This window comes from Dermacentor variabilis, chromosome 6, assembly GCF_050947875.1.
Source record: "Dermacentor variabilis isolate Ectoservices chromosome 6, ASM5094787v1, whole genome shotgun sequence".
Taxonomy (NCBI): domain Eukaryota; kingdom Metazoa; phylum Arthropoda; class Arachnida; order Ixodida; family Ixodidae; genus Dermacentor; species Dermacentor variabilis.
This window is the reverse complement of record NC_134573.1, coordinates 128142823-128214911: the sequence shown is the minus strand read 5'-3', so window position 1 is coordinate 128214911 and position 72089 is coordinate 128142823.

The window sequence follows — 72089 nt, the reverse complement described above, 5'->3', positions numbered from 1 at the left end:
TTACTCATTACTGAAAGTAATTACGGGGCTCTCGTCTTGTTGGTATTTCTTGTGCGTTATACGGGAGTTGTAGTTAGTTTCCCCCATGTCCTCAGTGAAATAAACGAGTCACCTGTTGATATTTGGTAAAATAAGGGGAACGTTATGGGTAATGTGTATGTAAAGTTAAATATCTCAGGATTTATTCCAGCCTTAGCAAAATATTACGTAATCACACGCTGCGGAACGGAATAGTAGAAGTATGTATACAAGTGACGCTGCTCTTGCCCGGCTTCCGGGAAAATTACAAATATCACCAGGACCAAACTTAGCAAAAAACGATGCAGCCACTATGGCATAATAGTACGGGAAGTTGAATACGTGTGCATCAGATGCAAGCCTCTGCAAAATATTCCTGAAGATAGAGATCGGAGATGTTATACGAACGTTATGAGCAATCTACCTCAATGTCCTGAGTGAATTATACTCCACGCTAAGTTTATGTTTGGTGGCGATGAGAAGCATATTGAGTGTATCGTGTAGCGAAATTTCAATTTTTCTGGCCTATTTAAGAGCGTTGAAAATAACTACTAAACCCTCTTTTTTATTTAGGCATTAAACTGTAAGTCACAACAAGCTCTCCGGGTTAACAAGCACTTTTGCCGAAGTGACAGCACACGTGGGCTGTGGTATTTTATACTTTCATAGTTGCTTTTATTTTATTTATATTTTATTTTTACCATGTTGTACAATATGTAAATAGTTTACTTCGTCCTATTTTGTCCTCTCTTCCTTCCCTACTCGCCCCCACTTACGCAGCTGACCGCTACTCACGTGTCAGAAGATATAGCGCGTTCAGCAGCAATTTTTTCTTCCCTTCCTTTTCTTCGTATCGTATAAAATGAACAATCACTTACAACTAGACCGAGCCTACAGTTGGTTGAAAGAAGGGACATATTGTGTATGACATGTGCAGGCAAAGTTAGAGGTGTGTTAGGTAATTGCGGCTTTAGCAATAAATTATGTATTCAAGCGATCCGGATAGTAAGCGTTAAGGGCGTTTTACCAATGACACAATATTTAGCCTGCTGCTTTGGGGGAACAATAAATAGCACCAAGATCAAATACATCGGAACGAGATCAGACGCTATGATAAGATTGTATGCAAAGTGAAATGTCTGTGGATGAAATACAGTCTTTGTAAAATATTCCTTTAGCAAAAGCTCAAGAGCGTTCTACGCCACTTTACGCTGTGTATTTCCCAGTGTCCCGAGAGACATTTGGTAAAAATGGGAGAAGGGTAGGGGGGTGGTGGGGCATATTTCAAGTCTAGTGTGTAGCGAAACTTTAATGATTCTGTCTTAATCAGAAGCATTGCAAATGATTACCGAGCCCTGCTCCTTCCCCTATTCGCATGCGTTATACTACATCCGTACTAGGTGATTTCGGCGATTTTTTTTGGTAAACTCAATGCGGCATCTTGTTTGTATTTCTCGAAAATAAATGGTAGGTTATGGGTGACATGTAGAAATAGTTATAAGCTAGCGGGTTAATTGTGGCCGTTGCAGTAACTGCGAGTCGGCCTAGTTGGAACAGATTTATCTTAAGCATTTTTGTGCGCAAACAAACAGGGACGAAGAATAGGGACAACACAAGGACGAGCGCTTTCTAACAACTGGTTTAATTTTTGAAGAACTACCTGCCTAAATACCCACAGATCTGCGCGATCTAGTCAACAGAGCGCGAATATAGCGCATATGATACCCGCATATCTGCGCGATGAAGTCAAGAGAGCACGTCAATATTACATACAACATTTGTGATAAAAAGACGTAATTGTAATTGGTTGTTTTATGCACCTTGCTGTTTTTAGGTTGACCGGGTGGCTTTTGTCCACGTCTTTTTATCACAAATGTTGTATGTAATATTGACGTGCTCTCTTGACTTGATCGCGCAGATCTGTGGGTATCATATGCGCTATAGGCGTGCTCTGCTGACTATATCGCGCAGATCTATGGGCATCTAAGCAGGATAGGTTTTCAAAAATAAAACCAGTTGTTAGAAAGCGCTCGTTCTTTTGTTGCCCCTATTCTTCATCCCTGTTTGTTTGCGCAGAAAAAGATTTACGTTGCAGTAACTTGCGTATCAAAGCGCTCCGCGGAGCGGGATAGGTGGGTTTTACGAGTGGCGCGGAATTCATTCCGCTGCCTTGGGACAACTGTGCTCATGACCGAGATCACATTTAGTGAAAACGGGGGAGGAGGGGGTCGGGGGCATATAAGCAATGTTTGTAAAGTAACATACATGTGTGGATCAATCACTGCCCTTGTACAGAAAAATCCTGAACTTCCCGAAAGCGTTATTACAGGCAAGAATCCAAGGGGGCTATTAATAGGCGGGCAACGTTTGAAGGAACGAAATAAGAAAGGAAAGGGAAAAACAGAAGGCAGGGAGGTTAACCAGAATAAGGTCCGGTTGGCTACCCCGTACCGGGGGAATGGGAAAGGGGAAAGCAAAGATGACATGGAGAGAACGAGGAGGGAAGGAAAGAAGGAAACTAGCGGTGAGTTCGCTGCCGCGTGTGGTATAATAGTAATTGCACTAATAACGTTTGAAGAGGGAGCTTTAGCTCGGGGGCTCCTATCTAAATACATAGGAAAAAGGAAATAGTTTTTCTCGGCAACCACAACACCAAATCTGGTGAGGTTTGTTGTATTTAAAGGAAGAATCTAAAATCTAGTGACTGTTCGAAGCGGATTTTATGATTTCAGCTGCTGATCGTATTATGAAACTTGTCGAAAACCGCAAATTTCCAGAAAAACGAAACTATCATGTTTACAACTCTGTATAACTCAGCAAGAAAAATGATATCACATTTCTGTAAACTGCATCTAAAGTCTATGTCTAATGTCTAAAGCGGCTAAAATTAATGTGTTACTCACCGCTCAGCAATATGTGAGTTTGGCTTTTGCAAAACCATTGTAAACATTGCAACAAATTCACGTAAGGTGTAAAATTTTATATCGGATTTTTCAGCTCAATATGCTATAATAGGCGCAGTTTATAGAACGGCGATATCTATTTTTGATGCATGGCACAAATTTGTAAACTTCGGGCTTCCATATGTATTAAGGTTGCAATTTTTCTTGAATTCTTGTAAGAAATGCAATCCTTAAATGGAAATTTCGCTTCCAACAACCACTGTACTTTAACTTTCCCTCTAAACTGCAACAAATTTCACTAAAATCGGCCCAGTGGTTATCTAAGAAAAGCATTACAGTGCTTTACATGTATATGAATAGGCGGCACTGGAATTGGGCCCGAGGTAAGGCTTCCCCGTAAAGTATGTGGTTTAACCAAAGGCAAATGAAATCTTTAACAACAACAAAATAAAGCAAATAAAACAAAAGCCACAATGAAATATTCTTGCGGTTTAAAATAAATATTTTCATTTCTTAATCACGAATGTATATTGTAAGTAGGTTTAACGGAGGTCTTTCTATTCATGTTTCTTTCATTGATATAGACGCATGAAGCATTGACGTCACATGTGACGCCAACCACAATCGCACTGAACGTCAGAAATTTCAACGCTATAGATTTCTGTCATGAGTATGCAGTCGGATCGGAACTGCATAGACAGCCGACTGCGTAGAGCATTAAAGCAGAGCAAAAAGTTCAACAGAATTTCTATTGTATTTTTGTACGAGACGCGCAAAGCAACCCCAATTTGTCGCGCATAACAGACAGCCATAGGTGCACAAAAAAAAAATAACAAAATGGTAGGTGTCAGAACTGAGTTCAGGTTACTCGAAGTAATAGCTTTCCGGCTGCAAGAGGATTTGAACACTTGTCCAGCGTTTCGCCTCTTATGTGCCCTTTATAAGGTTGCACAGCGCATTCTGAACCATTTGTCAAACCGGTTGGGAATGGCTCCTCCAATAAGTTCCCATTGGGGTACAGCGCCAATACGGCGGAAAATTAATGTTCGGTTCGGTTCCGGTTCAGCTGAAAACGATTATTTTATTTCCGCTTTTCGGTTACGCTTAAGTTCGGTTCCACACTCTGACCTGAACACTGGCATGCGCACCGTATAGACTTAGAAAATACTCGTTTCTCTTAATGTAGATAATTTATACACAGGTTTGTTTGTTTGTTTGTTTGTTTGTTTGTTTGTCTGTCTGTCTGTCTGTCTGTCTGTCTGTCTGTCTGTCTGTCTGTCTGTCTGTCTGTCTGTCTGTCTGTATGTCTGTCTGTCTGTCTGTCTGTCTGTCTGTCTGTTTTTTTGTTTGTTTTTTTGTTTGTTTGTTTGTTTGTTTGTTTCTCGGCTCTGGTGAAATTGAAAAAAAAAGAGTGCGTTTTCTTCGACGTTGAATTTGTGTGGCATGAACTCGAGGAAGACCACGTTGGTAGTGCGTCCGATTGTTTTTTGATACCTCCGGTGGGTTCCGCGCACCCGCGCGTTGGACGCCGTTACCATCGCAAGTTGACCTACAAGGTAGTGAAGGCATTTTTGTGCATCCCAAGGACAACTCAAACACGCTCAGTTTCCATTCCGCAGAGGATGCTGGTACGAAACCGACGAATAATAGTCGATCTTTATCACTGTCTTTCGCGACCATTCCTCCCTCGAGGAGCATCAAATATCGCCTTATTTTTCGTACAGCAGTATGCATTTGCATGAACTGTTGTTTGCACTGGTGTGTGGTGTAGACCATAAACGCAAACATTGCATGACGATAAATTTTCAGTTTCGAAGTTGGCTTACGCACATACACCGGTGTGGCACAAGCGCATACATGAAAATTGCACGAGATTGCAGATTGCATAGAATAACAAACATAGAACGAACTATTCCCTTTATCTTGATTACAAGATCTTCGTTGTACCCAAACTTTTTTTTTCAGTTTGTATGCGCACCGCATACATGCACCCCTTCATTCTAACTGCTTCTCCTTGTTAGATGATTCAGAAGAAACCTTTATTTAGCCGGATAATTGTGTAGAGCCCGGCTACATTGCCCTACTAGATGGCCAGCAGGTCAAGCCTATATATACTGGGGACCTCATAGGCGCTCTTGAGGATCCGGTCTTGGATTGCCCGGGTCCGAGCTGCTCAGCAAGGTCTCCCAGTCATCTGGAAGCAGGATTTCCCCTAATTCTGGGGATGGGGGATCTTCCTTGCATCCCCAGAGTATATAGTTGAGGGTAGCTCTCTCATCGCACACTATGTAATCAGGAGAAAATTGCGATGGAAACATACGGGAGAGACCTACCTGGTTAGGGAAGGAGTTTGTGTGGTCTCCTCCAGGTTATTTCTTGCTCTTTATTGAACTTATTATGGGATGGCTGAAAACTCCTCTCTTCAAGGCGGAAATGGTGGTTAGATCGCGAAATGATATTAGGCTATCCTTGGCTGTCCCCAGAGCGGAGGTGCCCACCGCCCGGCTGACTAAATCTCGGGCTGTCTGATGAGCCACCTCATTTCCAGGGTTGCCAGAATGCGTCTGTACCCAAATGAATTCGATATCCCTATCTGGGGAAGTGACCTTACTAAGAATATTAAGAGTGGATTCAGCAATTCTGCCGTGCAAAATTGTGTATGGCCGTCTTGGAATCACTGAAGATTATATCTGCCTGTGAATTTGTTATGACGAAAGCGATGGCCACCTCCTCAGCCGTTGCGGATGAATGGAGGCGGAAAAGACTGTGGCAATCAATGTTCTCTCTCTCTCTCTCTCTCTCTCTCTCTCTCTCTCTCTCTCTCTCTCTCTCTCTCTCTCTCCCTTGTCCTTGGCACATCATAACTATCTAACGCCGTCGCAGACTGCGTGACAGCGCCCACAGAAACAGTTCTCTACTGTGTGTATATATATGTGTGTGTGTGTCTATTTTTTCTTTTCTTTTCATGTTCTTTTTTGTCATATATCGCATCTCTTTGCCCCTCCCACGGTACTTGGTTGCCAGACATAATCTCTGGTTATCCTCCCTGTATTTCCTCTTACTTTCTCTCTCTCTCTCTCTCTCTCTCTCTCTGCGAAAGAAGCGGATAGTCATTAAAGAAGTACACAATAGAAGTATTTACAGTTGAAGAAAACCTTATTTGGGGCTTTTTTTTAATTCATGCTCGAGCTATATTATATACCGGGTGTCTCAGCGAGCACTTTCAAAAATTCTTAAAGATTGCCTGTGGCTGGTACCACAATTCTAGTCTTTGAGCTGGTCCAGTCGAAGAGGCGGGCATTACTTGCACGATAAATTGAAATGCGTAATTGACTAATTAACAAAAATGCACCCATAAGGTCTCTCACTAATCACCTTATGGCATATATTCTAATTTACAAGCTCTAGCGGGTGATATTTGTTTGGATGACAACATCTTCAATATATGCGCCGTCAAACTTATGGTAAATATGCGCTGTCGTTCCACTTACTTTCTTAACAAACCATTGCGTTATGCATTGAAGTACAAAAGTAATTGGACCACCGCTTTATTTCTTTGCAAAGTTCGGAAATTCATATCTCAAAACTGCTGTAATCCTGACAATTTGTCCCAAGTGAATCCGCCATGCGACTTCCCCGGCTTGAATTTGTCAATTGCAATATGTGCAATATAAGGTAATTAGTTGAAGACTTAATTCATGCGTATTTGTGAATTAGTTGAGCATGCATTTTTATTTATTGTACAAGTAACTCCGCCTCGTCGAGTAGACCAGCTCAACGACAAAAACTGTGCTATCTGCCACCAGCCATTTTTAAGAATCTTTGGGAGTGTTTGCTCAAACACCCGGTACGTATAATTTTATGCAATGCGTCCAAGTTAAGTTCCCTTTTCTGTTACTCATTTAGAAGTAAATTAACAGCTTTTGGCAGAATCTTTTGGAGAAGCAATGAATAACAAGTACAAATATAGAAAGCTTAATAGCTAGAAAATGGTTCAACTATGCGGAATGCCTTCCCGACTGGACGGGTTTGCAATCAAAGAAATGCACCATGTGCGCCTTTCGCGTTATGAAAATGAATGGGCGTTGGGATTGTTTATGACCAGAAATCTGCGGCCTCGAAAATCCCAGGAGACGCCGCGGGCAAGGAAGACAGAAATATTAATGCCTCCATACGACTATCAGCTTGCAAGAGTTTCGCGTTGCAAATGAACACGCCGTGACTGCCTGTGCGAATGAAATAGTTCCACTGGACGGATAAGATAAACCGTACGTTAAATTCACTTCCGAAACATCGTGCACGCATGTGAGTTGCCCGAATCTGTATTGAGTGTGTATGTGTTATTCGAAAAAAGATAGTTCAGGAAAGTCAAGCGTCAAGAGAGCTGTCTTGATGTCAATCGTCCTGGTGTCAAACACAGTACATTATTGCGTTTCATGGAGCAGCACTGTTGAGTGGTCGATATAGAAGTCGGGTGTCGGTACAATGCGTAAAAGTTAAAGTTGAAGGTACTAACATTAGGCGTGTTTCTACCCTATTCGTTTCGACAGTGAACGAAATACTTTAATAATGTGACGAGTAACTGTGATGGTGCCACGTGCAATCTAATGGGCCTCAGTCATTTGAATGCGCCGAGAACCCATCAATCATTAATTGCTGCTTAGACCGATAAAGAATGGGCCGACGCGTTTCATTTCTATAACATCCGCTGTTAAGGCGTCAAGCACAATTTTCTGCGTTCACCCTTCGCGCGTCCATTTTATATGAGTGCAGGGGCAATTTTCGTACGCTTCAAATTGCCATGCGAATAGATGTAGCGGGTTGAGATGTTGCATATGGTGAGAATATGACAGCGAACAAATTGAACAGTGTCTGCTAAAAAAGAACAAAAGAGCGCTAACAAACAGTCCACTGTTTCACCAGAAACCTTCGAAGTGCATCCGGGCAGGCACAGGTCAACGTAACACTCAGTGGCATACCCTTCCGCGGGTCACCCGAGGTTATCCCCGCAAACGTAATTACGAAGAATCTGCGCTGTCAAAGCAGTATGGATATTTCATTGAAACATAGCTAAGCAATTTTTTGAATACTTGTGAATGAACCTTGTTTAAAGAGCGCTGGCGGTCACGGTGACACTCGGTGGTTTCTCTAATAAGCTAAATGCTCTTCATGCAAAGTCTTGCAGACTTGAAGAAGCTTTGTCAAGACTACGTGATGGGCTAAATATTCCGTTTGGGAATTATAGCGAGGTTTTTCTAGGTTCACAGTCATTAAGCGCAGTGGTCTATGTATGTGTACTAAATATTTTCAAAGATGCACATATTGTTTTTAATACCGTTACCATAACTCTTCATAACTCCGCATACTACAACTAACATAAAAGCACTTGAGAAAATCCAAATGAAAGCCTTACGTTTCATTTTTTCACAGTACAGTCGAACTGTTCCAGTCTCAGCACTGATGCTACCGAATTTAATCCGAACCCTTCAGTCCAGCCGCAAATTTTCTTCGTTTGAAATTTAATATTTGTTAAATAACCAGAACCTTGGATTAAATTCCTCACTGTACAAATCATTACCGAAAACTAGACAAACGCGACATTCCCGCCACCCTGCTCTTGCCTCGTACTTTGCTAAGACTAATTTACTTCAGCATTCTTTCTCTCCTCAGACAATTACTGATTAGAACTCTTGGCCGGCTGACTATGTGGATTCTCTTGACCTTATAAGTGGCCATGTTGTTTAGCTCATATTAGTATTGTTACGAGTTGTTAGCTACTGCTCGTTCTGTTTTAATTTGGATGTTGCACTTTAACATTGTTATATTTTTGTCTTCCGCTCCTTCCTGGGCCTCACGGCCGGCAGTGTGTAATAAATAAATAAATAAATAAATAAATAAATAAATAAATAAATAAATAAATAAATAAATAAATAAATAAATAAATCGCCGCAGAACAGCCACAGGTTATGCGTTCAGAAAGAGTCTGTTTAGTCGGTTTCGTCCTTGATTGCAACGTTGATTGAGCGCCACGGCATGCAGTGCTCGTCGTATGAAGGTGATTGCTATGGCGAGTAGTATGGGTCCGAACACAGGCCATTCACGAAAGACATCTACTAGAAGGTAGTTTCGTAGGACATCATGAAATGCGTAATTGGAAAAATAAAACAGTGTGCCCATTCCAACAAGTTACTACGGCCGGAAGTTTCCAGAGATGGCTGGTTTTAGTGCATTGGAGCTAAACTTAACTACACTATCCATAAGCAGGTAGTTAAATATTGACTGTTTTTGCAGCAATGACCATAAGAGCACATCTTGCAAAGAGCTTCTTTATTCTTTTCTCGCTATATTCAGTTTCACTACTGATATCACGGGGTACGCGCGCGACCGTTGTACAGATTCGAAGTGATGTTTCCTGGCTAGCCACATCTAACGTCGTTTTATTTTTTTTTTTCGGGGCCTATAAGTTATTCAGGCGTTCTTGAAAAGCAAAAGAGATCTGCCCATTTTGTGCTGTGGTTGCCCGTTGCTTAGGTGCATTTTAGCTTATTAAACTTGATGTGCACGAAAAAAGAATGCGTAAAGAAAGACTAACTAAGAAACTGTTTCAATTACGTTTGGTATACGGCTAATGTGTTCTGGCTGAACCTTGTATAACTGAATTGGAGTCATGGCGTTGCGTTTCTCGAAGCTGACGTGTAGCGCATCAGGGATGCGTAGAAGCGGTATCCTAATAATCTTCACACTTGGGCGTCACGAAAAAAGAGCAAGTTATCGTAATATTCAAAATTCTTCTTGCTCACTCAGTCTCTGTTGTTCTGCTGCCTCGGCCGGGAACAAGTCTCCAGCATGCGCTTAGCAGTCGGATAGCATATGTACTGAGCCCCTTTGAAGGCTTCAACTATGAAGGAGCAACACAGAAGATAGTCATCATTGGTAACGGACGAAGCATGCCCATGTAGCTTTCATTGTTATTCTTCATTATTCTTTTTGAAAGAAAGAGAGAGAGAGAAAGCAACTTATCTAATTAAGGGCCAGGTGGGCCCGACAAAGCTGCAATCTAATAGGATGCGAAACTAGAGTTATTTTTTGTAATAATGTTCTTAGCGTTTTTCTCATCCATTTTCCGGGACACAAAAACCTGCGAGCCCTTCTCTTTTCACTCTCTCTCTCTCTCTCTCTCTGCATATTTTTTGCGACCCTTTGTTTACAAAAATGAAGTAGGGCTAGCCGCTCCGAATGATCAAAGATTCCTGAGTTTCGAGAAAGTAGAGCTCGAGGCCGCTAAAAGTAGGAGAGCCCATTAGGGTTATAAGGAAGACGAAACGACTGAAACGGAGCAATTTATCCTCTTAAGTGACTAATCGTCCTTTATTGCGGCAGCAGCGTCTACTGGTAGCGATAAAGCTACAAAGCGAACGTGTAAGTATGTATACAAAGCCCACAAGGTGCACCCCCTCCGGGATCCGGGCTCAGCGTCGCGACTACTAAGACGGATGAGAGTGCCCACTGCCTTTACTCCTTTGGAGTTTTACGTTGCAGCCTGTAAATGCGGGAGGAAGGGTGTTATAAGTTAGCACCCGCAACAGTGAGGTTCTCTAGAAAGATGCGCTGGCGAAAAGAAACAAATGAGTTCGTGAGTTTGGCGAGAATTAAAAGAGAACTAAAAAGTGGGCTTAATGGTTAGACTTCAACTTCTTGAGCTTTTTTTTTCTCTCTCTCTCTCTCTGTGTCGGCCAGACCTTGCTGCCTTTACTTGTACCATGTCCCTAAGATACTACCTGACTTTCCGACACTATATACTACCTGACACTATACACAGAAAGCACCCCTTTTGCATGGCGGGAAATGGCGTTTAATTCCTCATCACTCCTGTTTATTCCCGTGAAAAAGGCCGCGTAAGCGATAGCAAGGTAACACTGATTGAAGAATCATGAGGTTCGGTGCATTATCGTCAAAGTCCTTACGACCACTGTAAATGATGTTCCACTACAGTGATAATGGCACGCGTGTGTAGATACTTCGCATTTTGTTTAAGTGTGCCTGACGCGGCAACTAGTTGAATATAGCATGAGGAACATAATAAAGGCACTGAGAGAAACAGAAAGAGCGACATACAGATAAATGAGAGGGGACAGGCTCGGTGCATGCCTGTACCCCGAAGAGCGGCATATTATTTGCTACTCTAGTCTGGCGGAGGGGCTTAAGTAGTTTGCAGTGTCAGTGTCAACCGTTATAGTGCGCAAGGTCGCGCTACATCATCCGTAACAGTGTCGAATTTATCAGCCCATACTGGCAGCAAAAGTTCCATTTCTTACTCACTCTCGCCTATAGCGGGTTTCCTGGCGCCAGCATTCAAATTTTAGGTCTGTGGCCTATCTAATGCGGCCAGCACAGCAACTATGTAGTTCATTAGTATACAGGCCCGTTGAACGCCCGACTACCATTGCAATTAGCGGGCTGCTTTGTTTCCCTGCGAATCTCGGTCCGAACTGTCGTCGGCTTAGGCAGTGCAAGATCCTCAGAGGCCTCAGTTACCAACTGCAATGAATCTATGCACAAAGCTCTTGTGTGGGCACACTGTTCACCCAACCTCTATTTTACCCTTTCTATCTTCTCTTTCTTTACCCGCCTTTTAGGGAGAAAGGGGAAAGGACACAAAGAGGAAGGGGGACCTTCAGTGGTCCTGACCAGGTTCTTCCAACTGCCAAAAATGCAAAATCATAGCTGATGACAGTACAACAATGCATTATAGGGACCTCCTTTTGCAAACTGTAATTGTGGAAGGTAATAATTTTGCTGTGATACTAAGGTATGAAATAATTTGAAAAAGTGGCAACGCAAGAAAAAGACATGGACGGAGACGAGACGACCAGAATGAGCGCTGAACTTCCAACAACATTATTGTGAATGATTCGCGAATATGTACGTGCTGTCCGAGCCCGGCGTTATCATCTGCGCATGTGTAAATATGCTAGCTGTTTGTCTGAAAGCGTGATGGAGGCCATGCTGACACATCGCTCCCCATGTGTAGAAATCCATTCAGATTCCGCGATTCCCTGTGTCGCACGTGATTTACTCTTCTTTATAATGCAAGTGTTTTCAAGGCTGGGCGAACAGTGTTTTTTTGTACGCTGCCCCTTCTTCAAATATGTACCAACACGCCGAATTCGCCCCTTTTATCAAACAATCCTCAGAATGAGAAAAGTCGCAGTTTTTCCCTGAGAGGCGAAGCATTAAATAGGATAGCAAATTTGTAGACAGATAAACAAAGTAAGGATAGTAGTTTTATCGGCGGTATAAACTTGTAAGCATTCGCTTACTAACTAAATTAGCAAGCGTTAGTTAGTAAGCGAATGTTTTCAAGTTGCGTTGCGAGTATATGCAAACATTGAACACTTGATTACCGTGCAAACTCGTTGTTAAAGTGCTCAGTGAGGAAGCGAGGCAGTAAAATGCGCAATACAGCTCAAACCTGCGGAAAACTCCAGCCGACCGGCCGCTGAACCTTCCGGCGCATATACTAATTGCAGCATCGACTTCTTCGCGTATTTGTTGCTCTACTGTCCGTTTTGTTTTAATCAACGGTATGTATCTTCCGATAAAACACAGGCTGCGAAGTCCTTCCCGGTAATGGGGTCTCTTTCTTTTTTCTTTGCGTGTGCGATAGGAGCAGCAATAAAACATAAATCAAGAGAGAAAGAGAGATAAAAGAGATGAGAAAGGCAGGGAGATTAACCGGCAGATAGATATCCGGTTTGCTACCCTGCACTAGGGGAGGCGGAGGGGAAGACAGCAAAGTTAAAAATAAAATAGAAAGAAAGTACACACACACGTAACAAGTCGGGAAGGGAAAAAAAGGAAAGAACAGACACGCAAAGAAACGTAGGAGTGTCACAGTCGTTCAAGCAGGTCACTTGACCGGAGAAGCGTCAGATGTGCCTTCATCGACTTCTGGTGTGAACATCGCATCAGCCAGCGCTCCAAGATCGTCTGCTCAGAAAGCGGCCCGTCATCGAGGCGTGCCATTGCCGTCACGAGCGACTGTCTCTGAGAGCTGTAGCGAGGACAGTGACAGACGATATGTTCAATTGTTTCCTCACTGCCGCAACTATCACAGGCAGCACTGTTAGTCATTGCGGTGCGGCAAGCATTCGTGGAAGACACTTCTAGCCACAGTCGGCAGAGAACAGTTGTCTCGATTCGGAATAGTCCTGATGGAATGCATAGTCAGAAGGGTGGATCAAGGCGGTGCAGTGGAGTATGCCGGAGAGCTGGCGTGTTTCACATGGATCGTGTGGCATCACCCGCTAGGATGCGAAGCTTTGTTGATGCGTCCGTTTTTGATAGCGGGATGGGTTCGTTCAAGATATCTTCGTGAGGCCTCCTAGCAGCTTCATCGGCGTTCTTCTTGGCCATGATTTCCCAGTTGCCTGGGAGCCGCTGAAAGGTGATGTGATCTCCATTCTCTGCTATCTGGCCATACAGCTACCTTATTTCCAGCACAAGTTTGTCTTGTGGCCCGCGACGAAGGACGGATACCAAACAATGCAGGGCTGCCCTGGAATCGGTGAATAAGCTCTATCTTCGTGGTAGATCTCCATAGATCATGCGAAGTGCGCTGCGAAGTGCAGCAAGCTCCGCAGCAGTCGACGTTGTCCGGTGAGAGGTTTTGAACTGAAGGGTCACGGCTTTTTCGGGAAATATCACAGCTACTCCAGATTCGTCCACAGCTTCACGTTGTCCGCGCCCCTTTCCACCACCTCACCGCGCTGGCGAAAGACCGGCTCAGTGCCTCTTTTTGCCAGGAGATATCGGCGCACCATGACTGCCTCCCTAGAGATTGTACGCCTGCCGAGAGACTGCTGGGACCCCCTTGATGTTTGGCTCGACCACAAGTTCCACTCTCGGTACCAGGAATTCGCACGAACCAAGGACTCTCGTCGCCAGCTCTGAAGCAGCTATCTCTACTCATGCTGCGCGAGACATACAAGGGCCATCTTCAGATTTACACTGATGGCCCGACATAAATCACAATTTCGTATTGATGAATGTAGAAGAATTACAAAAATACCGGGACACTCTTCTCATTAAAGAAAGAAATATAAATTACAAATCAAGGATTATTTCAGTCGAGCCTTGAGTTGCTCAAGGCTCTTGAATTGAGGCTCAAGGCTCTTGAATTGAGTTGCTCTTAGAATATTGGAAGAGGCCCTGAAAACCGGCTAGGCGATTCCCGAAGGCAAACAAGTTTGTCTACTGTCTGTACACAACCTCTTTTGGCGTTTTGTGTGGATATTTATGAAGTACCTTTTCTTACGTTCTTTTCTTTCTTTCTTTCCCTTTTACATCAAGCGATAGCGCATATAGCGGGGTTCTATTTCGGGCCATAAGAAATTACTTGTCTTGACAACGCGATTTGCTAACTCAGCTTGATTAAAGCAAAAGCCGGCGCACGAGCGACGCTTCAATCTCTTCCTTCAATTTACCGCTCCAATGCATCTCGTTGCCTTTCTCGCTGTGCTCTTTCGATGATGAAATTTAGCCGACGAAATCAACGATGTTATTGACGTGACGTTATAATACACCCTGTAGGTATTCGATATACCAGTCCAATTTGGAAATTGAAGAAAAGAAGAGCGCGGTAATGAATCTCTTCTCGTTTTTGTTCTTTCCTTTATTTTTTTCCCTCTCTTTCCCGTGAACATATGCGGACCTCCCCGGTGAATACAATAGGACATATTAGAAATTAAGAAAGTAAATGTTTTAGAAATCATGGCAGAGCACTATTTCAGATAGGTATTTGGCGATAACAAAATATTCCTTTCAGGGGCATTTCAAGGATACTTGCAGCTTTTCTTTTTCTTTTTGGTCTTTAGCCAGTACGAAAATGACTAGACTAGATGTGACTTTGCTTTAGCAATTTATATTGTTGTAAGCGTTCTCATACTGTGGACTAGCTGAAGATAAATTCTAATATTCTAGACAAAATTTTTCCCATTTATTACTGCTTAGCATTACAGAATTTAGCGGTAGCCGGAAATTTCTAGAGGATGTGTCTTATTGCCACGTGGACGTATGGTGTACTATGCTTCCCATAAACGCTCCTATAAATTTTGTTATCTATTTTCTCCAGCAGCTAATTATAAAGTACGCCAGCTTATTATTATTTCTTACTTTCTTAACTTTGTGCGTTCTCTAGAGCTGCAAATGTGTAAGGAATTTTCTTTTCTTGTGATTCCTTCAATCCTCTTTTGTTATTTTTTACATCTTGTTGATTTGATTGATTCATTCATTGACTGTTTGTCAATTCGTTCGTTCGTTCGTTCGTTCGTTCGTTCACTCGTTAGTTGATTTCGAAGTTTCACTCGATGTAGGACTTGTATGCGGGACTTCGTATGTGTGCGTGCTCTATGACTGTGTTCACTGTTTTCCCGAGCTTTCTTTGTTATTTGATGTTGCTCTCCTCGACATGACAAGCCGCCGCTGCCACTTAAATGCACCAACCTCTCCTTCTAAATTGTGTGAATGAAAAAAAAGTTTAACGCCAATCGTCCCACATAAAAAGGCAGAAAGTCAGGATTGTTGGTCGCGATTCATATTCAACGAACTTTTTTCGGGCACAAGAAAAACACGAAAAGAAAAGAAGCACACAGGCAGTGCTCACTGTAAGTTAAATGTTCAGTGCAGAAAGCGCGAACACCAAAGGGAAATGTGCATGTGAAAAAGAAAGAAAGAAAGAAAAGAGAAAGCGAGAAAAAGAAATTTCGACAGACAAGGCAACCTGTTTCATCACTTGTGCGTTTCTGAAAAATTCTGTTTTGTTACGCTGTCGTTAATTGCGTTCTTGCACTTAAAAACAATGTCTGACAGGAAAACCAACCATTGCACTGCTGGCAAAAAGGAAGTAAACTGTGCGCACTGTATGCCTGGAACGTTTTTTCGCACTTCTTAAAAAATAATATGCACTATGAAAAAGTGTTGCCCGAGAGGCGGAGCATCGATTGTGGTAGCAAAATAGTGGACAGCTAAACGAAGTAAGGATAGTAGTTTTATCGGCCGCATAAACTTGTACACAAAGGCATGCCAGCTAAGTTAACACGCATGGTGTCATGCGCGCACGAGCAATCATAAAAGCATCTCGCTCAATGACCGCAGAAATTCGCTGTCAAGACGCTGGAGTGAGGAAGCGCGGCAGCAGCAGCGAGCGAATCGACCTTCGCGCGGCCTCTCGCGTCAACGTGAACTAAGGCACGAAAACGCAGCGCATGGCGGACTCTGTGCCGTCACAGATGGCTTTCAACGCAAAGCGGCCCGGGCGCGTATTTACAAATGCTAGTAAGTGCAGCGACCCTTGCATTACCCGAAGCGTTCGATGTTTGTGCGCAGGCATGAGTAAGAGCGGGTGCCAGAAAGAAATTGTGGGGACGTTTGCTCCTTGAATATCTGGCTTTGCCTAGGCACTACGGAGAAGAAGCTTCTTTTCTCCTGTTGTATGCGTTTGTCCCTAGGCGTGCCGGCATTGCGGAATGGGGTCTAGTTTGCTTACGCTCCGACGCTAGCTGCCGGCGCGGTGAAGCAGTGGGCGCGGACTCCTCATTTGGGCATCACTGTGCCGAAAGGTACCTCGGACGTACGTTACTCCCAGAAGCTAAACGTAAATCAAGAAGGCACATGCCTTAGCAACCGCGGCTGAACGTGATTGGGTGCAACGCCGCAGGCGACCCCTGGATGTCACGCCGTGAGGATTATTGCCTTTGCGTGTAGCCCACGTTAGGTTAGGTTTAGTTTAAGCTCAAGGCTAGGTTATAGGTTAGGTTAGCGTAAAAGGTGTTGAGGTGGCGCGCCGTACTCTCACAGCGGTTACGCCATGAGAATTATCGCCTTTGTGTGTAGCTCACGCGAAGTTAGGTTAGGTTAGGTTTAGGTTACGTTAATTTTATGTTAGGTTAGGCTAGGTTAGCTTAAAACATGTTAGGGTGGCGCGGCGTACTCTCGCATTGGTTAGAAGGGCGTCGAGCGTCACTGGCGGCCTTTCATCCAGTCGCGTTCAACTGTGGTTGCTAAGGGGCTGTGCGTCTGTTCGAAGAACCTTCTGACACAGCAATCACCAAATGGGGCTTGAGTGCCCACTGCTTCACCTGGTTCGCCGTGCCGGCCACCAGCGTCGGAGCGTAAACAAACTCGACCGCACTCCATACTGACAGCACGTCTAGGTACAAACGCATACAACTCGAGCAAAGAAACTTTTCCTCCGCAGTACCTAGGCAGAGTCAGATATTCAACGAGCAAAAGCCCACGCATTTTCTCTCTCGCACCCGCGCTTACTCGCGCAGGCGCACAAGCATCCGAAACCTCCGAAAAGGCCGCACCATATTGCACTTAATCGCAATTGTAAAGTCGCCGCCCGTTCGGGTGTGCGCTGCCTCCCGCACGGCCCGGAGTAGAACGGCCCATTTCTCCCTAACCCCCTCCCCCTCTCCCGGAGCTTTGCGAGCGACTGAAGAAGGCGCGCTTCCTCCCTGCTCTCCTCCCTTGCGCTCGCGAGATTGAACCGCGATCGTCAGCTCACGCTTGCACGCTTGTAATACGGCGAGCTGCGACGATTTTAGCACCCTAAGACTTATAGGGAACCACAAGGCGACAGAGACGGCAGAAATGAGCTTGGAGTGTCCATATAATTGCTATCGCAATAGAAAACACAAGAAAAGGCAAATATGAATTCATATATATGATGTTTTGTTTTTGAAACAAAAAGAAGGCCATCACTATGTGCAACTGTTACAAGTAGCTCGACGAGGCGACTGTCCTTGTATTGGCAACAACCGTAAGAACAACAAAAAGTTAATGTACATGCACATGCATGGTCACCAGACACTCTAGCAAGAAAAACCGGTTCCTATAAACAGGGTTTTGTTAGCACAATGAAATACATACTATAAAATCAAGCGCCTTAGAGGAAAAAAACAAGCAAGTACGACACCTAAAACACTTCTGAAAACAATTATATTCGCCAAAAGTCAATAACTTGATTGTGTAAGGGAACGGTGTCATGTAATGTTATGTTTCCCATCGCAGGCGAGAGAGAACTGAGTTCTGTGAGAATTTTAGATTGTAAAACAACATAATAAAGAGCTACCTTATAAGGGTCCCGTTCTTTTTCACGACAATTTTCAACTACTCTGTCTCACTCTGCTTATTCAATTAGAGATCAGCATCGGAACTTTCTTGCTCAGAAGACAAGGGCAAAAGCAAGAACTAAGAGAGTACGCATGTAAGAAAAAATAAGCGCCAAACACGGATCCGCGCGATTCGAATGAAATTCGACACTGATCAAAGTCTGCCAAAGCTTTAGACTGTGCCGAGCGAATTGGGACGAAGGCAGTAATGTGATATTTAATTAATCCGTCCACGGCCGTCGAGCGTAAGGCGTATAGGTAAGGCAAAGAATTCATGAGGAAGTTTTCATGAAACCTGCATTCCTTCATCCTTTACATTATGTTGGGTAACACATGGTGCCTTCTGTGCTGCCAAATAGCAAATATTGACGTAGGAGCCTTAACAATGTGATGTCATCCTACGGAAAACAAAAACAAAAAGAAAAGACAAATGCCCCACCGCTCTCATATTCAACAATTCCACAAGAAACATACGGGTTCATATAACTTGTATCCCACCTAACGCTAGCCATGTTGTTAAAAAATGAAGGAAGAAAACACGCTGCAATATACAATTACAAAACGTACGGTGTTCTTTCGTCACAGGCCAGACAACCGAACGGCGTAGGTCTTATAAGTATGTCCTGAACCGTGTTTTTCTTCATCGCATTCCGCAAGACAACTTGGCTGACGTTAGTTGGGGCGTCCTTTATAGGGAGTCCATATGCAGCTAACGTTGGCCAGCCTGTTCAAGCAAAAATTTAAAAAAAATGAAAGGAACACGGTGGAGCATACAATTTTAAGTCCTACATTGTTCGGTCGTGACACCTCTAGTGGCCTAACTCCGTATGTTTCATAATTGCACCTTGCACTGTCTTTTTTTAAATATTTTGTAGTCGAGAACATGCGTGCAGCGCTGTAGGCACTGCCATCGCTTCGGCTCGAGATCCGAGTTTGTGTTGCTGATGCCAGGAGCTAGGACTCCGAGGCCTCTTTCGGTCCCTTGAACGAGTTTTAGTAAACCCCTATATCACTTCTTTTTTTTTTTTCGTTAAACAGCTTGGCTAACGTGAGCTGGGACACACGGTATGCTTCCACATGCTTCCATAGGTCATATGGCATTATTGGATATGCGAGGTATGAAGCACATGTGTTTTCTTATTTTTTCGGTGGCCAGCGTTGCTTTCTCTTGTGCACTGGTGAGACTAGCACAGACCTCGGCGAACTTTCGTTAAAAAAGTCAATAGTGCGTTAGCGCAAAGGGAATAAGTTTAACATTTGAATTGAACAAATGAAACTAACGCAGAAAAAAAAACATGTCACTTAAGACTGCATCTTACACATGGTTGTGGTTCGTTTCCAGCGAAAAAAAAATAAAATCTAAAGTTGGTTAGTAAATAGCCTGGTCTCCCATAATTGCAGTTAAACAAGGCAAGATAAAAGAAAAGGGGAAGTGTGAAAAAAGAAAGCTTGCATACTGGTTAAAAAAAGGAAAAGTTCTTGTTCTGGAAAAAAGAAATTTTAATCGTTAATAGCAAAACAAAAAGCTACAACCATATACCTGTAATGATCCGGTGACAGACGATGACTTGTTAGAAGAATATTTTTCAATAAAGTTTTCATGGCAGGCAACCAACCGTCTACATCTCATTATTTAAGAGGAAGGTTTAGCTCGATGACAACTCCGATTATCCTAATCGCATGCATGTAAAACGTTGAAGCAATCTCGTCATAGGAAACCGCTGGAACGATTAGATTGAAATTTATCGTATTTGAGAGCCAAAGGTGAATTTCATCGTATATAGCATATCTATCTCACAAATTAGCGGTGCGCTTCACAGCGCCGCATAATACGTTACTTTTGTCCATTTTAGATGGCTCAATATGTTCCGTTTGCAGAACTGCGATGTCCTTTTCTTATTGCGCAGTTACGGGTTTCTGAACATGATAGTGGAGTATGGTGAAATTTTAAATCTCGGAACTTTCAAAAACATACTATTTAAGTTACTATAGCAAATATTTCAATTTTACCTGCTGCGCTCACTAGATTTTACTTTTTTTTTATTGAAATGAATATTGGGAGAGCTTGGTGCCTTTATGGTGGCACCGGTTAGTCCTTGTCACTTGGCAAATGAAACAAATTTGCGTAAAAGGGGAGAATAGCGACACAAAATATGACACTCAGTAGAACACTAGATGAATAAAATATATACAGTGCAACAGTACATGAATCGAAAAGCTTTGTGTATAAGTTCCGTACACGTACGCATTATAACGTCAGATATTCTGAACAGCGAAAACACACAACACATGTAATACACTGCAAGTACAGAACAGAATTATACATATTGCGTAAAAGTTGCGATCACCGCATAAACCAGTAATGAACCACGAACAACATTTATGTTACTCATTTAGCGCATTCGGATCATCTGAGAACTAATATTTTTCCAATATGTTTATGTCCTATAAAAACTTTTTCAGTGCGAGAAGTGCTCTTTCTCCTCGAGTGCACGAAACACGATCCACAAAGAAGGGTGCTGCAAGCAAATTTGTTGGTATTAGACAGAAGACCATTAACTCTAAAAAAAGATCGATACTTGGCCCATGACCAACTGCGGGCCTTCAGAAAAAGTGTTCAAATAATTTTTCTTATTGCTCTGTAGTAACGTCAGAGAGGCCTGCGAATCGCTAAAGATAACCCATTTTTGCGAATGTTTTTCTGATGTTATGAAACGCAAAGCACACAGGATCGCAAAGAGTTCTGCCACGGTGGAAGATGTCTCTCGGGATAATTTAAATGTTTGCCCTAACGCAAAATGGGGAATGACGAATGCTGAAGTCGAGGAATTTTTATGACACGAACCATCTGTATAAACGTGGATGTACTGGGGATATAATGAGTAAATTTGGAAGAGTGCCAGTTGTTGTGCGGCTACTATGAACATGTCTCTCTTAAATATAATCCCGTCAACCGATGATTCTATTTTAGGACATCTTAGCATCCAGGGAGGGTAACTAACATCCACTTTGCATAATTCAGATCTTGGTAATAATGCTTTATGTTCTCGAACAACATCGTGAATGTTGCTTTTGTTTTTTTCGGCAGAGGTATTTCTCGGAAACCCCTGCCCCGATTTTGATGAAGTTTGTTGCATTTTAAAGAAAATTTTAGCTTCTTTCAAGCGCAACAAACTTCATCAAACTCGGTGCAGCGGTTGCCGAGAAATACGATTTCTCCCTTTCTTTGTAATATAGGAGCTGCCGCGCTAAAACTTTCTCGTAATCTATATCCCAACTCCACGCCTGTGTCTACATTTTTCAAAGATCGTGCGCCACATGTGAAAAAAAAACAGTATTATTTGCGAAAGCGCATCTCAAAAAGAAAACGAGTAAAATCGTGGCTACGGTGAACCAGGAGGAAATACAAAAACAGCAAAATATTGTCACGTTGTAGCGACGGGGAAGAACGATGCATTGTCAAAACTCTGACTTACAAACTCAACTCTTTATCAAGCGAACTTAAGGCCAGCAAAACAAGCACAACTCGAGCACACCGACAGCGGCGAGCAAAGTCGGCGTGCTCCAGAATGAGCGGGTCGGGTTTTATACGGGGCACGTGGAAGGCTCCAGCGTAATCGCTGGTGCTTGAATACCTTCCAGAAAGTACAACACTATTCGCGTCGCGCGTGTACTATCTGATTACAAAGGGTTCGGCGAGAACAATAACCAGGGATAGAATCAACGACAACACTCGAGTAACTTCACATCATACGGGCGCGTCTTGCGCTGAGCGATAATATAAAGCTTTTAGTGGATGAAATGCAGTCTCGAGAAAATGGATAAATGAGTACACGTGTCAATACAGAAGTAAGGGCGAACAAGTAGTACGGAGCTCGGGGGATTGCAACCCGTGCACTTAGAGCTGGAACGCAAGATGGAGAGCCCATCATGTACATTAGAGGGCACTGAGTGCGAACTCGTGTAGCTAATTATCGGTTCTCATACTGGCTTTCATCGATGTTGGTCGAAAACACCTGTCGAAAGTGCATTCATAGCTGAAGAGTGAGCTATGTGAACTAAGAGAGCACCACATAGAGGCAAGTCTCAATGTCTAGACAATGTTCCAATAAAGGAATTCGTCTTTTGCCAAGACAAGCTTGTCCTCCTCGATAATGAAGTAGCAGCGATAAAAGCGTGGAGAGCTTAAAGAAGACGTGGAAGGAAACACTATGCTTCCCCTCATCCATGGTTTCCATGTTAAGTGCATTTTGTGCCTTCGTAGCTGAGGCTTTTATTTTCCTTGTTTAAGAGCTTTCTTTTTTTCTCAGGTTACTCCTTCTCTCGCAAGGCTCACTACTATAACTACCTGCCGTGGTTGCTCAGTGGCTATGGTGTTCGGCTGCTCAGCACGAGGTCGCGGGATCGAATCCCGGCCACGGCGGCCGCATTTCGATGAAGGCAGAATGCGAAAACACCCGTATACTTATAATTAGGTGCACGTTAACGAAACCCAGGGGTTCAAAATTTCCGGAGTCCTCCACTACGGCGTGCCTAAATCAGAAAGTGGTTTTGGCACGCAAAACCCCCTAATTAAATTAACCACTATAACTTCCGCATTCGTACTGTCCTCTTATAATTTATTTCCTTATATTTATTTTCCTTCTCGTATCGCATATACTATGCGATTCTAGGCTTTTGCACCGTGTTGATATTGCGTCAGTTGTCGTGACACAGCAACAACAACAACAACAATCATAAAATTATCTAGTCGCAACTTCATGGCTGTAACAGCGGCGGGCCCCGAACCAGCTGCGAACCGACGCGTCCCTATACGATGACGAAGATGATGACTCCACGGGTGCTCTGCTCGAATTTGGCGCAAGAATTCACGTGTCGGACCACTACTTAGGTTTTTTAGCGCACGAAAAGGGTCGAAAGACAGTGGCAAGACAGTGTGTCCGCGTCTTGCCACTGTCTTGCCACTGTCTTTCGTCCCTTTTCATGCGCTAAAACACCTCAGTTATAGATTACCAACACGCCCTAACCTACGTTCTTTCAAGGACCACTACAGCTAGGCCCACCACCCTCTGCCTCACACATTAACGACGCGAGCAGTAGAACGGAGGGTTTCCGTTTCCCAAACTTCGGCATTCCTAAGTTCTTGTTCCGTCTCGCTCGCTCGTGAATAGCGCACGAACGCGTAGCATCTCGATGAACATTCCGCGATCCGCTTCCCCGGTACCAACGGCCGAGAATAGTAACCGCACTGGGCGCTCAAGACGGCGAGGAATGCGAGAAGGCGCGAGCGAAGGTGAAGAGAGCCGAAACGAAGAAGCCATTGCAACTTACGGGGACTTCCTCTATGGAAGAAGCCCCATCGTGTTCGTACATCCAGGACTGAAAGAAACGCCTCCACCCTTGCCATGCAGCCGGACAGAAGCGAAATATACGTGCACAGAGCGTTAGCGGAGGCCGTGTTCGCTCCTAATATTGATGGCCCAGCTGAGAGATGGAGGCTTTGAGTGGAGACAACGGGAGGCACGCGTGCTGCGTTGCTGAGGAGAAGTAGGAGGCTTTTTCCCGCAGCCGCGAGTAGAGCACTTTCCTCCGAGAACATCTACGCGTGCACGCCTCCTCACGGATACGTTTCCGAGCGGAACCAGAATCCTGGCTGCACTTAGCCGACTCCTCAGCTCGTTCATCAAGCGGCTTCTGCAGGTGCATATTCTAACAACCGTCTCTTCCTCTCACACCGGCATATGCAGGCGTAGATGAGGCTTTCCCGTTTCGTGGCTTAAGCCGTGCGTGTACAGAAGGAAGCTTTTGCTTCGATATCGAGCGAGCTCACTGCGAGCTGCCACAGTCCCGAGTCAGCTTGTACGAAGACCCTGTTTCGAAGGATGAGTTCCGGTGTTCCTCATACTGCAAACCGCGGAGAGTCTAAAAAATGGCGCGACCACAGTGTGGAGCGCAAACGACGCCCCAAAGCGCGAAATTTCAAGCAGCCCGTTCGTTTTGGTCCCATCGCCGTAATGCCGAATGTAACATGGCCGACTGGCCCTGAAGTTAGTTTTAACCTGTCGTCGCTGTATTAAGCAAGAAGACAAAACGAGATGTCTTTAAGAGTTTGCTATACCTTCCACCGGGTGGAGTTTTTTTTCAGCTGATAGTGCAAGCGTTTTAGTATTCTGTGGCCATCAGAATGCGGCTAGCCGCGCTTGCAATCTAGCCTGTTTAATTGTGATAATTAGCACGAAGTCATAAACACTTATCCGCAGTGGTGACAGTGTACCTGAATGAGACATGTACGCCTATGAGTTAGTATACTTGTAAAAAAACTGTCAGTGATACACTCTTCATTCCTTTTTCAAAGTACCTCACAGATATTTCTCCTTTTATATAATGTGAAACTGCAGAAGAACAAATATTTTCTTACTTTAATATGGTGACAACTGTAGCGGTGTTAGGTTACTATAATATAGCAAGAAACGCCATACGTCAAACATTTGAGACACTCAGAGGGATAAAAATTCAGTTTCGCCCGAAGGGCAAAGCATCGATTGCTATAGCAAATTAGCGGACAGCTGCACGATATAAGGATGGTAGTTTTATCGGCCTTATAAACTTGGAAAGAGTCGCCTACTAACTGAAATAACAACCATTGTATCAGCGCCCACAAAAAAACATGATCTGTTCCACTCAATGAGCGCCGACACTCGCTGTCAAAACGCTGATGAGAGCAAGTGCGGCCGCAACAACGTGCAAAGTGACTTTCCTACGGTCTATCGCTCCAACGCAAGAGCGGCGACAACACAGCGCGCACAAAGTTATATGATCCGTCGGCAAATCCTTTCCAAGAAACGGCACGCGCGGCAGTGCCGCGGCCGTGCCAAGTGCGCAATTGTTGGCGGAGTCGAAGCCGCCTCCCCTCCCTCTCGCGTTGCCTCCCAGCTTTCATCGTCAATTCCCCTAGCACCCTGTCGTGAAATACGCTGTTGCTGCCGGAGCACACCGCCCCCCCCCCCTCCTCCTCCCTCCCATAGGCCCACGGCTTCTCGCGCGACGGAAGACGGCGCGTTTTCTCTCAGCTTTCTTCCTTCGCGCGCAAGATTGAGCAACGATCGTCGGCTTCGCTCGCGTGCTTTCACTCTCACATGCAGCATACAACGCGCGGTGACGGTGTTATCGTCTTTGGACTTTATACGAAACATCACGGCGACGGTGACGGCAAGAATGCGCCTGGAGTGTCCATGTAATTGATATCGCAATAAAAAGTTAACATTGCAAAGTCACGATGCGGCCCGCAATATAAAGCAGCCTAGAGCGAGAAATTACTTACAAAAAACTCAAAAAGCCGTATGACATTCTCATCTCGTCTGATATATGCAAGGACACGCTGAAAATAATACACAGATCGGATATACTGTACGCGTCTGGTAGCCACCCACTGCTGCACAGTGTCACAGGGAGCTTTCCAAGTTGTGTAAAACATATACGGGTAGCACCAAGCAGGTGCCAAGCATGTCGTGCTTCGAGAATAAATTTTGAATCATAATCGATGCCTTCCCTTTGGTTCCTTTTAATGGCAACACAGATACTGTTTTCAGCGCTGTCACTGCTTTCTATCGTGTCTCGAATAGAGCATTCGGGCTTCTTCGGAAGAGTACAGACTTTCGTACTGAGCATGGCGTGAGTGACAAAGCCTTAGATGACGCCGTTGTATATAGTGACACCCAGACGCTGTCTGTTTTAATGGAGGGACGACGCAGTCATATTGTAAGAAACACGCGGCCGAACCCATCTCACGATGACTGTCGACAGTAATTCCTTTAACATTGAATCAATATGGCAACACAACGTACTGCCACCGTCGAAACGAGTTAAGTATGAGGCGTAAAGCGCCACGGGACTCCTCTTTCGCGCTTCCCCAACAAGGCTCGGTGCCATCTAGCGGCGCCACCACGAAGCCTGCGCGTGGCTTCCAAAATGTTTGGCGCGCTGTTGTGTGCGAACGCTGAGAAGCGCGTCATCCTGCAACCGTGCTCCTCTCTGGCGCTTCTTTGCGGACTCGCAGCGCCATTTACTGGCGCTGCCAGGGAGTTTGCGCGGGGCATTGCTTGCTCTTCCATAATACGAAGCTGCTTGTGCTACCATGACACGAAGAGCAAAACGAAAATTTCGATGGGAGCAAACACTGAAAGTCGAGGCACGCGGGGCATGGCCTTTCTGTGGTAGTCGACCGCGACGGCAGTAATCGCGGTTTCATCCGCTCGAATAGTTGTTTCGTTGTTCTGCCAATAACCGCAGCAATGCACTCGACATGCAGTAAAGTGTCCGTCTCCTATAATTCGCCTGCACGGCAAGCATCCAAGGTGCCTTTCTAGAGCCGCCATCACAGGCAGGTATTATTCGGGTACTCCATATTGAAACCCAGCTCCGCAGCTTCCGCTTTTGCTTGTAGATTTCAAAAGGCCACGTTCGTGTTCTGTTAGTGTTCTGGAATTTTCACCCTCTAAATAAAACACCCCTGTACACCCACACTGAAAAATTCAAATGTATTGTTTTTCCCCGATCCATCGAATTGTGGAACCAACTTCCCCCTAACATACGAAAATTGAGATTTGATAATTTTGTTAAGGCAATCAGTGGTTGATGCCCGTGATTCCTAAAACCATGTATTATTCACTATGTTTATATGCATATAGGTATGTACTGAAACCATTTTTTTTTCTTAACATATTGCTTATACTAGTGCTTTGCTTTGTACTTTTGATTCGTGTACCCCCTTTTGCAGTGTGTGTGGCAGCCTTGATTTTGTACGCCACTCCTGCGATAACCCTCTCAGGGTTGCAGTATGTATAAAAATATATAAACAAATTTCTTCATCCACGAAGTATGAAATACTGGGCTTTTCTGCTCCAGGTTCTACGAGAACACCGTCTATCTTTTTATTGTGCCTTAAGGTTGCAAGTCTTCATGCATGACACGGCTAATATTGCTCACAGCGCTTTAATATCGCCATCAGCTTTCGCCTCCCTCGACGCTTTTGATGGAGAGCCAAGATCAACACCTGCGTCTCTCTTGGTTTTCCTGCAGCTTCCTCCATGCCACGCGTTGTGACATTACCGTTTGTTCTTTCGCTGCGCTGCTAGCCCGAGCTGCAACTTTCCCGTTCTTCACGTTCAACCTTCCTGAAGCATAGTAAGAGAGGATTACATCTCACCGGTATGCCCTTCTTTTCTTACCTTGCGGGAGGCTTTTTTTTTTTAAATACGGCCAGCCAAGCGACATAATTTTTAATCTGTCCAGCGAAACCTTGTTCAGGAGCTGCCATTCTCCCTCCGTGCCATTTTGTGCTTTCAGGTTTCAAGAGAGATTCCTGAACAAACAGTGAGTTATGGCGGCCTAAGCAGAGCCATCTTTTGCTCTTGCCTAATTAAAGCAGTCCTAGTGATACACAGGTAATTCTAGTCGTCCATGAAAGCATGAAAATGCAAGGATGCGTATGTTTCTCAAGCTGCGCTAGAAAGGCTGCGATGATAGATGAGATACGTCAACACGAGTACATCATAACACGGGCAGAGCGTAACTCACAATGAACGCCATTATCGTGCCTTTAGTTTTTTAAGGTAGTATTTGTTTCACGTTGTTTCATATGCTCATCAATGCGAGAAAAACCGGTAATGTTTCAAAAGGTTTATAAGGATATTTATTTATATATATTTGGTAAAGCAGAATACGGATTGCATAGTGTGCTCGCGAATATTTGTAGCGGGTGTTGAATTTTTGTTCTGCTCATCTTTGATTATCTTCTAACAATATAAATTATTGTCGCGCTTAAATAACTCTAGAATGACAAAAGAAGCGGCGGTATGATTGAGTTTAGGTAAGACGTTCCTAATGCGTGTGTGATTTGGCGATAACCTAGAACGACTACACAATTATGCTCTAACAGAGTCATTCGAAAGGAATTGGCGAGAGTTGGTCGCTGCGTGAATTATATTTTAATAGATCAATCAATAGGAGACCTTACGCTATTTGTAAACGCAGGGCAGTCTGTACTCGACGAAAAATTTCTAGCTAGCACGTGGTTCCCAGCTGCGGACTTCTGGCACCATGCGATTACCACTAATTTATGAATTAGTTAATTCAGTTTGCCAGTTTTCTTCAAGAGTGGAGAACGGGGTTAGGTAGGGAGGTGAAGCATGTTGTAAAGGTGAATTTTATGCCAGCGCACAAGTTTATGTTAGCGCCGTCGCTGCAGCAGCTCCCATTCCCATAAGTGAAGGCAAAATCGCACTTCTTTCTTAAAAACCAGGCAATTGACTGTGGCAAGTGTTATACTAAACGACGTAGACTCTAAAATACGACCTTTCAGCAAAATTTGAGCTAGAAAAGTGGAACGGTAAGCATAAAACCTTTTTTTTTTTTTTTGAACAAGCGCAGCGACATGTGCAGGACCCTTTATGCAAGTTGTCACAGCGTATTTTCGTGCAACAAGCGGTGGGTAGTCGTGTCGGTTTTCGGGTTAGTGTGTACACTCGAGAGCAAAAGTCTGGAAGGCATGCAAAAACAAATAATAATGTTTAGGGAATAATAAATAGCAGTTTAATAATAAATGATAGTTTTATTAGATAATAAGCCATGCAGACCGAAATTGTGTTAATGCGTGAGGCTGCTCAAACAGGGGCGCGTAGACAATGTCGCTTTATTTAAGCCTTTATGCCTAGACTGCGAAGAAAAATGAACTTCGTGGCACCTCTGGTCCCCAAGCTTTTGCCCTCGGCCATATATACGCATTATCTGTGTGCATATAGCCATGTAGACGTGTATTCGTTTGTAAATATTTGTACACAGTATAAAGAAACTTTTTCTAAGCAGTAAATGGACGCATGTGAATTTTTTGTATATGCACATGTTATGTTATTACCACATAATTACCTAAATTGCCCCTGCCACTTAATCAGCTGTTGACGACCTTCATGTACTCGTATACATTCAACATCATGTACGTATGATGTGGCAATTCTTTACATGCAACTGTGTGTTCCTATCGGGTTATAGCAGTAATACATCATGAGTTCATAGTAGACTACGAGGCTATAGTACTAATACGTTACGAAATCATTTGGACTCTGACGTTTCTGTGAAAACGTGCCATGCATATAATGGCCATTTCTCTGTATATGTTATCATCCTTGTGGTACTGAAACGTCACCTTCGATTCATCAACTTTTGTTTGAATTAACTTTCTTCGAAACACCGCACGAGGAGGGCCTTCTTATTGCCTCAGTCAAGCAGAGGCCTAGGGAAATACACAGGGTGTCCCAGCTAACTTTAGCCATAGTTTAAAGATATGCAAATGCCAAGTAGCTGCGCAGAACAAAGGTAATGTTGTTTTCCATCGCTTGGAGATACTCAAACTATTTTTCTTTCATTCCGCCTAATCAGATACTTAGTCTTATCTTATTACTCAACTTCTCAAATATTATAATTAGATGACAAGTGTCAATGACAAAACTGTAGAGTGACATGAAAAATTCCCCATACACCTTTCTATTGCTCTATACGTGCTACATAAAAGTGTTTTTCCGAGCGTCAAATGAGACCGTGAGTACACGCAATGTGCCTCGAGTGGCCAGTCCCGCGACAATTTTGCGTGCATTTGCGGGCTTCTTTCACCCCCGGAAAAACAATTTTATGCAGCATGTATTGAGCAACAGGAAGCTATATCAGCAGTTTTTTCATGTCGCCCTGCAATTTTCTCATTGACACTTGCCATTTACTTATAATATTTGAGAAGTTGAGTAATGAGATAAGACTAAGTATCTAAATAGGCGGAATGAAAGAAAAATAGTTTAAGTATCTCCTAACGATGGCAAAACATTACCTTTGTTCTGTACAGCTACGTGGCATTTGCATACTTTTAAACTATGGCTAAAGTTATCTGGGACACCCTGCATAAATGCCACTCTAGTTTGTCTATACCGCGAGGCTTTTAAGGCGGGTTCCACAACAGTTTCTATGCGGATAGGGCCGGCGCGCCAAGGCGTGGACTATATCAAGTGTACACGCGAGACGAGTGTCGGAGGCCTATAATTGTGTGAAACTTAATGATAAATTATTACAAAGATCCCACGGACTGTGGGAATCAATGTCATGCGAAGCATTTTGCTGGCAGCTTGCTAGCCGGCATCGTTTGGGATTACGCAAAGCGTCACCGAGCTGATCAACGTGTTTGTGCATAAGGCGGGCAGTGATTTGCCTAAAGCGAGCGTGCCTTTCTCGGCAGCAGAAAGACGACGGTGACGATGTTTGTGTAGCACCGACGGCATCATTTCCACGGTGGTCGTTCGACGCGAGCTTGCGACATCCTCAGCGTTGCTTTCTGCATAGGGACTTCACCAGCATGAGCGAAAGAAACATGAATTTCGAGCCCGTTGTTGCAGCCCATGGTTCGCCTTCCGGGCGAAACTTCCTCTTTTTTTTACCATGCGCAGATGTTCTCGTCCTCAGGCAAAACTGAGACATTATTGCACCTGCGCAGTGCCACCTTTTGGGCATAAATGTGTGATGCGTTGTTTCAGCAATTCAATTACTAATTTTCATGCATTCGTCACAGTCTATTACTAGAGGTGTTGTACCGCGGAGCTGTATATGTCTACCCTACCGTACATTTTCCCAATGTCCGTGCATCAGAACTCCCGCGCCCTCTATGAGGAGGCTAAGATAACCAGTAAGGCATGTGCTGACACCTGGCGAAGCAAGAGGAAACCTAAGAAACCACCAATGCATAGTTTCCTACGATAATTACTACAGAGTTCGCCCTCTTCTACCTCTATCTCTCGTCCCTATAGCGCAGTCTAACTTCACAACGAAAATTTCTTACCAACTAGCCTCCTAACACACTCTCCTTGAGTTCAATTTCCCGCAATGAGGCGATGCTACGCGGTACAACTTTCAAAGTCAGTCGCACAATTCACGAGCCCTTAAGAACTTGAGCAGAGCATTTAAAGCCTTCAGTACCAAAACCGGTCTGGACCAGTATGCTAGAACTTTTTAGCGCGTCAAGAAACGATCGTCCAGCTTTTCGAGCATGGTCGCGAGCACTTTTCTTGCCACATTGTAACGGGGACAGTAACAGAGGCGGTGCTTGATCGTCTCCTCGCAGTCACAGTTGTCGCAAGCAGGGCTGTCGGCCATTCCAATACGGAAGGAATAGGCGTTCGTGAATGCCACGCCGAGCCACAGGCGACAAAGAAGTGTTGCTGCCGCTCGTGGTATCCCTGGAGGATGACGAAGTTGGAGACGCGGATCAATTATTATTGAATCAAACCGATTTCATTGATGACCATGTTATTCTATTTATTCCTCCTGTTTTGCCGCATTGATATATTATAGATAATTTTTTTCCCTCTACGTAGCATGACAGTCTACTGAACCGTTTCGATTTTCTCTCGGCCAAATTCATGTAACAAAATTTTAGGTTGTTACCTCCATTTTCTGCACACTTAAGCAAAGTCTGCCCGACTCTTGGCCCATCCCCGCGAGTGGGTAAGCGCCAAACTCATCAAGGACATCATCATCATCATCAATGTGTGAAGACGTTCGTTGGTGAACTCACTGGTGTTCCACAGAGTCTGTCTGTGTAACCGCGCGTGCGAGGGAGTGAAGCCTTGTGGAAGCATCTGTTCTCGAGAATCATATTCTAGAAATCAAGATGAATAACGATGACATACGAGACGGTGGGCACGTAAAGTGAGTTTTACGTTGATGAAGACTGTGTCATCATCACTCTTTTTTTATATATATTGTTGTGCCCTAATTAGGGCAACGTGTTTTTCTCGCTATCTACTTCTTTCCACAGCACGCTCGATCCACACCTTTCTTCTTTATAAACCGACCGTGAAAGCTTTCGGAGTTCAAGCAAATCTTCATTTTATGCTAAACTTCTGTCACAACGCGGTCCACTGTTATTTACATCGTCTCCCGATACGTTTCGCTCGCCTAAATCCAGAACGCAAGATCAAGCGCAAACGTGCGCGCCAAGTTTTTCGAAGAGTGCCAAGTTCCGGCATCTGTTCGAAATATCGGGGGTGTTGGCAGTTTTTTTTTTCTTTATCTCTTACTTTAGCTTTTACGAGAGCTTTACAGTGCAAATGATCGTTCTCTTACGAGTTTATTTATTTGTCGTCATGTCTGAAGTAATGTCTATTTTTTGATATCCAGAAAGATTCCTACTCCTCTCCGTCCGCGATGAAAATTCATGAATAGGGTTATGTGCAGACGACGCGAAGAAAGTGCTTCACCGAAAGGGGTTTGGTTGAAAGCGTTCACGAGAGCTTTCACCGAACCATCTTCAGGAATATGTTAGAGAGTTGGACCGCTCAGGACGGACGCTTTAGAAGCGACGAAAGCTGGATGAAATGAGCCTGTCGGGATCAGTGCTCGTGCGCTCTTTTCTCAACTCCTGAGGAAACATGAATATGCCTCGCGGATACAGGGAAGGACGCTTCCCCTATACACCTGATTGCGTCCTAAATGATTGATGCGTTTTCGGCGCAGCGCATTTTGTCGTGGTGGTGCTGGGTTTCCGCGATGGTGTACAGCCCCTCCGTTAGCTCGTTTTTACCCTCGAAAAAAAAATCAGTGTTTCTTGAAGATGATTCCCTTGGTGATTCGAGCGGCGCCGAAGCACGGGTTACTGTGTGCACTGGCATGTTCATGAGGTAACAGATATTTATGTATATCCCATCGTTATTATTAATATTATTATTATTATTATTATTATTATTATTATTATTATTATTATTATTATTATTATTATTATTATTATTATTATTATTATTATTATTATTATTATTATTATTGCACTGAAGTCATCCGCATCTTTAACCTAAAATGGGCCCATTTATATCATCGGTACTTTATTACAAACAACTCCGCTGTCAGATGTTCATCACAGTTTCTACTACTGTAGCCTCACCACAATATTGAGTTAGTTCAATGAATTCTAGATTAATAACTCGGAAGGTGACATGAAAATTTATCGTGCAAGTGCTTGCATATTTATGCTGCTGGTTTAGTTAAGGTGATTTTTTGCCTTGTTATTGTCGTAAGGCAATGTTTGGCAACATAGGTGAAGTACGCCAGGCCATCCTACATGCCTTTGTTATTGGTGACCCTTCTTTCTACGTAATCGCTCTCTTCAAGCCACTTGTCTTAATCCGCTCATCTGAAGGGAAATATACGTTGAGGCTGCATATTTGGAAAGATAAGCAGTGTCTAATGTGGCAAGATCAGATCTTTCAAGGAATTTCAGACCTCGAAAAATCTGGAAATATCTGGAGGAAAGCTTCATGTCTGCGATAGCACGGCCACTTATGCAGGCCAGAGCCGAGGGCCACGTCTATGCATAATGGCATAAGTGAGGAATAGGAATAGTTAAAGTTCTGAAAGGAAAAAAAATTCAGAAAGCGTGCGTGCTCAATGCGAGAGGAGGAAATTCGCACAAAACAGGACGCAAACAATGGAAAGGAGTTCAATGAGCGAAAGAAGGAAATTAAATAGGAAGGGTATGGTGGTCAGCCGGAATCCTACAAAGAAACTACAACTACAGCTAACCTGCAAAGAAAAGGGTAAACGAAGAGCGAAGGACTAGGGGAATAAAACTGCGGGAATGGGGCACGCTCGGGATTATAGGCCTTCATTATAGGCCGTGTAGGCCGTCGCACCAGGATTGTCTAGTCCGAAAGTTGCCGATCGCTAGACTGGCCAACGTAGTCTCGGGCAACTGCCACCATGCGGTATGAGAGGTCAACGAAAATAGCGTGTCAAATAGCTTCCTCGCTGCCGCAATTGCCTTAAGCAGCCCTGTTGTCCATTTCGATATGAAACACAAAGGATTTTGTAAAGGCTACGCGAAGCCACAGTCGGCAAATTACTGTTGCCTCCATTCGGGGTTGTCCAGATGTAGGAATAGGTCAAAGATAGGGGTCAAGGCGATGGAGACGTGTGTGCTGCAAACACGATGTATTCCATAATGGGGCATCATTCGCAAGGACGCAAAGTTTCCCTGCTGCATTTGTTGTTTTTGATAGCGGGTTCATTTGCTGCGCTCCGTCTTCATGAGCAGATCGATCAGCTCACGAACATGATCTTTGCACGTTATGCCACAGTGGCTTGCAAGCCACTCAAACGTGACGCCGTGTCCATAAGAGACACTCCCTAAGAGGGAAAATTGGAGCAAATGTGAGGAAGTTGCACGAAGATGTCACAGGGACCGCAATAGAGAGGGACATACATACATACATACATACATACATACATACATACATACATACATACATACATACATACATACATACATACATACATACATACATACATACATACATACATACATACATACATACATACATACATACATACATACATACATACATACATACATACATACATACATACATACATACATACATACATACATACATACATACATACATACATACATACATACATACATACATACATACATACATACATACATACATACATACATACATACATACATACATACATACATACATACATACATACATACATACATACATACATACATACATACATACATACATACATACATACATACATACATACATACATACATACATACATACATACATACATACATACATACATACATACATACATACATACATACATACATACATACATACATAGGCGTGCGCGCCAAGTTTTGCGAATAGTGCCAAGTTCCGGCATCTGTTCAAAATATCGGGGGTGTTGGCAGATTTTTTTTTCTTTATCTCTTACTTTAGCTTTTACGAGAACTTTACAATGAAAATGACCGTTTTCTTACGAGTTTTTTTGTTTGTCGTCATGTCTGAAGTAATGTCTATCTTTGATATCCAGAAACATTCTTACTCCTCTCCGTCCGCGATGAAAATTCATGAATAGGGTTATGTGTAGACGACGCGAAGAAAGTGCGTCACCGAAAGGGGTTGGGTTGAAAGCGTTCACGAGAGCTATTATTATTATTATTATTATTATTATTATTATTATTATTATTATTATTATTATTATTATTATTATTATTATTATTATTATTATTATTGCACTGAAGTCATCCGCATCTTTAACCTAAAATGGGTCCATTTATATCATTGGTACTTTATTACAAACAACTCCGCTGTCAGATGTTCATCACAGTTTCTACTACTGTGGCATCATCACAATATTGAGTTAGTTCAATGAATTCTCGATTAATAACTAATAGGATGCGTAAGGCGGGGAGGTTTACCGAAAGCTAAATATCCAGTTTGTTATCGGGCACTGGAGAAGGAGTAAGGGGAGGCAGAAATATAAAGAAAAACAGCGAGAAGTAAAAAAACACATACACATAAAATGACGTGGGAATGTCACAGTCGTTCAACTAGGTCGTTTGACCGGAGGAACTTCAGTAACGCGTTCTTCGCCTACTGGTGTGAAGACTGTATCATCCGACACTCCAAGAACGTCTGCTCAGAAAGCGGCCGGTCTTCGAGGCGTGCCAACGCCGTGTTGAGCGACTGTCTCTGAGAGCCGCTGTGAGGACAGTATCAGAGCACATGTTCGATGGTTTCATAGTTGCCGCAACTGTCACAGGCAAGGCTGTCAGCCATGCCGATGCGGCAAGCAAATGCTTTTGTGAAAGATATTCCAAGCCACCGTTGGCAGCGAACATTTGTCCTAATTCTCGATAGTCCAGATGCAATGTGGAGTCGTTAGGATGAGTCCAGGCGGTGTAGACGAGTATGCCGGAAACCCACTGTTTCCTACATCGATCATGTTACATCATGCGCTAGTATGCCAAACTTAATTGCTGCGTCGGTTCTTGATAGTGGGATGGTTTCCTTCGTGCCATCTCCCTGAGCCTTACTAGCTACTTCGCTGTCCGTAACGCAACAGTGGCCTGAAAGTGACTGAAAAGTGACGTCATGTCCTTTCTCGGATAATTCATGATATATCTGTCTTATTTCCTGTACAAGTTGGTCTTGTGGTCCATGACGTAGAGCGGACAGCAGACATTGCCGGGCAGCCTTGTAATCAGTAAATATGCTCCATCTTCGTAGTGGTTCTTCATGAATCATACAAAGGACGCTGCCAACTGCAGCAAGTTCCGCACCACCCGCCGTTCTCCGGTGAGAGGTATTAAACTGAAGGGTGACAACTTTGACGGGAGACCTTATAGCTCCTGCAGATTGACCTACAGTTGTCGAGTCATCAGTGCAAATCTGAAGTTGGTCCTTGTATGTCTCGTGCGCAGCACGAGTACATATAGCTGCTTGAGAGCTGGGGACGAGACACCTCCTTTCGTTCGAATTCCTGGTACCGAGAGTCAAACTTGTCATCCAGCCGAACATGAAGGAGGTGCCAGCAGTCTTTCGGCAGGGGTATATTCTCTAGGGAGGCAATTATGGTACGCCAATATCTTCTCGTAAACAGAGGCACTGAGCCGGTCTTCTGGAAACGCAGTGAGGTGGTAGTAAGGGGCGCGAGCAATGTGGCTGATGGACTCCCTGAACACTTCCAATGTCATATGAATTGTGACTGGGTAACCCTGGGATATCACAATATTTCCTGCTATTGATGTGCAGCGCCGCAATCTAAGACAAAACCCGAGCGCCTGCACCTGAGCACTCTAGGTAGTGCGGATGCCTGTACCACTACCTGTTGTTTGTCCCTACCCATTAGGCGTCCCCACCTCAATAGGTGCATGGGGCGCCACATAAGAATTTGTAAATACTTAGAAACTTAAATACTGAATTTTTGTTAATTAGTCGATTACGCATTTCAGTTGTTTGTGCTAGTCATTCCCGCCTCTTCGACTAGACCAGCTCATAGACTAGGACTGCGTTATCTGCGACAGACAACTTTTCGAAATTTTTGACAGGGTTTGCTGAAATACTTGTATGCGGCGTCATGCATAATCTCATCGGTGGATATCTCGTTTTCCCTGAATTAATAATCTTATAATGTTGCTTTGGCTTGTCTAACGATTATCTTGGGCAAGAAGCTCCGCAGCGGTCACAGCCACTCTGAATGGTTTCGTCTGTGTCATCTGTGTCGAAGGGGCCCTGTTGAATACACTCTGCTGCAACATTAGCAGGCGCCCTTTTTCGCTTGCAGGCGCTAGAGCATGTTGGTACTCACAGACATAAGGATCATTCCGGATGCCTACAGTTCAAAACGGTGAGCAGCAGGTTACACAAGAATAATTCGTTATTCTGGAAAATTCAACGCACAGAAATGTGGGCCTGCCAGAGCCATTGGTTTGGCTTGAGTGACGGAGCCCAGCAGTGTGCGTGGTGAAAGCACGCATGTAATAAACACATTATTATACATAACATTTCACGATGCATAGGGATTTACAAGGCCTTCGTAAAGAGGTATTGTCTTAACACAATAGATGACTCGTATGAAGTCTGTTTATTTTAAGAGTTGTTGCATTTTTTATTCTTTTACAGTTGTCAAGTGAGCACTTGTTGGCGAGCTAGTTAAACAACGCACGTACGGAGGCAGACGTAGGCGTTCTCGATATACACAACTGTACCTGGTTATCTATCTCCGATGACCGCCTTTTACCGGCTAACAAATGATAAACCTCATCGCTCGGTGCAGGGCGCACCTGCATGTATCGGAAGTTTCGCGAATATTATTGATGGTTCTATCCGTTCTCTGGTTTTCCCCGAACCTTGTGCAATCTGATTGTATGTGTGACGGAATCTGGGTGTCACTTTTTGGAAGGCACGCGGGCACCAGCGATTACGCTGGAACTTTCGACGGGCAATGTATAAAAGCGGACGCGCTTGACCTGCTAATAAGACATTTTTTTTTTCTACGATCACGAACTGTGCTCGCCGCTATCGTTGTGCTTGACTGTTGCTTCTTTTTCCGGGGCACAAATTCGCTCAATAAAAAGCTACTTTCGTGATTCACAGTTTTCGCTACTGTGTTCTTCACCGTCACTACAATGCCACAATAGGCAGTTTTAGCATAGCGTTTGTCGCCTTATATACGTCAGTTAAACGTAAGCACCTTTGCGGGACCTTATGGTGCGTGTCTTTTCAAGTTTTTTAGCTTACCTTACGGAAACAAACGTAAAGAAAACGTTATAAAGCAGGGCGCCGTCTGGCGCCTCGTGCCCAACGTATCCAAGTCAAGACGATCCATTAGCAACCATCCTGCTGTTGCTATGTGGACGCGTTTCGTTAGTACGGGCGCCAAAATCGCCAAACGATATCAGAAAATTGACGCGCTATGCGTTTATAACTAACCTTTCAGGTGAGTTTAGAGAAATCGAAAGCTTGTTACAATAGTTACTGGCGATCAACGCGAGTGAGAGCGTAGCCATCACGAGAATTCACGCTGAAGCGGGATCCATGGGTGCCGCCATGTTCGACAACGCTATTTCTTAGCGTCCGTAAACATTACGAACATTAAACTCGCTAAATAACGTACGTTATCATAGCGCGCGTAAACCACAGAATCCCAATAACGTTCAGAGTATGCGCAATGATGACAACGCTATTTCCTTACGTACATAACGCGTTTACGTTTGGCTGCAAGCGCTAAACTAAAGCTGTCTAATATGTCATTCTAACGCGGGGCACAATGCACCGCTTTCTTGAACGAAGCTAACGGAAGGGCTTATGAGGAATACAGTAATTCTTAACAGAAAAAAAATTAGTACAGTGGTTTGTCTAAGGTTGGTGTGCATAATCTCAGGACGACTTCTGTGCCTTTCTATCAATAAAGGTCATCCTGCTGCTTAGGATGTTCAAGCCTAAAAAATCTATAAAACGGGAAGGTTGCGAACAGAAAGAATGTAAAGAAAGAACAAGGGGGGGGGGGGACAGCATGAGCGACGCCCCGATACTAAACGTCGTTTTCTAAACTGAGTGCTCCAGTGCAATTTATTGACTCGATTCGGGCGATAGAGCAAGGACCTCACTGAGCGGCTTTTTTGAAGAGTGCCGCTTCCTCCAGTTAAGTGATGGTGTGAGAGACGAAAATAAGAGACCTAGCGAACGCCATTATGACTTCTGTCGTCAGACGTTTTCCGATAAGAGCCAGCGGCTCTGTACAATCGCGAAAGAACCCCTTTTAAAGGCACCTACTACCTTGGCACATGTGCTGGCAATATTGTGCCTCTTCGCATATATCAAACGGAGCGTGCCTAAGTGCCTGCGGGTCACGGAGAGATCCTCAAAGGTAGAGCTGGTGCGATATACGGGACGGACAAAGATGAATCTCTATACGGCTTCACAGATTTGATTTGAAGATCACTGCTGGCAGCGTTTGTGAATTCGAGCGATGCTCTTTGAGCAGAGAATTGAATTTCATCTGAGGAAGTCATGTCACCAAGTGGAAGTTCCTCGTCTGAGTGACGGCTAACAAAAAAAAAAAAAAAAAACGGAAGTCTTCAAATTGGCTCTTAGAAACTTCAATGGGTCTGTAAAATTAAATAAAAGCAAACGCCTGAGCAAAATGACAAGACAGAACTACTTGCTGCGTGGGAATTGACAGTGCATAGAAATACTGAACCGAAACAAGTGGACTTTGTCTCCAGTGGATAGTTATATATATATATATATATATATATATATATATATATATATATATATATATATATATATATATATATATATATATATATATACATATATTATTGCAATTTTTTTCACAACATCATCCACACGAGGCCTAAGAATACAATAATTATTTATCTTTTCTCTAGCAATGCTACTTGATGGAACAAAGAAAGGTAGATACAAGCTTTAATAATATGCTGGGTAAGTTAGCCTGGCTGATCACCTGGCATACTGCTCCAGATGCTGGGAGATAGTTATTATGTATAGAGTGATCACATGAACACCCAGATGGCACATGCAGTCACGCACACCGTCACTCCTTAATAGAAAGAAAAAGTGGATAATTTTTACTGAAAACCTAGAGAATATATCTTCGTAGATTATAGATTATTTATTAGCGTTCGCTTACTCCCTTGTGTTACCAGATATAAGAAACTTCAGACCCTTTGTCACTTGACAAGTGCGGGCGCTCGGGCCGGTAGTCTTTGCAAGGCCAGGTCCGCCTCCAGCCGGCAACTCTGCTGCTTTCTTTCGACTGGGTCATGAAATAAATTTCATTGCTAGGTCCGGCGCTCGGCCAGGAAATGTCGTCGGAAGCAGCCTTCGAAAAATTGACTCATCTGTCCCCCCAGTACACGTTCTCAGCAAATGTAAGCTTCCCCCGAATACAACTGTAACAGTTTACGCTTGCTATTGCATGGCCTTCATATTTCTCGCCTTGCTTGTCGTGCGACACTTTCGGGCCTCTGTTATATATCGCGGCCTGCGGTACGTTAGGACAACAAGGCCTTCTTTACGGGCGCCGGTGGGCACGCGAAAGGTAAAAAAGCACCGTACTGCCTGATTCTTTCGCCTGCTACAGGCAGCCTCATACGTTGTTCTCACAAATGGCATCACCCTGGCACTCTCTTTATCGCCGTCCAGACCGTCTTTCCCGTCCATCGCACTCTTTGCTTCCGCTCTCGACGACCCACGCTTCCCTCTGTCATCTTCCTTTCTCATTTACCTTAGACTCCATCACCTGACCGCGCAGGCTAATTGAGGTTTGTGAGCTGCCTGGTGTGTTGGCCTCCTTATTCCTGACGGATGATTGCCTGGGCTTCTCGTGGCTTTCAGCTGCGTTCCGGGCTGTGAGGCACTCCTATGCGTCCACCTCCACTTCTGTCTGCCTTCCTTCGTTCTTTTTCTTTCTTACTTTTTCTTACGTATTCTCGCATTGCTTCCTATTGATCCCCTTTTCTCGTCACCTCTTTCGTGTGACCTTCCTCATTATTGCCCCCTCACCTACTATATTCCTATTTATTCGGTCAGAACTAGGTTGTGATGTGGGACCCCACAACTATTCTTTTATTTGACTCATACCGAGTCATGATGGTTTCTTTTAGAATTATTTAGTGCTTCGATCTCCTAGCCCCTTTGTAATGTAACTTTGCCTTCTCTTGCGCTCTCCGATCCGCTAGCGTAGTTGGCCGATCGGGCGTTACACTGTAAGAGAAATCGGTTTTGCTTCTTCTACATTGCATACATTGCACAACGAGGGTCTCGACTCCGGCAAATTTGTTGACTTCAGGTCGCGTATGAGGGTTTGTTGCTCAGTAGACTGTACCTAAAGTTCACGTACCACGCAACGTCCAAAACCCAACTTAATACCCAGCACAGCGCAACGTATCATTTTTAATACGCTGAATTTGACGCCTGAAAAATCCGAGTTAGTGCTGTAAAACCAATGTACAATCCATACTAGCGTTTTTGGCATTCTGGAGAGAGCGTTCAGTTACGAGTAGTTCAGCAAATGAATTATTCCTTAAATGATTACCATAATAATTACCTTTTACTGAATTATAATTTCACTAATTTTTTCATACCATTGTACTCTACATGGTCATAGATGCGTGCGAGTAAGTTGTTTCAATTTTCTTTAACGTAGAATGGTGTTCGAGCTTTGTGCGGTTAAGATATGAGTGATTGGCTGCACGTTTTGTGTACAGGAGCTCTTGCAAACAAAGGTTGTCCTTAACATCTTCACCCATCTCTGCTGCAACTTACAACGCACATTTATTTGCGCAGAGCACTGTAACCATTGCATGTACTATTACACCATGAGCGGCAAGGATATCAAAACGGAACATACAAAAGATCAGTGAAGGCCCAGTGAGTTTGAAGCAAATGCTGGCTTTCTAGCCTTGCCCATCGAAACAGCACAATATCATTAACCTCGCGTTTTTTATATACGGAATTAATAGGTTTGCATTCCAGGCGGTTTCCCACTCATTCCATCGCCCCAAGATAGTTTTGTTAGCGCGCAGCTCTTAAGCCGAGACCACACGTACGCTTGCGGACGCGCGCTAGCTCGCGTCCGCGCGCCTAGCGCCTGCCGCGCCTCGCGAGTAATGGTGGTTTGCATCCACAAAGACGCGCGACAGCGCGCGCTCACTGGGCTCACTCACAGACGCCTCGGCAGACTCCGCTTCGTACTTTGTTACTGACAGCGTTTCAAGATGCTTCGATATTTATAAACGTAAGTGTCATATTTTTATAGCCGTTACATCAGTGCACGAAGGAAGGAAGAACCACATTCTTGCACGATATAAATCTGCTTCACTGAGAGTTGAACGCTCCGCGCCGTAGCTGCGTAGCCAGGCGCGCCGACGCGAGGCAACCCAAGCGCGCGATAACAGAGAGGAGCTGTTCCCCGAGATCACGCCGCGTTTCGACGCGTACGAGCCATGCCGCACCGTGTGCGCATGCGTGGGCGCGTGAACGCGAGCTTGCGCGCGTCCGCAAGCGTACGTGTGGTCTGGGCTTTAAGCGCCCGTTCTTGCGTTGAGCGTCGGCGTGTTTCGACTTCGGCGTTATACCTCGTAACCGAGCGAACGAGCACAGGCGAAAGATGAAAGCGAACGCGGAGCGCAGCGGTAGACGAAAGAAGAGCACGCGAGGAAAAAAGTGGAGGAGGGGGGGAGCGGAAACGGCCTGCGCATGCGCTGTGTTGCTGGCGGCCACAGCTCCCGCCGCCGTGTGAGCGATCTAATCCCTTTAGTTAGGGGGGGGGGGGGGGTGCAGGATGCCTTGAGGTGGGGAGGGCTACGCTCGTCCGCGTCGTTAGCTGAAGAGGTCAGTCCGTGGTGCCAGCGTCTGTGGCGCGGATCACTTCTCCTGCAAGCGGCGATGGCGAGCGGCTACGAGTAAGGCTCGATGTGACGCTCGCTTGAGTGTTGTCGCCGCTGACACTGGTGGCACGATTTTCCCGCGACGAAGGGCCGCTCCCGTCGTTGGTGGAACGAAAGCGTGAAAAGGAAAGCGTAGTGCCGCCCAAGACGGGCTGTGCGGCGACGATGGCTACCATATGGCGCCAGAGTAGCGCGCATCGTCTGTATGGAAACAAAGCGCGCTACTCACAGCGTTCTCTTCCTAGTATAGATCGTATACCCGTACAATCATAATGCAAAATATTGAGACGCCAAATTAAAACACGTATAGGGCTGCGCTCAAATTCCGCATTAGGGAGTATAGTAATAATCGGTGTAATTTTTTTTCTTTTTCAATAACCGTCAAAATTTACCAAGACTCGTGCCTTCATAATTTATAGAGCACTTACTCTGCGGCCGATAAATTCTCAGAGACCTGTACCTTGTTGGATTTTTTTTTCATGCTTTCTGCTCATCTTCTTATAGGGCCCTTCTGCCCCTCCGTCGGACTTCCTGCAGAGTAGCACATGTAGTGCAGTGCACGCTGGCTAACCACTCTGCTTTTCCATAAAGAGCTTTGTCCTTTTTTCTGTCTGTCTCTTTCTCTCTCCATGACATCTTATGGCGACGACCAACTTTGGCTAATCTGATCCTGCCATGGTGTATGCGCCTCATATCGTTAACTCATCGTAGCTAAGCATCATAATGCTCATTCGATCCTTCAGTCCTGATAACGCCTAGCGTCCATGGCTCCACATCTGCCGCGGCATTGTAAAGACGTTGAGCGAAGCAGTTGCACTGTCTGTGGCAACAGATGACCAAAAATGGAAGAAAATTTGAATTAATAAATTGTAGCTCCTAACGTCTCGAAACTGTACGGTGGATTAGAGGAGGAGCGCCGTATTACGCCATATATGTTTTCCCCACGCGGAGTTCAATAACGTGCACCCAAAACACTGCACACGAGCGTTTATTGCACGCCGCCCCATCGGAATGAACACAGCTGTCGACGGGATCGAACTCGCCACCTCGCGCTCAGCGGCGCAACGCCATAGCCAGGACAGGCGGCAGGCACTGACGATGGAGGTGACTGACAAAAAATGGGGCTCCCTCTTGTGCACACGGTGGGAGAAAGGCGGACGCCCGAAAGGGGCGTCTAGCTAAACGTCTTCGCTGCACTGCGATGTGGAATGTGAGCATCTGTTGGCTCAAATTGGAACAATTGGTGGCCTGTGAGCAGCTAAAAAGCTTTACGTTCGCGTGACCTTTGCTTTACCACTGTCGTAAAAACTAAAGACAAAAAAAAGTTTCGCTTATCACCCATTCACATATGGGCGCAGGATCTGCCAATTTTCTTTTACCGTACTGCTTTCTGTTTGGCTTACGAAAGCACTCATCCCTCGACAATTAGGTGGTTGAATCTTTGCATAACTTTTTTTTTCTACGTTAACGTTTCTTGACAGGAGCCATTTCGTAACTTGCGTTTAAGTCTGCAAGCATTGAGTAAGATAGAAGCGGCGCGCCGGCTTTTACCACGCTTTCCGAGCACTATCTTCTTGCACAATCGACATCGGTACGAGGAAGAAGCAGAAGGCATAGAGAAATCAACGCAAACACAAACAGCACAGTATACCCCGCCCAAGCACTCTCGGATAAGGCGTTTAATGGATCGGAAAGCGCTTCCTTTTGCTGGCTATGTGCCAAGAATCGTCATACGAGTGGTAACGACGTATACTAATCTGTCGAGTCTACTCCTTCCTCTTACTGATTGCGAGCCACACAGAATGAAAATCTTGCACGTAGGAAGATGTGCGGCCAAGCGCTTTTTTTACTTGATGCTATATATTTGAGACGCATGCTTCAGATGCGCATACCTTTCTCCTTGCCACGAATCACAGAAACGATTCGAGCGCTGCAGTGTTCTGATTGCTCTGGTGAAAGCGGTCTTACTTTATTTTTTTCATGCTTTACTATTTCATCCGTCAAACGCTGCTGGCGATTGCTCGATTATATTTACGGCTGCCGATGACAAGAGTACCGTTTCGGATGATTTCATTGTTTCTTGCTCTTTTTTTGTTAGACCAGCAGCAATTCGAAGAAAGCTTCGTGCAGGTAATAGCATTTCTGTTGCCTTTACAATCCCTGTTACCCTCAGTTACATAAACATTGTCCTTTACAATTCCGGTTGCTATGCCCACACCCAAACGGCGCTAGAAAGGGCAAACGCTCGTGTGCCGAGCTGTGGGTATACACTACAGACTCGCAGGCGGCCAAAATTAATATGAACTCTTCAGTTGGCCCTGTCGCCACGTTTTAAACAGCAACCTGAAGCGAGAATGAAATACAGAGCGCGCTGTGAGTTTTACCTTAATATAGAGGTAACCTATAAACATATATAGGTTATAAACCTATAGGTTACCTTATAAACATTCTGTCTGTTACAGAGCCGTGAACACCATTTCTCTTTTTTAACTTTCTTTCTTTCAATTTCTCGACCCCTTTTCCTTCATGCCGGGCAACCGACCGAACGACCATCTAAATAAGATCGCTACCTTTCTTTTTCTACGTTTCTCTCGCGCTCTAATTCCAAGAGGAGAGCGAGCTGACGGGGACACAGCGTTGTTTGTGGACATTAGCGAGCGCCCTGGTTTCCTTTGTAGGTGACACGTTGGTTGAGTCTGTGATTACGTATACTGTTGTTCTCCCAACTCGTCGCGTGCCGGTAACCCACGTGATCCCCTACTGGCCCCTGTGTGTTTTGGACAATCTCATTTCCGTTTCGTCGGTGGCGCGCTGTTTGTGTCGTTGAACGGCCTTATCAGGTCAATCTCTTTTCTCCGACGCAACACAGAGACCCCATGCGGAAAAGGGCCTTGGTGCTGTAAAATTACAAGTTGTTTCTGTGCGTACTGCGAACGGGCACACACACAGACGGAACACGAAAGCTTGGAGGACCGCTCAGCGAACATTCAAGTGACGTGAAGTAGGTGACAGTTTCTTTAAGTGTCTATGACGGACGTGACGTACACTTTGGTCTTGCGATGAAGTGAGGCCCAACGGCTTTGCTGCGGTCGTAAACACCGAATGAGTTTGTTGTTCGCAACAAACCTGACGAGAGTTAGCCTACAAGTGATTCAAGCGCGCTTCACTCTGGGTGAGGAACTTGTAAGCGCTCACGAGTAGGGATTTCCATGGATTGGTAATGCATGATATGGTGTCCACACCGAACAGGAAGAAGCGTCCGTTAAGTCCCTCTCTCTATCTCCCTTTCTTTTCGTACACTTTTATCGTGCACTCGACAATGATCCCTAAGTAGTGCTGAGACAAAATTAGGCGCAATAAAAGACACCACACGAGAAGAAGACAGGACAGAGAGTAAACTTCAACTGTTATCTGTGCAGCTGCTGTCTCAGAACAAATATAAGAGTCGTCGTCGTCGTCGTCGTCGTTGTTGTTGTTGTCGTTGTATTTTCTTCCTCATAATTTTGCCTCAGCCTGGGAAAGTGCCCCAAACATGTCTTCATTTATTACGAAAATAGTCCGAAAGGCCAATGAATCGTCTTATGTTTTTTTAAGCTGATTTGGTCAGTCATTGCAATTGCTGTCGTAGCAAACCGTGACTTACTGTGCATTATTATAGGAATGAAAGCATGACATCTCCATGTGTAGTGTTTTTGCCTTACATGGCTGGGGAATTCTGCAAATAGGCGTTGTTAGTCGCACTGTGACGAACCTGCACGGAATCCGAGCATCCCCCTTCACTTCGAAGAAGAGAAAGAATAAACAAGACAAGGTTGCGATGCCAGCTTACCTATCTTCACAACACAACATTCACAACACCATTCACAACACCAGCATGGCCACTTCTGCACACGGTCCGGCAGTCATAAATAATGACCACAGGTTGGGCCTTTTCCTTGCTGGCTTCATTTTCTCTGTGTTTTTTCTTGGCTTCCATGCTTTGTTTGCAAGCCATTACGATTCGTGAGTAGCTATAGAAAGGAATGGGGCGCGGATTTTCTTTCTACACAGTTTGTGAATGACATGGTTTCAGAAAAAAAGGCTCGATCGGTGTTGTAGCTACGAATTATAAGCAACTGTATGTCGCAACATTCACTACCTTGCCGTTAGGTGCAGCCAGTGAGGGTACAGTAAGCAATATCTACTAGCTAGAGTAACAGGCATCCTAACCTAACAGACCTCAGTTACCAACCCAGAAGTGTAGAAATCATTACCAACGCAATTAAATCAACATAATCAGCAATGCATAGAGCCCTATTTCGTATATATGCATTTCTTCCATTGATCCACGGTCAAGTCCTTTATATAACTTACGGGCCGTACATACGCATCCCATCAGCCGACGTATTACGGTTATTTAAACATATAACGATGGAAACTACAGTTCATCCATATCTTGTAGCAAGATTACCGCCACAAACCACAGCAGGCCTCGGGTAATACCGAGGTAGCCGCGTTTAATAATTTGTCCTCTACGCAGTTCTGGACCTGTTGCTTTAGTAAATAGTTCTTAGGAAGAGGTAGTAACAGATCGTGAGAGGCAGCAACTTCTGCTGTTGCTTACTTCTTACTAGTCATTATGTATGTTTTAGAGTATGTCGCACGCATTTCTTTAAATTTAGGCTCGCTGACATACAAATGGTTTCAATATCGGCCGATTTCTGCGGTAGCGTCAAATTAGAAGTGCCTTCCAAGCGTGTGTTCGATGGATCTGTATGACCATATTGCTTGTAAAGATTAAAACATGCCGTAGAGCAGTGTGCTGTCTCTATAGTTTAAAGAAATGCCTGTTACGATACACACTCATTAATGCTTATCTTGAATTCTTGACCCAAGGAAGCAGGCATGTCCAGTTATCACTTTTATGTTTGCTTTGAGTGACAAAACACGACGCAACGACCACGGTAGTTCAGTAGTCTGCAATGTCCTGCTCCCTGGTGCATAGTCACTTTTTTCAACTCCCAACGGCTATGACACATCCGACAGAGCAGGGTGAAAAAAAAGAGTGGTCTGTTGGGAAGTTTTCACGCGTTAAGATCACTTCGTATTCAAGATTTTGATTAGCTTGGAACACCCCTATTACCCTGCAAGGGACACGCAGACCAAAGGGGGACCTTCGCTGCATTATTTTTACCGTTGTTCGTTTAACTCACTGAAAACTAGTGCTTCTTGGGTGACACGTTCACATTTAATTCAGTAGGAGTAATTTGTAGGGTTAGAGAAATATCTTTTTTCGAAACTATCTTTCCTACTTTAGTTCGAGCAGGCACACCAGTTGCATATAATGAGCTGGTCTCGAGAAGCGGCTTTTAAAGAATGTGCGTTTAGCGCAAATTTCATTCTAAACATATCGGTAACATAAAGTTTGGACCAAGAAACTGCGCGCTTTCGGTTATCCTTGTGAGCTGCTGTCGTTAAAGTAAAGAGTTTCGATCATTTTTCGTTGTATACACACCAGTAGAAACACCGATCTAGGCTGTCTTTCCCAAAATAGCACCTGCTGATTTAGTTCCAGCAATTGCACCTGAATTTCAGGCATGTTCGAAATAGGAGGTGTGCAAGTGTTTTTGTGACCCCAGCAGGCTCCGTGCAAAAGAAATGGAGACATGTGTCATCAAGGACACAGGCATGTCTTTCATGGCTCCTACTGTCCTACTAACATCAACAACGTTTGCTCACTTATGTTAGTGTGACCAAATTGTAAAGCGCAGCTGACCTTTTCCGAACGTTCTTCGGCCGACCACAGCCGAACAAACCGACCTTTTGCACTGCCGACCAATTTCCAAGATCTACAAAGGTATGGTACATTACTCTTCGCTCAAATGAAAACATACTACTAAGGCCTCACGGATGTCATTCAGTGCTGCGTCAGTAATGATGACCGCATACCCAGAAACCCGTGCGCAGAACTCCAATCGCGGACAGTTCATGTCTCAATATACGCCGACGACATTTGCATCTGCGCCTGCGCGGTGACTCGCCCTCAGGTACGGGCCAGGCTTCACTCGGTGGACACAATGACCGCGTCTTATCTCCGAGAACAAGACCTCAGTGTTTCTACCGAAAAGTACTCAGTAAATGGATTTAGGCGCAAACAAATGTTATTGGATCCCGTTTCAATCAAAGGTCAAGCTTTTTCAATTCAATTCACTTTATTTCAACAGCACAATGTTGAGGACCGCGAACAAAAAGCCTTTTTATGGCTTGACAAGGTCCGCAGCCCCCTGTGTCCATATGTTAAGACGCATCGCTTTCCGGGCGCCATCGTTGACCACAACCTCTCTCACTGCGTGTATACGCAGTGAGAGAGGGTTGTATTCTGAAGAAGAAGTTAGTTGCCATATCTCAGGTCTTCAAACTTCTCAGCGGGAAAAACTGAGGTACACCAGTCCATTCTATGTTGCAGCTGTACAGGGTTTTGTCTCTCGTACTCCTACTTTACAGTCTATCAGTTTTGTCAAATACATGCAAGACGAACATCCGCGCTTTGGAGAGTATACAAGCTCAAGCCCTACGCACGTGTTTAGGGCTGCCTCGGTGCACTTCAACAGCAGCCACAATTGTCATTGCTGGAGACCATATAATCCAGACACACGTAGCTGTCGACTATCTCAGGGCGCACATTCGCCATCTGTCAAGGATCCCCGACCACCACTTAGCCTCCCTACCAGCCGAGAGACCTCAAGCGACCTTTTAAAAAGCGATTAGCGCTCATCAAGAGTGGATACCGTCATCTTATACACCGGCGGCGAAGCCTTCACCGCTCCTGTGGTGCCTGCGACAACCTCAAGTTAGTTTTGCTATTCCCGGAATTACTAGAAGGCCTATCATCCATCGCCGGCTCTGAAGCAACTGACGCTCCTATTACGGCACCACACATATCATGACCGCATATATATATATATATATATATATATATATATATATATATATATATATATATATATATATATATATATATATATATAATACCGGCGGTTACACCTCACATACTAGCTCAACTGTCACATTCTTCGTTCCAACTAAGTAGGTTACAGCTAAATTCAAATTGTCACACGTGATTACATCTACATCGACAGAACTTGCAGCTCTCCATGTCGCTATACCGTACGTCACCGAAGAGCCGACAGAGAAATGGGTTGTATTTTGTCACCCTAAGGCAGCTTTTCACAGCATCAAGTCTGCATTACTTGACAGAACTTATAAACAGATGATGTCCGACATCAGGGAAGTACGCCACCGTGCTCTGGAAACAGGGCACAACATTTTCTTTCAATGAATTCGTGCCCACTGTGGCATCGTCGTTAACAGCTTTGCTTACACGGCTGCCCGGTCTGCCCACGAAGGCACCCAGACGCGTCCAATACCTTTGGCGAGGTCGGACGGTGCCAGGCAACTTCGCCTGGCTGCACACAACATGTCGCAAGATTTCTGGAGTTCAAGTGCCTTTAATTGCAGTTTGCATAAACGTGACCCCATGCTACGACTACAACTGCCATCTGGCCTTTCCCGCGGCGAAACAGCCTTGCTGTGCCGCTTGTGACTGGGAGTGGCGTTCACGAACGCCTACTCCTATCGTATCGGAATGGGCGAGAGCCCGATACACGACTCCTGCAGGTGCGCGGAAACCATCGAGCACATATCGTGTACCTGTCTTCGCTACGACGTACAGCGCCTCCCCTGAGGGCAACTTTAAAGCGACTGGACTCGTGACCGTTCTCCGAGTCAAAGACACTGGGATCGTGGACACACCCGTCACTGGCACGACAAGCGATTCGTGCACTAGTAGACTAGTTGAAGTGCACCGGCTTAACAGACCGTTTATAGTGGCCCTGTGCATCCTCCCATACGCACTCAGTGCTCACTCTCCCCCTCTTTTCCTCTTTCTATTCCCCTTCCCCCCACCCCCAGTGTGGGGTAGCAAACCGGGTTCTCGTCTGGTTGACCTCCATGCCTTTCCTGTCCTTGTTCTCTCTCTCTCTTCTTCTTCTTCTTCTTCTAGGGTCCCTGTGCGCTAGTAGCAGAACGTACCATCTACGATTTCAACGTTGTATCGGTAAACTTAGATGACCGTGTCTGCCTACGCTAGAACTTGTGACTATTATACGTGAAAGCACGCCAAATCCTAGGAGGTGTTTCTCACGAAATCCTAACCAAAGAAATGGACTGAAGAAGCTTCCAATCGAACTGCGCTTGAAGACTGTCTTGAGAGATTCTTAAGAATTCTGTTGCCGATTGCGAAATCATCGCATCCCTTCGGAGTAACGTCTGCGCCCGTCTAGTTCCCGCTTTTAGTAAAGCAATGAAGGGGGCTAGTTGGTGAACGTTCATGGTTATATTGCGCTCAGTTTTACAAACACGATACTAAGGAAGGACAGCACGTGGACGGACGAAGCGCAAACTACCAACTGTTTGATACTGTTAAAGAACGCGCTTATATACAAGGAGATATGGTGCGGGGGGGGGGGCCGCACCATATCTCCTTGTATATAAGCGCGTTCTTTAACAGTATCAAACAGTTGGTAGTTTGCGCTTCGTCCGTCCACGTCCTGTCCTTCCTTAGTATCGTGTTTGTAAAACTGAGCGCAATATAACCATGATAGTTCCCGCTTGCACGCGCATTCGCCAAGTACGGAAAGTAAACAAACTAAAGTACTAAAGAAATAAAGTCGGTCAGAAGACGCCCAGGAGCTCAGTGAGCGGCTCCCACGGAATTCTCTCCCGTCTCGGCAAAATTGGGGTGAAAATATTGAGTATAAGAAAAGAAAACAACAATGCATCCTGAATCGGCTCAATTTTCCTTTTCAAATCTCGATTAATATTGCAGCTGCTGAGAAGCCTGAGCGGCCGGTGTAGGAAACACGGTGCGACAGTGGTTGCCCGCTTTATATATGTATATATACGATAATTTATTTTCATGCGTGCATTCCTTCCTCGATGGGAACTTCATCCGAGAAACGAAAGCGTATAGATTCTGCCAACCACAGGCTTTCGTGAGCACCGTGTTGCCTGCCGCACTATTTGGTGCTTATATATATATATATATATATATATGGTATATAAGCGTGTTGGGCTGGTCCACCAGCCCAACACGCTTCTTCGTCTCATTCCTGCACATGTGTGTGTGTGTGTGTGTGTGTGTGTGTGTGTGTGTGTGTGTGTGTGTGTGTGTGTGTGTGTGTGTGTGTGTGTGTGTGCGTGCGTGCGTGCGTGCGTGCGTGCGTGCGTGCGTGCGTGCGTGCGTGTGTGTGCGTGTGTGTGTGTGTGTGTGTGTGTGTGTGTGTGTGTGTGTGTGTGTGTGTGTGTGTGTGTGTGTGTGTGTGTGTGTGTGTGTGTGTGTGTGTGTGTGTGTGTGTGTGTGTGTGTGTGTGTGTGTGTGTGTGTGTGTGTGTGTGTGTGTGTGTGTGTGTGTGTGTGCGTGCGTGCGTGCGTGCGTGAGCATGATAAATACTTAAAATGTGCGTCTTTCCTGTTCATTTTATGAGCTGTTGCCGGCTACAATAAAGGCTGAAGAATGAAATGTTTTCTTTGCTCTCTACTAAAACGGCCCAATGTTTTATCCTTCGGACTCACGTTAGATTATTTACCAGGGATGACAGGCTTAGATTATAGATGCAGATCAAACTCCTGAACGCTTCTCCCGAGAAAGAGTGCAGTTCTGCCATTTGGTGATTATTCTATGTTTGTAATCCAACAGATAAGAGTAAGTTCGAAACACAAAGTGCCGTTTTAACAATGGGACATAAAACTCAATCAACTATTGCATTCCTCGCAAGGCGCTCCCCAATTCAACTTCAGTGAGGACAAACCACGTCGCCTTCTCCCATTGCCAGTAAAACCTGCTATTCTAAACAATCTGCGCGCCCGCTGCGAATTGAACGCCGCTGCTCGACCTTGGCCTTGATTAAAGCCTACAAATTAGGCACCATTGTTATCCCCTGCGAGCGGTATGAACGAAGCTTTCCAGAAGTCAGCCCGAAGTGTTGTAACGATATAACCAGATGAAAGTTTTAACGAGTCTCGCACTTTAAGGGCACTCGCGGATTGGCGTCCTCTACATTCGAACCTCCATATATCTTTGTTTATTTTATTTACGTCCTCCATTGCATCCTTTGTTGCCGACGACATTGTCCTTGCAGACGAGTTTCTATGGCAACGAAGGAAAAGCTGCAGGGTAAACTGCGCTCAAGAAAGAGCGTTCCTGCAAGAGGTCGCACAGTCTCATGGCCACTTGTTTAAGCTAGAAACAGAAAACAAACATATTATTCGCAGCAGCAAAGAAAGAAACAATGCACCAGTGAGTGTTAAATTTAACTTAATTTCCTGTTCTTCTTTTTTTTTTTTTTTTGCTTTCGAGTTTGCTCAAATACGACTCTTTCTCTGTCTCTAGTAATCGCCTGTTCTGATTGTTCTCTTTTATTCTCATTGTTATCATCTCGCGCTCTACGAAGAAACGCTGCTAAAGTGATGCATTTCACTAGTACTTTATTAACTCTTAAAAACTAAATTATCTGGTTCAACGTATCGAAGCGGCACAGGAGCGTTTCCTGTGTATCTAAAGCCGTGTGCACGAGCACTTTATTTCATTTTTTGTTTCCCAATCGCCGCAGTTGGAACGCGGCCGACGTGGGCGGGATGCAAGCCCGCCCACGTCGTGCTCAATTGCAGCAACGATTGAGCCACCACAGAACGTCTTGTTTATCTTTTGCCTTTTTAAGTTTCTGACTCCCGCAGGCCTCTTCTCCTGCTTGTTCTCTTTGTCGTAAAGAAAGATCCTTTCTTCTGGACTCAACCAAAATGCAAACTATTGCCTTTAGCTTTGCAAGGGCGTGCTTGGTTTAATAGCAGTTAGACTGCTCAGGCGAAATGCCCGAAGGAATATGATCAAGATGTCACTTCAGTATTCTTCTTTTCTTTATTTTTTTACTTTTCCCAATTTTGATCAGGATAATCTTGATGAGGAAATGTTCGTGCGTAACTGGGAATGCATCGTAAGTTCGACGTTATAGCCTTGGTAAGAAAACTTAAAGAAAACGGGAAGACAACCAACTAATGTTAGCCATATCGACCTAGCAGGTGTTGCATGCCTTAATGCTTCAGATATGTGGCGCTTTTTTTTTTTTGGAAGAGCATATAAACCTTGCTGATGGTATTTCTGAGGCCGATATGGCAAATGCAAGATTATAATCGTCGAAAGCTGGTTTAGACAAGGCTTGATTAGTCACGATATAGCCAATGCATCGCGGGAAAAAAGTTGGCAAGTGGGTGAGATTCGACCACGGAATACGTGAGAGTCTTTGGGATGCAATGTGCTACGACGGCGAGCGCAAATTAACCGCAGTCGCTCTTTGAGCGAAATTCGCCCGACATCGAATTCGCAACACTCTCTTCATCCTACCACTTTCCCTTCGTAGGAAGTCCGAGAGCCAGGTGGGGGCGGGGGAACAAATAACATTTCCTTAAGAGGGCGCTCGAAAGAGGCGGGTGATCCCGCATTTCGCATTGCGTCGCTTCCCAAGAACCGCTGTTTTCAGTGGGCCGAGACAAGTTCCAAGAATGCACGTGCCCGCATGTACTTAGTCACGCTGCACCATTTCCGCGGACACGTACGCGCCGCGGTCTCGCAATTTCCATTCGCCAGCCATTGTGCGCTAAAAGCTATCGTAGGCTGCAACATCTCGCTACGCGCTACGCTTTTCAATTATTCAGGAGAGCGAGCGCCCCTCACTGGATGGGATCTCCGTTTTCGTAGGGAATTTCCAATCAACGAGAGGACATCCGTGTGTATTGAGTCAACGCTAACCTGCCCGTACTTGCGGGTGCCTAGGCTTTAATGGATCGCCCATCCGAGCTCTCTGTTAGTGTTTACGAAGCGAGCGGCTTCAGGAATGAACTTGTTCCAATTTCAGTGCAGCCAAAATGCTGGTTGAATCGGAGAGTGAAGGCCCCTCGCGCGGGTGCTTTCGCTCGTTGGGATGGTACCGGCTGTACTGGATGGAATATTCAATTTTGTTTACATTCTTTCGATTTGTCCCACCATAAAAGTTCCTTGAAACGCAAAGTACACGTTGTGAGAGACTGTACTAGCGGCCAGAATTTGCAACAACAACAACAACAACAACAACAACTTCGGTGACAATGAAGCGAGCACAATACACGTAGGCCGCTGCAACAATACAAAACGCTCGTCACGAAAAGAAGTCTGCACTCTGACTATATAGAATGTACTGCATCTACACGGCGCATGAGTTAATGAAGAGTTAGAGCAGGCTAATATTAGCCAAAACGTCAAGAAATCATGTGCCACCTTCATACAAGTTAGCCATTAATTCTTTATCATACAATTTATTGCAGCGAAGCTGTATATGGCTAGCCGATTCGTCCGTCCGTCTGTCGGTCGCCCGCACGCCGAAAACTCCTCCGGCGCGACCCCATGCGCGTGCGCGAAAAAAAAAAAGAGAAAGAGAGGCGCGCGATTAGCCAACACCACCTATACAGCACAAGGCCTGTTAACTCCGATCCATGACGTCATGCTACCTGGCCTGAAATTTTTATTGACAAGGCTGGCGTGATAAAATGAATGACGTCAAAATTAATTTTGCCTACTCTAGAGCATCCCCATTAGATTATATGGCATTCAGGACAGGTAACATGACGTCATGGATCGGAGTGAAAAGGCCTTGTGCTACCTAGGTGGGGTTGGATTAGCTGCGCCAGTAGAGACGTCGTTGCACTCCGTCCCAGCCGAGCGTGCGCACAGCAGTTTCTCTACTGCTCCGAAATGTGTAGGCCACACATCACACGTACTCTTCAGTAGCAGGCAGCTTTCGATCAGCAACGCCGCCATCAGAACCGGGAACGAGCGCGTCTACGCCGTGCCTATGCTGCAGATCAGGCGGAAGGACAGGCTTGTGGAGCCGAGCACAAGCAGCAACTGCGTACCGAAGATCTGGCAGCAATGAATCTTCGTCATTAATCCAGTGATAAGCACAAGGAACCGCCTGTTTCAGTTTCGCTGTTTAACCATCTGGACGTAGTGCTCGGGCGGTGATTTTTTTCTTTCACTCTCTCTCTCTCTCTCTCTCTCTCTCTCTCTCTCTCTCTCTCTGCATTCAACCTAGGGTTGCAGTGCATCATGAACCAGGCTCAGGTGAAATGCCTAAATCAACACTTAACTGAAGCACGCCTACAATGGACGAGAGGAACATCTTCGATTCATAAAACTGAAACTCACGTTGCGTTTCCAGGCTATATGGACATACTAGCCAGCCAGGTGGAGGAGAACATTGAGACGTACGAGCTTCCCCAGGAAACACTTCCGCAATCCTTGTATATTATTTAATAGATATCTGGATCAACAAAGCCCGCTGGTGCAAAGTTCCTCGGGCGTGCCTTCGTCACTACTGGTATTCCCCCTTGCGTCTGAGGTATGTTTACCTGGAGAGAACCAATCCTAAACACTTGCGGTCACCAGCACGTTTAACTGGCCGCCGATCCGCTTGACGTAATGTGTCCAAACTGCCCCTTCTAGTGACAGAAACGGACGCTAGCCAATAAACATGAACTTCTCCAACTTTACAACAGAAATGCTTGCGCATTCTGCAAGCCAGCCTTTTCTACAATGCCATATCGCATTGCTGTCGTTGTCTACATGGTAAGAGATACCACAAAGCACTCCTTCAATTAATACACAACATAATACTTACGGTGCACAAATAAAACATTACGGTTAACGTAAGCTGTCACCTTTAAATAAGCAAAAAAAGGAGAATTTGGCATGCATATTGCAATGCCCGGGATAACTCTGACGTTTCAGTGGAGCTTATTGACCCGCCCTGGTGGCTTGGCGGCTATGCTGTTGCGCCGCTAAGTGCGAGGTTGTAAGGGCCTTACGAGATTGCGGGTTCGATTCCTGCGGCGGTGGCCGCATTTCGATAGCAGGCGAAATGCAAAAAGAAATTTAAAGAAAAACGCTCGTGCTCTTCGATGCACGTTAAATAATGCGGGGTGGTCAAAATTATACCGGAATCCCCTCCCCCTATGGCATGCTTCATGATCATATCGTGACTAACGCAAGTAAAATGCTACGATTTAGTTAATATAAGTGTAGCATATGTTTATCGAATGTCGTCAATGTGGCGAGTTTCTCTGCGTGATGGCTTGGACATCCTTGACAGACACCCTCTGGCCATGAGTGCTATTCGTGACAACTTTTTTTAGAGGGGACTAACCTTATGTACTGCCTTTAGGTGACATTGCAGTTTTGTCTTCTACATTGTGCTTGTTCTTTACCGAGCTGATCACGCGGTTGATTTGTCCTTATATATATATATATATATATATATATATATATATATATATATATATATATATATATATATATATATATATATATATATATATATAAAGACTTGTGGAAGCTCCTTCACTCCTGAGTATTGAAAGACCATCCTATAGTTACTGGACTGTGCTTTCGGTGATGATGCTACAGATGAGACAGACTTTGTGCGCTTGTATTCGTGTGTGTGTGTGTATCTTACCGTTTGATATCTTTTCTTCTTTCTTTACATCTTTTTATTGCTGCTTGAATCACTGATTTCAGATTTCGAGACAGCCGGGTCTAATGTAACCTACATTTTCTTGTTGCTACACATAAAAAGAAAGTAAGAAGGACCCCAATTGCTGACGATGCTTCAATGAAGATTGTATTGCGCTAAATTAAATACTTCTCGCCAAGTGCTTTGTATTTATGAAAATTTCCTCACCGTCATCAATACTTAGAACCTCGATTGTCAGGACAAGGCCACAAACAAATACTGCCTGCATTTCCAGTCTCATCTACGTGTATCCCTCAGCACAGAATGAGACAAGATGGCGGTGATTCACTGAGGATCACCGCGGAGGAAATAAGCGAAAGTCCGGTATAATTGAGAAAAGGAAAAGAAAGAAAGTTAATGCACAAATGAGGGAGAAGTAGCTATGTCACGCCTAAAGTACTAGAAAACAAACAGGGTGTAGGGTTACGGAAACACGCAGCAAGGACATTACGCAACATGGTTTCTGAGACGGTTGACGTATAGGCTGGAACGTTGGGTGGCCCCGAAAAAAAACGTAAAGCAGGGAAAGGCTGAATGGCTTGCACAAGGCGGTTCAAGGGTAGAAGCCGATGCCGGCATTTACACGTGTCGTACAGAACGGTGCAATTAGACCAGAATAATGAGTGCCCTTCGGTGAGGGTATACGTTAGCGCAGAGTACGAACATTACCCAGCTCTAGCAGCAGTGTTCAAAGCATCCCGGACATCTGCCGTGTAAGCGGATCATTCGGAGCGCACTTGCACGCGGCTTATCTCGATCCGCTTTTTCTCTCTGAGTGCCCCGCAGTAGCCAGTAACAGGACGACAGAATTGCTGGTTGAGCAGCGCAGCCCTGTGGCTGGAATCGCGGTTCACTGGGGGGGAAAAGCTTCGCCGGTTAATCTCTCTCTCTCTCTCTGTCTGTCCGTCTCTCTCTCTCTCTCTCTCTCTCTCTCTCAGTCTTCCTGCGTCTCCTTGAAGACGGTCATCTCGACTGCAGCCCTGTCTTTCTGTATAGTGCACGTATATGTCGCTATTTGATTCACTTTTGCCATTCGTTTGCACATCTCCTCCATCTCGCGATTCGTGTCTCCTGGCGACACTCTCCATCATCCCGCTGATCCCCAATTCGTGCCGGTCCTCCAGTTGCATCTTATTACACACCCCGCGTAGCGGAACCCAGATAAGGGCGCATTGGCTTTACCGCTGGAAATTTGGCACCCATTCCTTCCCGCTTGTCCCGCTTCGAGCTGTTTATCTGATTCAGAGATCACTGCCCTCACCCGCCTCCCTTCTCCTCTTTGCTGCGGTCGATTTGTCTTGCGGAGGAGAACCGAGGGAAGTCAGTGGGAGGCGGTATCCACGGTCGGGCATTGAATGCACGTTCCAGTCCAGGAGTGGGAAGAGCTTGAGGAGAAAAGCTTAAGCTCTTGTCGACGCAGCAGATTCAACCCTGACTGGGACAAGTCGGGGAACCGTCTTAGTCTTTACTGCAACATGGAGGCTTTGCAATGTTTCTTGCAGACGCATTCTTATAGCGACGTCTTAAGACCTCATGCCATTTTCTGGCAATGCATGTTTTGTTTTCTCGAAGTGCTCCGATTGCTCCGTTCAAAACTCGTTTCATTTCCCACGTTTATGCGGCTCATTCTTGCCTGAAAGATGTGCTAGATTCCCCTCGTTATGACAAAAAGCATGTCATTATTCTGCGAGTCAAGGCACCCGGAATATTGCAGAGCTTTTACCTTAGCGAAAATTGTGTTTTGGCAAAAACGTACTAAAATAAAAGTGTAAAGATTTGAAACATTTTTTGGTATATTGCAATTTGGTGGCTGCGGTTTTGATTATATTGCTATACGGGTCGTGTTAGCGCGGCAAACTTAACCGGTAGTTTAGCGTCTCTTTTCACGCCATAAGTATGTCACTATGAGTTGACAATCCAGTCTTTCGCAGAAATGCAAGTCGATCCAATGACCAATAGCAAAACGAAAAGAAGGGGGTGTAGGGGGACTTACTATATTTACCCTCACGCTCAATCTGCCAAGGACATTAATAGCGTATACCAGAAGTTACTCTAATTTTCCTTCTTTCAATATGAAAAACCGTGAATGTCATCAGCTCAGAAATTACTCCACTCCATTAGGATCGAGTTCTCCGTCTTCTGAGATGTCCGCACTCTCTGCATTTCTGAAATGCTATACTCCCTTCAGTTGATGCCGCAGCAAGAAAAGGTTAATTTCCGATAGAGAGCGGAAAGCCGCGATCACTGCAGCATGCTCATCCTATCATGGTCAGTTTTCAATGTATTCCAAGTTAGGCCTGTACCATGTTACTTCCTGCAATAGAAAAAGTACTGTCTTATCGACGTATGTCTTCAGCCCATTTTCCATACAACACAAACAGAAGCACACGTACCTGCTCACGCTGGAAACAGGAGCGTGCGACGTTCACGATAAGACGAGAAGGCTAGGCGAACTTAAAGACCTGTAAAAAAACAAAACAAAAAAAATCTGGGCAGACACTTAACACTGCTTACGTGTGGAAATGCGAAAGCATTATACTGCTTGTAGAGCTCGAAAAGTCATGACCACGCTCATTACACGCATGAACGCGCTCATGAACGCACGCATACGTTAGGCACACCTTTAGTCAGCCAGAACCTCAGAGCCCCCGCAAAAAAAAAAAAAAAAAAAAAACAGGAATAGCGTGCTCGTCTCGCATCCCAGCGGCCCCGGCTCGATTCCCACCCAAACCACAATGTACCTATTTTCTTTTCAAAGCCATTATTTTACTTTCTTTTACAGAAACCTCCCTGAGAAATTTAACGTCAATGCGAACATTTTTTTTACGTGTTTTTAGTTTTTGCGCCTACGGCCATTTTTGGTGCCACCTTTCGGTCACGCCGACGCCGACGTTTTTTCGCGTAAGGGGGCATAAAAATGCTTTCGCATTAAAACTGGCAGTTTTCCCCGAACGGTGAAGCATTGACACCGCTAATAATGTTCAGCGTCGCACTCGGACTCCTCGGACGTCGTTGGAAGTGCACGCGCGTGCGACACCTCGGCGCGACGCAGCCGGCAAGGCAACGTCCGTTGTGTTGGAAGGAGCAGCGCACTGGCAGCTTCGAATACTGCGAGCTTGCATGCGAGTCTAGAGCTTGTAGCGATGAGGAGCGCCCTCGGGTGGCGTCGCAGGCGTCGCGCCTCGGTGGTGCGCTATACGAGACCGACGGGAAATCGCCGACAATCGGAGAACGCGTGCCAAGCCACTGAACATGCCGCTCGCTCGTAATGCGCGAAATTGTTAGAAGTAGTCATTCCGTTTTCCTTTCTTCCTTTCTTTCTTTCTTTCTTTCTTTCTTTCTTTCTTTCTTTCTTTCTTTCTTTCTTTTTTTCTTTCTTTCTTTCTCGAGATGGACTCTATAGTCCGAGTCATGAGGCATCCGTCTGTGGCCTCATGTTTAGAGTATCGGGCTCCTACGCTGTCGAGGTAGCGCGATCGAATAAAGTCTGCAGACACTTATACATAATTTTGTTTACGTAATTATATGGTACAAGTGAAGCAGCTACATAACCCCGTTCTGGCACCAAGAGCGAACATTCAGCCATGTGCTTTCGAACTCCTTTTACTAAACCGCTTTAGACATATTCAAACTCGCAGCGCAGGTCCAATAAGGAGTGCGTCAAGTTGTATGCGACACTATTTAAATATAGTTATTTTCCTCTGCGCTTTTGCTTTTGAAGCAATATCGTGCAAAGCGTTAATAATATTTGTTTGATGCTAGTTTTTATAAAGGTGCAACAGGCTGATTGCTGTCAGAGGCTGATTGCTGGCGTCCTTGAAAAACAATTGTGTTTAAGGCTCGGTATGAAGACGTCAGCAGGTATTCACAGACCTGGATTGGGAAGAAATGGGAATAAGAGTTAATGGAGAATACCTTAGTAACTTGCGATTTGCTGATGATATTGCCTTTCTTAGTAACTCTGGTGACCAAATGCAATACATGCTCACTGACCTGGACAGGCAAAGCTGAAAGGTGGGTCTAAAAATTAATCTGCAGAAAACTTAAGTAATGTTTAACAGTCTCGGAAGAGAACAGCAGTTTACGATAGGTAACGAGGCACTGGAAGTGGTAAGGAAATACATCTACTTAGGGCAGGTAGTGACAGCAGATCCGAATCATGAGACTGAAATAATAAGAATAAGAATGGGCTGGGGTGCGTTTGGCAGTGATTCTCAGATCATGAACAGCAGGTTGCCATTATCCCTCAAGAGAAAAGTGTATAACAGATGTGTCTTACCAGTACTCACCTATAAGGCTGAAACCTGGAGGCTTACGAAAAGGGTTCTACTTAAATAGAGGACGCAACAAGCTATGGAAATAATGATGGGTGTAACGTTAAGGGGCGGGGGGCGGGAGGGAGGGGATAAGAAGAAAGCAGATTGTGTGAGGGAACAAACGCGAGTTAATGACATCTTAGTTGAAATCAAGAAAAAGAAATGGGGGGGGGGGGGGGGGGGCATGGGCAGGGCACGTAATGAGGAAGGAAGATAACCGATGGTCATTAAGGGTTACGAACTGGATTCCAAGAGAAAGGAAGCATAGAAGGGGGCGGCAGAAGGTTAGGTAGGCGGATGAGATTAAGAAGTTTGCAGGGACAACATGGCCACAATTAGCGCATGACCGGGGTAGTTGGAGAAGTATGGGAGAGGCCTTTGCCCTGCAGTGGCCGTAGCCAGGATGATGATGATGATGATGATGATGATGATGATGATGATGATGATGATGATGATGATGATGATGATGATGATGATGATGATGATGGAACCGTCTTCTGTGAGTGAGTCCTAATTGTCTGTAGGATGGAAATATCGAATGTTTTAAAATGAGAAAATTGAGAGGAAAAATATGTTTGACCTTGAGAGGCCACGAAAACTGTAAAGTGTGACATCCACATTTAATATGCTCAGAAAACTATATATTCTACTGTAAGTAAATACTAGGTATTGTAATTCACTTCCTGCCTAAAACAGATATACTCGTAAAGCCCTGGTTTAATGAATTCAAAATTTAGAACAATCCACTGCAACCGAAAGCTGAAGTGAATGCCCAAACGAAACTTTTATTTTAAATATATGATCACAGATATGTGATCGTATTAGTAATTCTTGAGAATGCCAAGTATGATTCAAAACATAAAGTTATGTACTAAAATAGTACCCCTTGTTAACATAAATTCCTGAGTGCACTAACGATCTTTGTTTTCGATTGACTGTTCAATTAGATTTTTGCGGGTGCACGAATAAACCTTCTGAGTAGAAATGGCGCCTTATTCCTATCTCGCAATTGCATTTCCTTTCTTCTTTTTCTTCCTCATTTTCCTTTGTTCTGTTTTTCTTTCTTTTTTTATTTATTTTTAATTTTGCACGTCAAGCGAATACAAGATTCACTCGGTTGGAAGCATAATCGTACAGTCAAGACCTTGCGTATAAAGCTAACAGCCTCGACATTTTAGCGTCCCCGTCGCACAAGGAGTGAGGAAGGATGCCATCATTGAAGGCAACAGTATTCCGACCAGTCACATGTCAACCGGCAGATCCAACATCGCAGTAGGTGCCACGTTGCATGAAAAAGCGAGGTAAAGAAGGAAACTGCAGCAAATGGCCGAGTCACTGTGGCTAACCAGGCAGCGAAGCACGTGAAAGCGCGACGTAGGGACAGGAAAGATGCGTGGGGTGATCGAACGCGGCCGACCAGAGGCAAATATCGGACGTCGCCTGGCGTCCGCGTCCAATCTCGACCCTCCAAAAGTACACAGCGCCAAAAAAAAAAAAAAAGAAAAAGCAAAGAAACCACTTTGAAATCCCGGATGCGCCGCTCAAATTTACTAGACCGGAACACATCGTCCCTCTGCCGCTATCATAACGATGTAGAAAGTGTTCGTATGGGGGGTGTGGAGGGAGGGGGGGGGCAGTCGAGGGAGCCAAGCGAGTCCTCTGTTGCGACAGTCGGAGAGGCTGGCGGGAAAGCCTACCGGCGGGACGCGCCAACGCATCGACTGAGCGCTCTGACGGTGCGTTGGATAACGATTCACCGTGTCTCCGGCCTGCCTGCTCTCTCCGCGCGCGAATTTGTGTCTTTCCGTGTGTGTGTGCGTCACCGGCGGCGATCGGTCGGACGCGTACCGACCTACTGACCAAGCGTTTCGACCAACAAACCGAGAACAGTTTGTTGGAAGGGCGGGGGTGTGGGTGCGAGCCAACTGTCGGAAACATGTGTCCGCGGATTCGTCCAGCCGTGTCGAAAAGGGGCGACAGCTCGAGTCCACGCCGCTATGACGGCGCCCTGTGTGGTCTGCGTCGTTGCCGAATGTCGGGTTATTACCGAAATTCCGGGCGCCTGTGGAAGAGCTAGCGGGCGCGAGTGCCCCCTTTCCAAACACGTCCTTCCCAACTCGCATCGGCGGTCCCTCGTTCAAATATAAGGCGCATGGCCGCTGCCGATAAAGGCACTGCCTCCGGCGAAACCCTCGTCCCAGGCGCGGAGAGATGGCTCCAGCGTGACGGTGACTGGTGTGCCTGCCTCCTTTTATGCTGCGTATACTTTTCCGAGCTTTCCCTGCATGCCCGTGGCTTGTACACGTAAACACGTCACTGACGCGCCGTTTAGTTCTAAGAATTGCTTTCCTTGGTCAGCTTTCTATATATACGTTCCCAACTATCACTGCGACATCTTCAGACTCGATGGTCGACGCGTTCCTTGAGGGCAATGTGTGATCGTTTTCACTATGTCAGCCATCAACGCCATCTGCCTTCTATGTTCTGTAACGAGCGCATGAAAGACTGAAATATGATGGCGAGAGTCGGATGCCATTCTGACAAGTGCGACGTCTAATTCTAGGCGACGGGAGCAATCCGTTCGCTGCTACAGAAGAAATATAACGTAGGTCTCACGCTATCTCTCTTTATTTTTCTTCTTACTGCATGGAGTGCTATTTTTCTTCGCGGCTTTGCACTTACTTTTATACAGCGCCAGAGTTACAGCGATAGCTTTTAGGGGATCTTCATACTGTACCGTGAAACGGCTGCATCCGCTGCGCTCGTGTGTTCTCCGTCTCCTCCTCCTCCCCACCTCCCCGCCCTTATGTGTTCTTTCTTTTAACTGGCAGCTCACCTTTGGCGGTAGTGAACACCGATATCTTTTCTCTAGCCTTGTTGAAGTCCGAATGTTAAACAAACACTATCGCTGTAGGTGAGCTCCTACTTAGTATGCGATTTTTCTTTCTTCGTTAGCCACTTGGCGGCAGCACAGGCTATGTTGATTGGCAACCAAGAATAGGGTAACTGAAAGTGTAAATAGACAATCACGAGTCATAAAAGAGAAAGTGAACAAAATTAGAGACGGTAAATTGGATGCAAAGGATGGAAACAAAAAAGACCACGGAGATTCACTAAAACGGCAAGAAAGAAATTGGGGGGGGGGGGGGGGGGGGGATGTGTATGACAACGCAAAGCCAGGTGCCTTAGTATCTGAGGCCCGGGCTGGCTACGTAAGGGCGAAAACTTACCCGGGAAAATATGCGCCCCAGGATGAGGCATGTGGGTGCTGCAAAAGAAAAGGGGAAGAGGGGAGGGGAGGCCGGAACGACTGGGAACATCGTAATGGAATGCCAAGATAGTCGCCCAGCGAGGCCCACATTGTGGGCACTTCCTACAGGCCTTCCTCCAGAAGCACTTTGATTCAAAGTATATGGAAGGATTAACTGGTCAGCAGTCGAGGTAAGTGAGAGACGATTAGAGTATTGTTGGGGAAAAAAAGCAGGGGATATGTTGATAGCACCGGACTCATTGCAAGCGTCGGTAGTTAAATTATATAGCGAAAGCGGTTTGAATACGAAAGGTAAAAGCGAGATCAGATAGGCAAGACGCCAGATGGCAATAAATGTAGTAACGCCTGATTAAATCAAGTGGGTTGGGGGACTGTCGCCGTCTCGTTTCAAAGGAGGTGCCAACAAACATCGTCATCATCCTCATTGCCCAGTGTTAATACCTTCACCAATGAGGATCTGGATTCACCTTGAAAGTGTTGTTAATACATATTAATTCTTCGCTTTTCTGCTTCCTGAACGCCCTAGGCATTGGTTTCGACCAGACACTCAAGCAATTTCTATCCGCATATGCTTTGTGCGTGTTGGGTGCGTGTGTACTCCTACAACATTTTTTTATTAACACAGGCTTGAATTCAAGGCTGTGAGTGGGCCCTTCGGACACGAACCTGTGCATATATTTGTATTCCATTGCATATATTTATTGTCATTTCTCGTACCATCATCTTCTTTTTCCTGTAAGCAAAGTAGCACTCTGGCGGCTGTTACCTCCAGGCCGATCTTCTCGCTTTTCTTAAAAAAGAAATTCTCCTCACCCAACATCCGTAGTGCAGCTGCACCAAAAACGCCTGATTGTGTCACCTAAAACAATATACTCACTTTCGTTCGCTTAGATTTTTGCTTTGCCCGGGTGCGTGTTGTTTTAGTTCTCTCCCGGACAGTGTAGACTGAACCGAGCAGTTTTCTGTACTACACGATACGTAATAGTGTGCTTGGTAGAATCTTTCTATCATGCGTATGGCGTCTTCACTGGCCTTTGCGGCAAACGCCAGCTCCTAAAATCTGCTCCATCTTTATGTGGCAGCCTCTTTGAGTTGCACATTGTACTGGGACCTTGGAGCAGCTCTGCTAGTGCTTTGCGAGCGACGAAGCTGCTTTAGCCTTCCTGAAAGACACTAATTACTTTGGCTATAAATGTCTATGAGTTTTCTTAGCTACTAATTGATGGTAGCACTATGAGGACAACCACTATCAAAAATTCCAGTGGAAAAATGTTTGCTGTGATAACGGCTGCGCACTCTATAGTCTTCGTACTTACTGTATTCGTCATACAGCGAGCGCTGGCCTACAGCTGGCATTGATAATGACAACGATGTGGCCCAGCGTTGGCCCTGCGCTAGCAATACACTGAGTGCTGCGCTGGCCTGATGTTCGCCCAAACTTAGCTCTGACTTTGGTCCAGCATCGAATTGGGTTGCAGTATAGCCAAATGCCAGCGTTGGGCCAAGGCTGCTACCACTTTTTCTGTCTGAATTGGACCAGGTAAGGTTCAATGTTGGTCGACACGGGATTTTAGGGTAACCGAGGGAGAGGAAATGGCTGTTGCTCTAGCAGCTGTGGAGGGCTACAGCAGAAATAGATCCCTTACAATTCTAACAGACTCCAAGGAAGCATGCCGAAACTACATTAACGGCAGAATCGGTCAAAAAGCGCTCCAAATCTTCCTCCGCACTGGCCAACAGAATAAACGCATTAGACACACCATCTTTTGGGTACCGGGGCACACTGAGATTGAGGGCAACCAAAGGGTTGATAGGATCGCTCGCCAGCATACAAACCGAGCGGACCTAAACAGAGACCCTGAGGATTTCATGACAGTGATCCCAACGTACTCCGACATACTAAATTACCATAGAGGGACGAGGATCAGATATCCCCCGCCCCATAATACACTCACTCAACAACAGGCAGTTTCCTGGCGAAATCTGCAGACAGGAACTTTCTCAAATTTGCATATATTAAGCAAAATGTTCCCAAGTCAATACAGGGACACATGCCCGTGGTGTGGCGCAATACCCACACTTTATCACATCACATTGGAGTGCAATACGAATAAGGCATTCCACATAATAGAAAATCCGAGTGCGGAGCAGTTGGAGAGCGTGCGCTCCAGCGGCGACCCTAGCCTCCAACGAAGGCTGGTGGATCATGCCCGACGAGCAGCCACGCTCAGTGGTGCCCTGGAATAGGGGCGCCAACCATGCAGGCCGGAGATCGTCATCAACCAATAGAAGATCAAGACATCCGGCCCGACCGCTGAATTACTCTTTCTAGAGCAATAAAGTTTACTTCCCCCTCCTCCTCCTCAATGCTGGTGTGCTTTCTCGATAGTCTGGAAAAAAAACACTCACGCACGCTCATGCAGACGCGAACATTGCGCGGAAGCATTTAAGTTTCTGTAACGGCCTCGAGTGTAGAAGCCGACCAAGATCGGGAGTAGAAAGGAGTTTCCTTGTCCCTGGGCGCATCGCCAAAGTTTACGATACCACCGTGCCGCTTCTACGCGAACTGCGAGTATTTGGGCAGACGCCGCGATAATAGCCGTTGTTTATGTATAGCGACGCTCCTGGACGGCACACCTGGCCGCCACGCACGCGTGCGTAGCGTTAAAACCGTCTTTGACGACGACAGTGTCGAGGCCATTAAAAGCGTGGCGTTTCTTCTCTGATCTTGCAGCAGTTGCTGCGTCAGCCCACCGCTTCACCGTATGCTGCTCGCTAGACGGTCGTCGGGCTCTTTGTCGTGGTGGACGGTCGCGTACGATGGCCGCCTCTTTCGCGACGGAGGCTTAAACTTGCCCGCCGAAGCAACCGTCATACGCTGTGTTTTCAGTGCTGAGTTAGAACCGCGACTGCGTTCTGTCTGGTAAGCAGGTTAAGAATACCTGCTAACGAAGGGAGGAAAAAAAAACTGAGGAGAGAAAAACGGGTGTCAGACACAGGCAGAATATTGACTGTCTTTTTAAGTTTTCCCCAAAAAACGTATTTTGAAAAATGCTCGCCGAAAAAAAAAACAATCTGCACGCCTTCTGCGAATAGCCGCATTGCACACTATAGGCCACAACAAACAAAATTAAATAAACTTCTTAACCAAGTATTTTCCATTTAGACGCGTTATAAGGAAAATAATTTTGTCTAAATGCAACGTATACACGATGACATTGCGAAAATGAATGAAGAAATTTATATCAAGGAACATGTATGCCCGCACACGCATAAAATAAGCCTGTGTACATTAGAAGGCAAAGCTGATTACAGAAAATCCATGCGCAATTTCCAGGCAGTTTAAACTCATTTGTAGAAATGCTATCAATACCTGATAGAGAGAGAAGGCTTTGCCCACGCTTGCGTGACGCTTTTTCACATGAAATGGGATTCGTACGTCGTTATTATCGCACTCCTACAAAAACAGTCTGCTGTTTTGTTTTTGTTTTTTTACCGGCCAAGGTGCACCACCACGACGTCCCGCTTAGTAAAAAAAAAAAATTAACAGCAACGTTTAAACAGAGATTAGGGGAAAGGTAATAGAAACTCCCTGAGCTCATACCTCAATTAATTGTGATTTTTGCTCCTTCCGCATGCAACCTGCTCTGCTTAAAAATTTCGGTGCACATAACAACAAAGCATTCGCCTACGTTGCTGAATTACGAAATGCGCTAAACATTTGTTGTATGAGCTACTATAACTAAAATTTTCTGGTTGACAGTTTATTTTCATTTCGTAGTTTAGAATCGGAGCAACACCAGCCGACGAGGGCGTTGCGCAGGCCTTTCCAATATTATTATTTTTTTACCTCCATCGTAAACACAGCGCACTTTGCTTTCGCCTTCTCATTAGCGCCTTATCTTTTACCACCTTTCACAAATGGCGTTGTTTTAAAGGCACTCGGTATAATCATATTCAAAACAAACATTTCTTTTGTTGACTCTGGGGCAATAAGCGGATCCTTAAAGCCTTAAGGCTTGGCGTATGATTACCTAAAAAAGCAGCGCGAAATTGCCCCGATATTGTAGCAACATTTAGGACTTTGAGAAGTAATGAAACGGGAGTCGTACAAACTTTTTTTATTGTGTTCTGAGGTAACAGTTGCCCAAAAGGCGTCAGAAGTAAACCTACGTCTGAACCAGGATAGTGAGTTCAGTGAATGCAAAGGCGCCTAATCGTGTTCGTACTGTTCCCCTAAATAACCTTAGTGTATAGAGGCGTTCTTTTTATTTCTCCACAACGCCTTTCATCAGCGGGATCCTAAGCAAACAATCGAAGGCTAAAAGGAACAAAGGAAGATAAGTTCAACACGAAGCTGCATGAGAGTTCGTGCACAAACTAGATTGCGGGTTTTCTTTTTTATTGTTCTTTTTTTTCGTGCTGCCTAAGAAGGTTGAATTTATCTGGTTCGAAGTAAAGATAATAAATTTTCTTTCACCAAACTTGGCAAAGTAAAGAAGAACACCCGTACTGTTTACTGTCTTTCTCCAAATATAGAAGTTGCGCTGGTGGGTACAGATGTCGTGATAACCTTGTGGCGACTTCCTCGAAAAACACCTTTCGACAAAGAGCTTTGTGGCGAAATTCTGGCCTAATTAAGAGGCCCAGCACTGCAAGACTTTGTACATTTGCTCGTCAAATGATTGACTTGAAAACAGTATTCCCACCGCAAAACAAGGCAAGCGTATGGAGAATGTGCATAGTTACTGTACTCACATTGTTCATGTTCATGTATTCATAGTAGTATACGATTATAATATTTTTCAGAGGAGAAAAGGCGGACCACCGCGTCATTATAAAGATCTATAATTTCAATAAACACCTATGCGTAATTGCAGGTAAAATACAATATAGGTAAAGCATCATGGTATATTTTCGTCAGTGCTGAAAAAGCGATAGAAAGACCGAAGTGATGGAGAATAAAGGCGATTTAGCTATTTCAGTCCCACTGAATAAATTTGGAATCACATGATTTAACTGCTTGTCAGAGAGGCAGCAAACAAGATTTCTAAGTTCAAACATGGCGTAACTCAAACAATTCGGGTTCTGTTTTTCTTTCTCTTTTTTTGTATTTGCTAATAAACGTTGCGCATGCCTTGCAGTCAATTGGTGCCATATGTATTTAACACTTGAAAGATTTCCCTGTGATGGGCTTCCAGAAATGTACGCACCACCTCGCGTCCTTCACAAATCCCACCAAATACCGTTTTGCTGGCATTTATTCTTAGTTACCCTGAAAAAGAAAACAGCCCCTATGAAGTATCTCAGACATGAACACGCGTGCTTGAAGTGAGAAGGTCCGAGAGAAAAAAAAATCTAGTGGAGGAAAGGAAGGGGGTATGCCAGACGAGCGTCCGGTTTGCTACCCTACACGCAAGGGAAAGGAGGAATACAAGGACAAAGGTAAAGTGGGAGAGACGGTGAATACTCCAAGCATACGGGGGACGGGGGGGGGGATGGGGGCCATGCACAGAAGGACTATAAACGGTCACTAAGTGCAATTCAAAAAACACACTGGAAAATCCCACATTACGCGACAGTAAATGGTGGCTTCCGTTACTTAAGAGAAAGTTTTAGCTCGGGGACACCAATCTAAATACGTGGGTAAGGTGAAATCGGTTCTCTCAGCAACCACTTCATCAAATGTGATGAGGTTTGTTGCATTTAAGAGAAAAGGGTAAGATCTAGTGACTGTTGGAAGATAATTGTTAATTTCGGTCATCAATATTATTAAACGAAAATTGTTAGAAATCGCATATATTCAGAAAATGAAACTGTGAAGTTTAAAACTCTAACTCAGCAATCAGAAATGATATAATAATTCTGTAAAATGCATCTAATAGCACATCTAAAGCGCACAGAAGGAATGCATTATACATGGCTCTCCAATATAATCCTACTCCAATGTATTCCTACTCACTAATATGTGAGTAGGTCTTTTGCAAAACTTTTGTAGACAACGTAACAAACTGCCGTAGTATATAAATTGATATGTCGAAGTTGGCCGCTTTGAATTCTCCAACGTGTTCAGTCTACAGAACTATGATATCTGTCCTTCGCGCAGAGGTACGAATTTGTTCACTTCGTGCTTGTACTTTTTTAATGTTACCAAATTTTGAAAATTGCTTTTAAAAAATTCAGGCCTTGAATAAAAATTCCGCCTTCAACAGTCACTAAAATTTAAATTTCTTTTTGAAATTCAATAAATTGCATAAAAATCGGCCCAGTGGTTATCTTAGAAAAGCTTTTCTGCGTTTTACATGTATTTGAATAGGCGGCATAGGAGTTGTGCCTGAGCTAAAGCTTCTTCCTAAATTATGTTCTTTAATTCTAGCTTACTTGCCCGTGTTAACTTGTGCATAGGGTGATGTATTTGCTATATCAGGTGCTTTATGGATTCCAGGCAAACACCGTCCTGTTGCCAATGAAATCCCCGGATACGGATGAAGTGCCGAGGTAGAGTAGGTTGGTTATCTCTTGTATTTTATTTTACCTTTTTTTTACGCGCACTGTTATGCTTCATTGGGGCCACGTGGTAGTTAATCAAAAGAAATAATATGAGAAAACAAAAACAATTCATCATTTAGGAGAAAACACTAGGGATATCATACAAAAGACCGAGCGACATATCTAAAACAACGTGGTCGTAATATCTTACGAAATACCATTCTTTCTGGGCTTGCGTTGTAGCACTTCGCACGCCAGACTGTCAGCAGCCTCGTTGCTTGCTACGCCGATCTGGTACGCTGCCCACTGGAACACGACGGTAAATCCACCTTTCTGTAATTATTTACGAGCATGTAATGCACGGCTGCGGCTGCAGCGCAACCATTGCTGTCTGAGAAGGCAGCTAGCCACACGCTGAGGCTGATTATAGGAATTCAGTTTCCGCAAGGCTGCTGCAATAGCGACGCTTTCA